Source organism: Marmota flaviventris, chromosome 15 (genome assembly GCF_047511675.1).
Source record: "Marmota flaviventris isolate mMarFla1 chromosome 15, mMarFla1.hap1, whole genome shotgun sequence".
Taxonomy (NCBI): domain Eukaryota; kingdom Metazoa; phylum Chordata; class Mammalia; order Rodentia; family Sciuridae; genus Marmota; species Marmota flaviventris.
This window is the reverse complement of record NC_092512.1, coordinates 1,543,719-1,612,461: the sequence shown is the minus strand read 5'-3', so window position 1 is coordinate 1,612,461 and position 68,743 is coordinate 1,543,719. Positions and strand designations below refer to the sequence as shown.

General features: G+C 53.6%; 2 protein-coding genes and 3 long non-coding RNA genes across 9 annotated transcripts; 2 read left to right on the top strand and 3 right to left on the bottom strand.

Annotated features, from left to right (window-relative positions):
* Nucleotides 1-25,981: 25,981 nt before the first annotated feature.
* Nucleotides 25,982-31,585, bottom strand: LOC139702063 (uncharacterized). Its single transcript, XR_011704642.1, has 3 exons — nt 31,036-31,585; nt 29,601-30,630; nt 25,982-27,306 (listed from the first exon to the last, which is right to left on the bottom strand). It is a non-coding gene; the product is annotated as an uncharacterized lncRNA (long non-coding RNA).
* Nucleotides 31,586-37,340: 5,755 nt separating this feature from the next.
* Nucleotides 37,341-40,545, top strand: Ly6e (lymphocyte antigen 6 family member E). 3 transcript variants are annotated; one of them, XM_027950881.3, is made up of 4 exons: nt 37,341-37,423; nt 38,961-39,064; nt 39,476-39,595; nt 39,692-40,545. In XM_027950881.3, exons 2-4 carry the CDS (start codon nt 39,013-39,015, stop codon nt 39,910-39,912), a joined length of 393 nt encoding a protein of 130 aa, XP_027806682.3. In that variant the 5' UTR covers nt 37,341-37,423; nt 38,961-39,012; the 3' UTR covers nt 39,913-40,545. The 3 variants fall into 3 exon arrangements, with proteins under 3 accessions (XP_027806682.3, XP_027806695.3, XP_027806690.3); XM_027950894.3 differs by having other exon boundaries at nt 37,354-37,423; nt 38,957-39,064; XM_027950889.3 differs by lacking the exon at nt 37,341-37,423 and adding an exon at nt 37,524-37,605.
* Nucleotides 40,546-41,752: 1,207 nt separating this feature from the next.
* On the bottom strand, nt 41,753-44,189 carry LOC139702062 (uncharacterized). The gene is made up of 3 exons (XR_011704641.1): nt 44,117-44,189; nt 43,803-43,906; nt 41,753-42,085 (listed from the first exon to the last, which is right to left on the bottom strand). It is a non-coding gene; the product is annotated as an uncharacterized lncRNA (long non-coding RNA).
* Nucleotides 44,190-49,868: 5,679 nt separating this feature from the next.
* On the bottom strand, nt 49,869-50,596 carry LOC139702061 (uncharacterized). 2 transcript variants are annotated; one of them, XR_011704640.1, is made up of 3 exons: nt 50,511-50,596; nt 50,249-50,386; nt 49,869-50,140 (listed from the first exon to the last, which is right to left on the bottom strand). It is a non-coding gene; the product is annotated as an uncharacterized lncRNA (long non-coding RNA). The 2 variants fall into 2 exon arrangements; XR_011704639.1 differs by having other exon boundaries at nt 49,869-50,386.
* Nucleotides 50,543-60,738, top strand: Ly6l (lymphocyte antigen 6 family member L). Of its 2 annotated transcripts, none has more exons than XR_011704638.1 (2): nt 50,543-50,632; nt 60,213-60,302. XR_011704638.1 is itself a non-coding variant. In XM_027948359.3 (2 exons), exons 1-2 carry the CDS (start codon nt 58,076-58,078, stop codon nt 60,467-60,469), a joined length of 546 nt encoding a protein of 181 aa, XP_027804160.3. In that variant the 3' UTR covers nt 60,470-60,738. The 2 variants fall into 2 exon arrangements, 1 of the variants encoding a protein (XP_027804160.3); XM_027948359.3 differs by lacking the exon at nt 50,543-50,632 and adding an exon at nt 58,076-58,364 and having other exon boundaries at nt 60,213-60,738.
* Nucleotides 60,739-68,743: the final 8,005 nt, after the last annotated feature.

Below are 68,743 nucleotides of genomic sequence, written 5' to 3'. Positions count from 1 at the left end.
CTAACCTACACAGGTAGGCTTAGTGTTTGCAAGTATGGTTATCCAGCCCTAAGTAACAGAATTAAAGATTTCCCTATTAGACACAGAGGTCACACTAGTAAAAGGATTTTGCAAGATCAGATGACATTAAATTATTAAACTATATCTTAAGGGAAAGAACGTCTGTAACCCAAAAGTTAAATGTTGTGTTTACATCCCTGACATTTCTGGCAATGTGACAAATGTCCTTAAAGATTTACATGCTCAGATAGAAGCCATGTCCTCAGCAACTTTGTCATGGAAACAATATCTTAGCTCCTGGTTCTTGGTACTTCCTGGTGGAAAACATTGTTAGTCTTTGTCTTTGCCATCATACTCATTGGCATATTCCTGTGGTATGGCATTTATTGCTGCATCGATATGGTTCCAGTACTAATGAATTCTTGTTTCTCTTATAGACCATCCATCACTCAAATGGCCCTCCAGCCTATTACTTCTCAATCAGACGTCTATCATGGACCACTCGATAGACCCGATTTTTAAAGGGGGACTCCAAACTGCTTGCCCCACATCGTCCCTTTTCAGCCTGAAGAAGCCAGAAAGATCTTCTTCGCCCCCCTTCCTTACAGCAGTAAGGAGTTCCCAACTTAGAGGGGGGAAAATGAAGCCAGATTTAAAGTTAGGTAGTCAGTGTAGTTAGGTAAATCGGGTCTAATATGGGTCTAATATCAGTGAAATCTAAAATGGAGGCCGTGTGGAGAATGACTCGGGAAAACACAGGACAACTCATGGAATGTTAATGAAGTCCCAAAAGGCCCTAGGCCAAAGTCCACCTCAAAGAAATGTTAATGAACAGCCCCCATCAAAAAGGTGCTGACTCAGAAGTCCTTCCTGACCAGATTACTTTTTGGCCCACCTGTGTCCCACCCCTCGGGCCTTCCCACCTACATTCCATCACTGAAAGAACTATAAAAAGGGGAGACAACATCCCTTCCACGGATTCCACCTCTTGGGTCCCCTTCTTCCTCCGGGAGAAGTCTTTTCTGCTGTCCTTTAATAAACTTCTAATTTCTACTCTGACCTTGCCTCGGCGTGCTCTCTGGTGTTATTCTTCAACATTGGGGAAGCAAGGACTCGTCACCGGTCAACAGCGGTAACAACACCAGCCGTCTACAATCACGTTCTGGGGAAATCCACGTTCTCTGCCCAAATCCCCCTCCACTGGGCTTCTATCTCCCAAAAATATACTGTCTGAATCCCGTGAGAACTCAAGGGGAACTCAGGCAGCAGGATACGCCCTATTCCCAGCAGGAATAATCTTAAACCTTAAACCTGGAACCTAAACTGGGAATGCCCTAAACCCGATTATCCTAAACCGGGAACACCCTAATCCGCCCTGGTCCTTGAGCAAGCTCACCTACATTCAATGTCACTGCAACATGGGGTACGCTGGCAAGGAAATTGTCATACCTACTTGGCTAATGGCTCCCAGCAGTCCCCTGCTGTCGTGTAGAATGTTCCTGCTCCCTGGGGTCTGCTGAGCCTGGGCACTCTAGGCCCCAGCCCCGGCCCCTCTCATGGTGCCCATGCTTGTCACTTACTGGTGGCCCAAGTTCAACAGCAGGGGTGCTGCGGGGGAGGGGGGTGCACGGGGAGGGGGGGCGGGCCCAGGGTGGAGGTTTCAGGGACAAGCTGCAAGTCCCCCAGTAGTAAGGAAAGAAAGCAAGTGGGAGGCGGAGGAGGAGATCCGCGGCGAGGGCTCTTCCGTTGACCCCTCACAGCCCAGTGCTCTCCCAGATCTCAAGCGTCCCCCTGGCATCTTGCAATGTTTTCCTGAGGATACAGGGAAGAGGCCTGAGGCCGGGGCGTGGGCAGAACGAGGGCCACAGGACGGAGGCCCTGCAGTGGGGCGAGGCCAGGCTCAGCCCTGGTTCAGCAGGTGGAAGTCCACAGCAGGGAGCACGCGGAGCGTGGATGGGGAACAGCCAAGAGGAGAAATAGGTTTGCCAAGGATTCTGGTTCCAGTGTCCAGCAGGATTCTTGCTGAAGGCAGGCCAGGTGACCAGACGTCACCTGGGGCAGCAGGTCAGATACCCAGGGTGATCAGATGTGCCCGGGGGTCTTGCTAAATTGACTTAGCAGCCTTCTTGCTCAAACTGGATGTTAGAGGAAGCTCACAGATGGGCCTGGAAGGTCCCAGAGCTGAGGCTGTGGGGACACTAACCTGGAACACAGATCACACACCTCCCTGCCCCACAGCCAGGAGTGGCCGGCCTGCCCTGCCTGCTCACTCAACGTGGACCCAGTCCTAAGAATAGGGCAGCAGGAGGTCTTCCCAGCCCACGTTCTGACCTGTGCTCAGAGTCCACTGTGAACCTAGTGCCAGGGACAGAAGGACCAGCCTGCAGCCCCTGCAGCCCCTAGAGAGCAGCTCACTTCACCCCAGTGTGGAGCAAGACCAGGAGGGACCTGGGCAGGAGGGCGCTGGTGGGCAAGGGGCAGCGCTGAGACTGCTGAGAAGGGAGACCTGGTCCAGGGGAAGGCGTGTCTTCTCAGCTGGGCCCATGGCAGCTGACTGGGTTGTGCATCTGTCCCCTCATCACAGTGTGATGCCAGACTCGTAGGACCCCAATAGACCTCCAGGAGCCGAGTCCAATGCGATCACACAAGAGTCTTTATTGCAAGCTCGAGCCTGGACTCACCGTTCCCAACGCAGCGGTCCCAGGGAGTGAGTCCTGGTCCTTTGTTCAGTGAGATTTTATAGGTTTTGGGGGGATACTCTATGGGTCACAACATCACACAGCAAATCATTTCACACCGCGGGAAAATCAAACTACAACTCCTAACATTGATTAGCACATTCACTGGTGGGAACAAGTTGGGGAAGGGTGATTGATTAGTACAAGAGGGGATTCCTTTGAACTGATTGGTTTAAGCCACGGGGGAGTACGTGCTGAACTACATGGTTTCCCAACACGTTATCAACCACCATAAACTACTGGGGGGTCATCTGGCATCCCAGGTATTTCCCTGTCTCATGCTGACTGGAGGTTGCTAGGGGGTTGCTATGGATCCCCACCTAGCCTGACTGAGTCAGGGACACCTGGCGCAGCAGATCTCTCCAGTTATTTGTAGATAAACAACTCAGCAGGGTAGGTATGTGCCTAGGAGTGCTCTGTGGGTCTTTCCAAGGACAAGGGTCCGTCCCCTTCCTTGGACAGGCTTTGCTCTGAGGTGGAGGCTGCTTTCTCAAAAATGGAGTCACTTCAGGATTCTTGCTGAAGGCAGGCCAGGTGACCAGACGTCACCAGGTCAGATACCCACAGATGCAGCCCCAGCAGCCTGGCCAGGAGCAATCTGTGACGCGGTCCTAGGCGTCTCGGGCTGAAGGAACTGGGGAGCGCTTCCTGAGCGCTGTCCTCACCACCTGCCTAACAGCCTAGGTTTGTGGCCCTGTGACCCCACACTCCCATCTGTCCTGTGCTTCCATTCAAAGCCTACATGTGGGTTGCTGCAGAGAGCACTTGGGAATGAGCTCCAGCCCTCGGGAGCCTAAAGGCCAGTGGGAGGTGAGAGACAATGATTAAACATACTGAAGTTCCAGGTGTTTCCATGGTGTGTGTGTGTGGGGGGGATAGCTAGAGGTCAGAAAAGACTTTAGGGAGCTAAGAAAGCAGATCAGGGAGGCCTGGAGCCACCTTCTGCACCAGGATTGGAAGCAGCCCCTGAGGTGGGAGTGAGTTAGAGGAAGAGCCTGAGGCCAAAGTGGTTGTGCACACCCTCCACCACCGTTGTTGCCCTGAGCACTTTCTGGAGATGGGAGCCAGACCCAGAGAAGGGCACTTGCCAGCTCCACTCAGAGTTATAAAATAGCAACCCTGCTTTAAGGGAAATAAGAATAGTTTTTTTTTTTTCAGTTGTAAATGGACACAATACCTTCAGGATGGAACCCAGAGCCCCACACATGGTAGGTGAGCTCTCTGCCACTGAGCCCAGCCCCAGCCCAGGAATAGCTTATTCTGAGCCAAAGGAGAGTGACATGGCCTAGGGACACAGATTCAGTTGCCCTGAGTGACACATTCCACATAGAAGGGTAACAGGAACTTTTACAGCCACAGAAGGAAGGTCACAAATCAGCACATTTATGAGTCTGGCGTGGGACACAGGCAGGGGACAGCAGGGCTGGCAGGTCCTTAGCTTCAGGGCTCAAGGCTGGAGGCAAGCCACACTTGGCGACAGGAGGGCGGTCTTGCCTCACAGTGACAGGAGGTGAGGTCAGCGGCTGGTGGCACTGCTCCCTGCAGGAAGCCTGAGGCGTCTGGTTCCCCCGCCGCAGCAGCCAGCTCCCAAGTCACCAGGTCAAGCTGTCGAGGACCTTCCCGTGGAGACAGCTCCTCCGGTTCCCGGTGCCCGCGGGCTGGCACACACCTGTGCCCACAGAGGCCTAGTACAGCTCCAGTGCCCCAGCCAGGGAGGCTCGCCAAGGGAGGGGAGGCTGGGAGGGGAGGCTGGGAGGCAGGAGGCGTCTTCAGAGCGGGAGCTGGTCATCGGGGCCACCAAGGAAAAAACCCAAGTCCCACTGAAGCTGCCACCATCACGGGCCTTTCTGAGCTGCCCTCTTCTCCACCCTCTGCTTCTGGTGGAGTCCACATGTGACACAGCACACCTGGCCGACCTGCAGTCCCCACGCCTCCAGGAAGACAGCCGCCAAGAGGGCAGGGGCCTCCGCAGCAGCCCAAACATGCTCTCTGCGGGCACCAGCAGTGTGGCCACTGACAGGTCCCCTGGACCCACGGTCACCTGTGCCTAGTGGAATGTTTAGTATCTCTCTATTCTGATTTTCACCAGCACAGTGCACACCTGTAATCCCAGCAACTCCGGAGGCTGAGGCAGGAGGATCACAATTACAAGGCCAGCCTCGGTGACTTAGCAAGGCCCTCAGCAACTTAGTGAGATGCTATCAAAAGAATAAATAAAAATGGCTGGGTTGTGGCTCAGCGGTTAAGTCCCCCTTGGTTAGATCCCTAGTACTAAATAATAACAATAATATTGTAAGGGACCAGAGAACGGCGGAGGAAGAGACCACCAAGAGACCGACTCATGCAACCGCAAAAGGGGGTTTATTGAGGATCCACCGCGCTGGGGCTCCATGCCCACTCAAGAAGGGAGAGCGGCCAAGAGCCCCGAGCAGGGGTTAAGCAGTGCTTAAGTACACTTTCTGGGGAGGGCGGGGGCTTTGCATACATCAGAGCAAATCATCATGAGGCACGGGAAAATCAAACAACAACTCTCAAACATGATTAGCACATTCATTGGCGGGAACAGGTCGGGCGAGAGTGATAGGTCAGTCCTAAGGAGGGGGATACATTCAAACTGATTGGTTTGGGCCCTGAGGTGCCTACGTGCCGAGCTGCACAGGGTCCAGGTTGTTAAGCAACTAAGTGGTCAGGGGGGATTTTGACCCATATCTAATGGGCAGCTCCGGGTATTGTCTTAACTGCCTCAGGAATTTCAGGTTCTGAGTGCAGTTTAGAAACTTTACAATACCTGGTCCTTTACATTTTAACTTCAGTTTCTTTTATCCTTTCAATATTAAAACTGACCTTCAGAGTTCAAATTATTGTTACTCTAAATCATTGTGGGTGGTTTTGTTAGGTAATAGCCAGCAATGAGCAGTGAGATGCATGGCAAGGTCACAAGTGTTCTTTAAATTATTTCAGAGACGCCAATCACAGTGCCACACACCTGTGATCTCAGGGGCTTGGGAGACAGGAGGATCGTGAGTTCAAAGCCAGCCTCAGCAAAAGCAAGGCACTAAGCAACTCAGTGAGACCCTGTCTCTAAATAAAATACAAAATAGGAGGGGGCTGGGGATGTGGCTCAGTCAGGGGCCGAGTGCCCTGAGTTCAATCCCTGGTACCAAATAATTTAAAAAAATTGATTCAGGGTCTTCTTTAAACTACTTTCAAAGTAGATGGGAAAGCAAAGGGTGGCAGTTAATCTGTAGAAAATAAACTAGCAAAGGGGCTAATGGGGAAAGGAGCAGAATAAAATGACCAATGGGACCAACCCTTGACAGGGCCCGTGGATGTTGATGTGGGTCGACGATGTATGGCTAAAGGGGTCTCCATGTGCCTGGGAAGGAAGTCTCCTGTAGTCCAGGTGCACCAAGGTGACTTCTGGCCAGCTGTGGACTCCAGTGCCCACATTAATATGGGATGGACTCGTAGATGAAGCCCCTAAATAGGACGGTACCATGACAGTTCCAGAGAGGACCAACTAAGGTCCAAAACTCCACCGCCCGACGTGAAGGCGGACCAGACAGCTCTCCTGGTAAACATCCAACCACGGTCAGTTTGGAGACAGCGGGTCTCCTTCGTCCTGCTGGGAGACGGCCGTGCTCCCGGGGAGTGCTCTCTGCTTGAGGCCCCTTGCTTCACTTTAATTTATAACAAGTTCTCTTGCATAGCTTTTGGGGTCCAACTTTAAATCTTCTTTCGTCAGAACACAAGAACTGAGTCTGGAGTTTCAGCTCCCTGCTTTCTGTGACAACTTGACTTGTCCCGCTGTTTTGTAGCGCACAGATTCTTGTGTGGAGAACTAAGCAGATGGTCATGTTACAGAAGCCAGACAGTTTTGAGTTCCTTCCCAACAAATCCAACAAAACCCTTTCCCATGTTCAGAATTATCTGTAATAGAGGTAGAAAGTGCTGGAAATGAGGGCGCTGTAAGGTCAGGCACTGGTGACCAGAGGGAGGCAGATTCAAAGCAGCTGAACAGGCTTTATGGAGATTCACTGGGGTGGGGGGGGACCTCCAGTCCAACAGAGCAGGTCCAGGGGAGTTGCACCCAGGCTCAGCCAGATTGGAATTGTATTGGGCTTAAGGCAGGGAGGGAGGGCTTGGGACAGGAAAGGGAGGTTTCTAGGGTCCCTTGTCCTCCTGGTGCTGGTCGAGAGGTCTTGCTGAGATCCGTGTCCTTCCAGGATTGGTCAGGAGACCCCACTGATTGACAGGTGGTTAGGAGGCACCGGCACTGCCTGTCTGTTGGTGCCTGATTGGCAGTTCCTTCGCCTGCGGGTTGCCTGGTGCTGCCGGGTTTTTGTTCTCGCGACTAAAAGGCTCAGGGTCACTCTAGTTAAACTGGGCTAACTGGGCTGCACGAAATAACCACACAAGAGACACAAATACCTTTTTCTTTGGGGTTGCTGTAATGGCTCCTCTGACCTTAAGGGTCCGCAGAAAGAGAGAGAGAGAGAGCACGCGCTGACCCCTTTTATTGAGGAGAAGCTATTCAAATGAGGCAAGGGGTCAGGTTTCAGGGGGCTGAGTCTATCTTCATGATGTCCACTGTCAGCAGGTTGAGTGACACCTGGGTAGGCCACACCCAAGGGCACAGTAAGAGGAGGGGACACACACAAGGCACTTCAATGGAAGATTCTACCCTAAACAGGGCAAGGGGTTAATTACAAAGGAACAGGTGAGCGTAGCTTCACCCATGGGGCTGTAGCAAGACACACCCATTTCTGTGACTGAGCGCCTCAGCACCCAGCTGGGGAGTGTAACTCAGTCACCCGTAAGGTTGGCCTCCCACATGGTGCTTTGTCCCTTAGCACCTCAAACTGACCTTACATCCCTGAAATCCCAGTGGCCCAGGAGGCAGAGGCAAGAGATCACAGGTTCAAGGCTGGCCTCAGCAACTTACCAAGACCCTGTTTCTGGGGCTGCAGCTGTGGCTCAGTGGTAGAGCACTTGCCTAGCACATGGGAGGCCCTGGGTCCGATCCTCAGTACCACATAAAAATAAATAAATAAAAGTGTTGTGCCCATCTATAATTAAAAATATAAATAAAAATATATTTTTTTTAAAAAAAGACCCTGTTTCAAAATACAAAATAAAAAGGGCTGGGATGTGGCTTGGTGGCACAGCACCCTGAGTACACACATCCCCAGCACAAACAGAAGTCCGGACAAGAAGCCAGACTTGGGAGAGAGCAGGTTCCATAGCTGTGTGGCCATGACTCAGTCTGATTTCTTAGTTCACCATCAGAAAGGGAATCGGGATCTGGCTGGGGTGGCTCTGCAGCATGCCCATCTGCTTCCTGTCGCTGTGGTCCTCTTCCCCAAGGACTGCCGCTGCGGGGTGCTCTCCTGGGGCGCTGGCCGAGTCGGGTGCTGTCTGTGGGCAAGACTGCCTCAGGCCCTGCCCTGCACCACCGGGTCCCTTCTCACACCCCTGTGGGGGGTCTGCGCCCAGGAGCCCAGGAGGAATGGACACCAGGCGCCGACACAGAGGCAAGCGTAGTGGCAGAGGACAGCCCGCCCCCCACAGCCCTCAACACCTCCTCACGTGAGTGCCTCGGGCAGGAACTCGGAGCTTGTTGGAAAAACACCCTCAGCACCCTTTGTTCTCTCCCTGAAAAACAGTCCTCACCCTCTCATCCACGCTGACAGTCGCCGGCCCATTTTGTCATCACCGACCTCGTCACTCTGTGATGACCTGACCTCCCCACCTGGCTTCCTCCCTTCCTCCCAGCAGGGGGAGCAGCCGCCCTGTGCCTGGCGTCGCGCATTCTGCCCATACAGAATTTTCTAAAAAGAGTCGCCCACCCTCTCCCCTCTTCCCTCTGCAGGTCCTACTTTTAAAAAGCAGATTCTTTTCCAAGGAACGTCTTTCTTCACTTGCAGCAGATTCTGCTCGTTCTAAACCCTCGTCCAGTACCTTCCCCTGCAGTGATGCTCCTGGTGGTTCTGATGCTGGGCTGATGTGGCTGAACCCATGAGGAGGTCACTGCCATTGGAGGCCAACTGCTTTTTTGCATTTGGACAGAGTCCACCCAGCTGCATGTTGGCACAGCCTGCGCGACTCAGCAACCCTGTCTCAAAATAAAATGACAGGACTGGGGTGTGGCCCAGTGGTCAGGGTTCGATCCCCAGAACCACCACACACACTCACACACACACACACTCACACACACTCACACACAAGAAAAAGTAGGTCAGAGGTCAGGGTTCCAGGAAAACTCTCGTCATTTAATGGGATCAAACTGTCCTTTTGCACAAATGTGCCTCTGAAATCTGCCCATTCTCTAGAAAAACCTCGAGCTTCACCAACTCCATCACACACAGCATCTCCCACAAGATCCATTCCTGTCCTAAACTGTCCCGTCCGGCAGGACACATCAACGTGGGCAGCGAACCTAGATGGGGAGGAATGAAGGGACAAGAGACACGAAAGGTGACAGCAAGACAAAAGTTCTGATCAAGCTGCAAACTTTTATTGTTCACACAGGGGTATTTATATGCTGGGGATGGGGAAGCTCTCTAATCAACAACTGCTGGATGTGGGTGGTAAAACTGCCAGGTGCAAGATGTCTGATGATCCTGATAACCGCAGGATGTTCCAGGGAGATAGGTGGCTGCAGGATGCCTCCCAGGCAGGATGTCTCCCAGGGGGCTGTCAGGCTAATCTTTGAAGGAGAATTTCCTTCTAGTCCCTGACACTAAACCCTTTGGTAACCATTAGAAGGGCCATGAAAACCACAGGGAGCCACACTCCATAGAGGAGCGAAGATGGGGCACGGGCTGGTGTGTCCTGACCAAGGTCAAGTAAGAAAACCCTTGTCTCAAGGTCCTGTCACACCCTTCCAGGTGGCCGGACCCTGTTTACACCAACACCTCCACAATTCCCAGCCCAGGGCAAGCAAAACTTCAAGACCCTCACAAAGAAGTTTGAAGGGCCATTCAAAGGGTAATAAATGGGGGGATCAAAGCCAAAACAGCGGGGCTCAGGTTCCTTAAAGACTCCACCGACTTCCTGTGCTGTCAGTCAAGTCAGAAGGTGGACTTGGGCAGGACTCTGGAACTTCCCTGGGACCCCTAAAACTGAAGGGCAGGAGGAGCCTGCCTCTCCTCTGGGAGAGGACCACTTTCTCCCCTGAGACTGTCCCCTTTCCTATCCCTTCTGATAAACTCAGCCTGTAACTCTGAGTGACAGGTCCCATCAGGAACTGGGGCTGCGGGGCTTGGCACGGCCACAGCTTCCCAGAGGCCCCTACCTGGTGACACCCTTCCCAGCTTTCACCCTTGGTCCAAGCCCTTAGAGGACACTACACCTCTTTCTGTTTGGGAACCATGATTATTATTAGAATCAAAATTCGCCTTTTTGTGCTGGGGAGCGGGGGCTGGGGGGGCGCAGGGATTGAACTTGAAAGGAAAGCAGCCACGGCACTCAGAGTGACCCAGAGAGATCTTTATTGTGGCAGTGTGTGATTGACAGCGGGGAGGAGGAAAGGGGCAGAGCAAGGGGGCAAAGCACAAGAGAGACAGCAAGAGAGGAAAGAGAGAAGAGAGAGAGGAGAGTGAGAGAGAGAGGAGAGAAGAGAGAGAGGAGAGAGTGAGAGAGAGAGGAGAGAGAGAGAGGAGAGAAGAGATAAGAGAGGAAAGAGAGAAGAGAGTGAGAGAGAGAGGAGAGAGAGAGCAAGAGAGGAAAGAGATAGGAGAGTGAGAGAGGGAGAGAGGAGTGAGTGAGATAAGAGAGGAAAGAGAGAAGAGAGAGAGAGAGAGGAGAGAAGAGATAAGAGAGGAAAGAGAGAAGAGAGAGAGAGGAGAGAGAGAGAGAGGAGAGAAGAGATAAGAGAGGAAAGAGAGAAGAGAGAGAGAGGAGCGCTGGCCGAGTCGGGTGCTGTCTGTGGGCACCCGAGAGAGGGGAAAGAGAGAAGAGAGAGAGGGGAGAGTGAGAGAGAGAGGAGAGAAAGAGAGGGAGAGAGGAGAGAGTGAGATAAGAGAGGAAAGAGAGAAGAGAGAGAGGAGAGAGAGAGAGAGGAGAGAAGAGATAAGAGAGGAAAGAGAGAAGAGAGAGAGAGGAGAGGGGGGGAAGAGAGAAGAGAGAGAGGGGAAAGAGAGAAGAGAGAGAGGGGAGAGTGAGAGAGAGGGGAAAGAGAGGAGATAGAGAGGAGAGAGGGGGGAAAGAGAGAAGAGAGAGAGGAGAGAGAGAGGGGAAAGAGAGAAGAGAGAGAGGAGAGAGAGAGAGGAGAGAAGAGATAAGAGGAAAGAGAGAAGAGAGAGAGAGGAGAGAGAGAGGAGAGAAGAGATAAGAGAGGAAAGAGAGAAGAGAGAGAGAGGGGGGAAAGAGAGAAGAGAGAGAGGGGAAAGAGAAGAGAGAGGGGGGAAAGAGAGAAGAGAGAGAGGGGAGAGTGAGAGAGAGGGGAAAGAGAGAAGAGAGAGAGGGGGGGAAGAGAGAAGAGAGAGAGGAGAGAGAGAGGGGAAAGAGAGAAGAGAGAGAGAGGAGAGAGAGAGCAAGAGAGGAAAGAGAGAGAAGAGGGAGAGAGGAGAGAAGAGATAAGAGAGGAAAGAGAGGAGAGAGAGAGAGGAGAGAGAGGGGGGAAGAGAGAAGAGAGAGAGGAGAGAGAGAGGGGGAAAGAGAGAAGAGAGAGAGAGGGGAAAGAGAGAAGAGAGAGAGGAGAGAGTGAGAGAGAGGAGAGAGAGAGGAAAGAGAGAAGAGAGAGAGGAGAGAGAGAGGGGGGAAAGAGAGAAGAGAAAGAGAGGGGAAAGAGAGGAGAGAGTGAGAGAGAGAGGAGAGAGAGAGGAAAGAGAGAAGAGAGAGAGGAGAAAAGAGATAAGAGAGGAAAGAGAGAGGAGAGAGAGGGGAGAGAGAGGGGGGAAAGAGAGAAGAGAAAGAGGGGAGAGTGAGAGAGAGAGCGAGAGAAGAAAGAGGAAAGAGATGAGAGAGAGAGAGGAGAGAGAGTGAGAGAGCGAGAGAAGAAAGAGAGAGCAAGAGAGGGGGGCCCGGGAGGAGAGTTTTTATAGCCAAAATCTAATGGGGTCTCTGGGTTGCAAGCTGCCTTGTGGCTACAGTGATTGGATCATACTAGTTGCTAAGGGTGTCATCTCTGCCTTCAGGCCGACTGGGCAGGGGCTAGATGTGGGTTCTGCTGCACCAGACTGTGGGGGGTGGGGGGGTGTCGAGTGTTCAGCCTTGAGTGGGGCTGAGTGTTCAGACTTGAAGCAAATAAGCGATAAGGAACCAGGCGGGGAGGGTGAGGGCGAGAGTTCAGCCCACCCTGCAGCTAACATTTGTTCAGCCTGCTCCGCAACTAACAGAACTCAGGACACTCGACCACTGAGCCACTTCCCCAGCCCTGTTTTTATTTTGTATTTTATTTAGAGACAGGGTCTCACTGAGTTGCTTAGCATCTCCCTTTTGCTGAGGCTGGCTTTGAACTGGAGATCCTCCTGCCTCAGCCTCCTGAGCTGCTGGGATTACATGCGTGCACCACTGCATCTGGCTAAAATTTTCCTTCTTTCCCTCAACGGTCTCACATTCCACGACCTTCTTCACTAGACACGGCATACTTTCCTCACACACAGCGCCCTGCAATTTCCCTTCCTGATTTAGCTGTGGCTGTGCATCCTCTGCAGGGACACCTGGGGATGTGCCCCTGCAGTGCAGGGGTGGGTGCGAGAGAAGAGGAACACCAGAGAGCCTGGGCCACCCCCCTGCCCGCCCTCATTCAGCTGAGCACAGCACCCTGTGGACACCCACAAATGGGACCAACCCCGAGGCAGACAGCAGTACTGGCCCTTGGCTGCCGCAGTCTGGCTGGGCACAAATCACGATCCACTGAAGCAGGAACAAACTTTATTTCTGAACTCCACCAGCACGCTCCACACACGCTCCCGGGAACTCCTCCCGAACCACGCGGCTCCTCCAGGAACCAGCAGCCGGAAATATCCTTTGGAAAACCCTCCTCCTGCACTTCCCCAACCAATGGGAACTCTCCGGAAATCCCCGGGAATCCCCATGAGAACTTCAAAGTAGCGTGAGAACTGCAAAGTAGTGGCCAAGGCAGATAGTAATGCCTCCCCTGTCAATCAATACTATTGGCAAAATGCCAGGGGCTATTCCGACTCAGCTGCGGCTCTCAGCATCTCCCCCCTTCTGTTTAATTAAACAACAAGCAATGTGGCTTAGGGACCTTGCCTGCCTTAGGTTGTCCAATTCAACATATGGTTCTTACCCGTCATCGGATGAGCTGACCTCTAGGCGTCAGCCTCCTGTCTTAGGTTGGTACCACTGCAATTGGATCATACCCGTCACTGACATACAGCCATACTTGTGGATAGGCCTTGCACCAGTGTGGGTGGGGGGGTGAGGTTCTTTGCCTCACCTCTCTTGGCCCCCAAATTTTAGACCATCACTAGCAGAAGGGAGGAGGATACAGAAATGCCACAACACTAAGCCAATTGACTGCTCTTTTGAAAAATTGTACCACCGGTGACACCATCAGCAAAGATACTCCAACATTACCTGCCGCAGTCTGGCTGGGCACAAAATCACGAGCCACTCAAACAGGAACAAACTTTATTTTGAAACTCCCGCCAATGCCCTGTATGCTCCCGGGAAATCTCCCGACACACACACACACACACACACACACACACACACACACACACGGCGTTCTCCCGGACCCACACCAACAGGAAATCCCTCCTCTGGAATTCCCTCTTACCGCACTTCCCCAACCAATGGGAACTCTCCAGGAGTCCCATAGCAGACCAAGGTGGACAGCAGGGGTCTAATATCCATTTGAATGCAGATCTTATCATAATCATATCATCTCAATGGCTTGTTGGCGTCACCTTTCAACCAAAAATGCCATGCATCATTACTACTTGGCTATGGCTCTCAGCATCTCCCCACTTCTGTTTAATTAAGCAACAAGCAATGTGGCTTAGGGACCGTGCCTGTCTTAGGTTGTCCAATACAACATATGGTCCTTACCCGTCATCGGATAAACTGACCTCTAGGCGTCAGCCTCCTGTCTTAGGTTGGTACCACTGCAATTGGATCATACCCGTCACTGACTACTGGTCCAGCATACAGCCATACTTGTGGATAGGCCTATGCACCAGTGGGGGGGTGAGGTTCATTGCCTCACCTCTGTTGGCCCCCAAATTTGGCCTTGGTGCCAGTCGGGGGGGGGTGTGTGAGATTCTTTGCCTCACCTCTGTTGGCCCCCAAATTTTAGACCATCACTAGCAGAAGGGAGGAGGATACAGAAATGCCACGACACCAAGCCAATTGTCGGCTCCTTTGGAAAAATTGTATCACCGTTGACACCATCTGCAAAGATACGCCAGCACTACCACAATTTGCGGCACCAACAGATAGTTCACAATGCATACAAGTGATACATAGTCCAGGCAAGTTCTGCAAGTAGTTCAAAGTGGAGGAATCTATCAATATGTCCATTTCCTCCCAAAGTAAATTGACTCCTTAATTGAGCATTACTTGTTGAGTTATTATTCATTTATGTATCAGTTTATACAGTTTGTTGTGATAACTATTGAAGAAGCTGTAGTTTGGTTTCATCTTTGTCTTCACCGGTACTGGGATGAAGATAGGAATTCTGACAATGATGCTAAAAAAAAAAATTTATGTAACATTTCAACAGGTACTAAGAAAACAATTTTCTGAACAATTTACATTATCCTGAACAGAATTATTAAATATAATGAAAAGGAAAGGTGAAAGTAAACAAACAGATCTGTTAACCTCCTATTTGTTCACATATTAAAACAATCCTCAACAGCTGTTTACCCAATTTAAATTAAACCATTAAAATCATGTGAATAATAAAAAAAATTTGGATCCATTTATTCATGAGCGCTCCTCATATATGATATATGGACATACACTATTACAGACATACAACACAAAACAGAAGTGTGCACACATAACATACAACACATAAGACAATAGTAAAGGCCTTGTAGCTTTACATAGGTGAAATCTCCATTGCAATGTTCAAAAACTCCACAGTCAAAAAACAAAACTGATCAGAAAAACATTAACCTAGGTCTGTATGAGCTCAAAAAATAAAATAGAACTTTATGATGTGGGAAAAGGCAATAATAAAATAGATATTGAAAAAAGCATCCTGGTTAATCGCTGTCACAGATGTAAGAATAGCCAAGCTGGAGCTCTGGATATCAGCTGTTATGGATTTGAGTCAAATCATCTTCTTTTTGGTCTGTAGAAATCACTTTGGTTAGTCTCTCTGGAATCCAAATCGGTTGCTGTTCTCCCTGTGGAAACACACAAACAGAACCCTGACTCCAGACAATCACTGGGTCAGGACCTTTCCATTGTCCTGTTAGAATATTCTTCCAAAGTACCTTAGGCTGATGTACATTTTTTGGATACATATGTCTTTCCGCAGCACTAAGTCCTGATGACTCCAAATTTCAAAAGTTTAGAGTAAAAAGTGTTATTTTAAGTTTATCTTTGGGGGATATATACCCCTTTCCAATTCCTTCTTTTTGCTTTAGTAAGTACATTTTAATAGTTTGATGAGCTCTTTCAACTATGCCTTGTCCTTGTGGATTGTATGGAATTCCTGTTATATGAGTAATGCCAAATGATGAGCAAAATTGTTTAAAAGAGTTAGAGGTATAGCCAGGACCATTATCTGTTTTTAACTGTTTTGGAATGCCCACAGTGGCAAAATTTTGTAAGCAATGAGCTATAATATCTTTAGTTTTTTCTCCAGCATGAAGGGAGCCCATCAAAAATCCAGAAGAAGTATCAACTGTAACATGCAAATATTTTAACTTTCCAAATTCTGGCAAGTGTGTGACGTCTATCTGCCAAATATGGTTAGATATCAGTGCTCTAGGATTGACTCCAAGATTAACTTGTGGTAAAAAGGTCACACAATTTTGACATTGTTTTATTATATGTCTGGCTTGTTCCTTAGTTATTTTAAAGTGCTTTTTAAAGTATTAGCATTGACATGGAACCTTTTATGAAAATTTATAGCTTCTTCTATTGTGGAGAAAATATGTATGTCATGTGTAGATTTATCTGCTAATTAATTGCCCAAACTAAGGGCTCCAGGCAATCCTGTATGTGCCCTGATATGTCCTATAAAGAATGGATCTTTTCTGTCCCAGATTAGACTTTGTATAGTGGAAAACAAAGAGAAAACAGTAGAGGAAGGGGAAATCCTACCAGCATCTTCAAGGGATACTATAGCGTTAACTACATACTGACTATTGGAAAATAAATTAAATACAGAATCTTTAAACATCACAAAAGCTTGTAATACTGCATTAAGCTCTACTTTTTGAGCTGATTGTTTGGGTAGTAAAAATGTAAAAGTTTGATCAGGGGTAACTACTGCTGCTGTACCATTATTTGACCCATCAGTGAATATATTTGGAGCATTCATGATAGGGTTTTTTTTTTTGTCATATTTGGAAAAATTCCAAGATGCGAAGACCAAAAAGACAACAAAGGATTAGATGGTAAGTGATTATCAAATGAAAAATTAGATTTACACATGATTATTGCCCAAGTATTTAACTCATTAGCTAACTCATCAATTTGATCCATAGTATATGGAGTAATAATTTTATTGGGAGAAATCCCAAACACTCCCTTTGCTGCTCTTATTCCTTTGAGTATTAATTGTCCTACAGCCTCAGGATACCTAGTAAGAATAGTGTTAGGAGAATAAGATAAATGTATCCATAATAATGGACCTTCTTGCCAAAATACCCCTGTAGGAATATTTTTTGTTGGTAGTACAATAAATAATAAAGGCACACTTATATCAATTCTATCCAAATGCATATTTTCCATATATGTTTCAATGATTTTTAATGCCTTTCTTGCTTCAGGCGTTAACATGCGGGGTGAATTTGGATCTGATGGACCCTTTAGGATATAAAATAAAGGTCCCAACTCTCCTGTTGGTATGCCTAGATAAGGCCTTATCCAATTTATGTCTCCCAATAACTTTTGAAAGTCGTTAAGTGATTTGGGTTGATATACTCGTATTTGAATTTTTGGTGGACGGACTATGGTTGAGGATAATAGAACTCCTAAATAATTAATTGGAAGATTTAATTGTACTTTATCTATTGCTATCTCTAGATTATAATTTTTTAATAAATTTGTAAGTGTGGCATAACATTCCAGCAATATGTTTTTATCTTTATGTGCCAATAATACATCATCCATATAGTGAAATATTTGTAGTTCAGGATTTTGATTTCTAAGTGGCTGGATTGCTTTGTTAACATAAATTTGACACATAGTTGGGCTGTTAGCCATCCCTTGATGGAGTACTTTCCATTCATATCTCTGATCAGGACCTTCATGATTCAGTGCAGGGATAGTAAATGCAAAACGTGGACTATCCTGAGGATGAATTGGAATTGAAAAAAAACAATCTTTAATATCTATAGCTAAAACATACTGGGTTTTTGGCAAAGCAGACAATTGGGGAATCCCTGATTGAGCAGGTCCCATAATAACCATCTCATTATTAGTGGCTCTTAAATCTTGCAATAATCTCCATTTACCAGGTTTCTTTTTGATGACAAAAATGGGAGTATTATGGGGAGATACAGAAGGTTGTATATGTCCTTCCGCTAATTGTTGTTTGACCAGGTTATGGGCTGCTTGTGTCTTTTCTTTAGTCAGGGGCCACTGAGGAACCCATACTGGTCTTTCTGATTTCCAAGTAATTTTTATTGTCTCAGTGACCCCTTCTGAAAACCCAATCCCTGTCTATCTATTCCTTGATCTATTTGAATTGGTGCTGCTATACCTTGTTCTTGTTCTCCTAATCTTTTTTCTTTCCTGAAACCTTGTCTAGCCCTAATAGTGGGTGCATTTGGATTGATGTTATTTGTTAATGTCAAACCTAATTGATCTAGGACATCTCGTCCCCATAAATTTATAGGAAGATGATCCAATACATATGACTGTAGTTTCTTCACATCCTTCAGGATCCTTCCAATCTAATACCATTGCACTTCTATGGGGATTAGTCGCCACTCCTAGGCCTCGAAGCGTTTGAGTGGCTTGTTGTAACGGCCAATGTTTTGGCCATTCTTGACGAGAGATGATGCTAAGGTCTGCACCTGTATCCAGTAGGCCATTAAATTCATGTCCTGGAATATTTAGTTTTAGCATTGGGCGGGAATCTAAATTTAAAGAAAGCATAGCCCAATCCACACCTGTGGAGCCTAATCTCCTGGAACCTCTTTCTATACTACTACTGGAAAATTTATCATGTAGGCTGGGTATTATTAGTAACTGTGCTATTCTATCTCCTGGTGAAATTACTGATATACCCTTTGGAGAACTAGCTATAATTTTTATTTCACCTTCATAATCAGGATCAATTACCCCAGGACTTATCATAAGTCCTTTTAGAGTAGAAGAACTGCATCCTAACAATAAGCCTACTGTTCCTTGGGGGAGAGGTCCTTTTACTCCTGTGGGAATGATTTGAACTCCCATCTCTGGAGTTAGTACTGCTCTGGCGGGGGCACAGATGTCCAACCCTGCATTCCCTCTGGTTTGTCTGATGAGGGATTTAATGGATAATGTGTCCTGGGCCCTACCCTGATGGTGTTGCTGGGTTCCTACAGTGCCCCGTATATTTGTGGTCATGGGCCCCGGAGCATTGGGCCCCCCTGTCCGTTTTTTGGCAATGGAGCCCGATGCCTTTCTCCATGATATCGTGAGTAAACACCTGGTCCTTGTCCGTTTTTTGATAACAGAGTACCCTCTATGGTGGTTTGAGAATGGCATTCATTAGCCCAGGTGGGTGGTCGTTTTAGCCTGATTAATTTATATATTAGCTTGTGCCTTTTGGTGCAGAGCAGATGATGGTTGTTCCCTTGTACAAATAAGGTGTAGAGAATCATCATCTTGACACTGGCACTCAAAATGCAGTGGTAAACCACCGCTTTATAACACGGAGTAACTTGGGTTCGGCGCAGCCTGACGCTGCTGTTGTGTACACCGGGAAGTACCTCCAAGCAGGGTGCAGCCTGCTCCCCACACTCAGGCACCCAGGCCTGGGGGAGGCCCGGCCAGAGCAGCCACGGGGAGCCTTGTCTCCAGGCCCCAGCGCTGTCACAGGAAAGCAGGGAGCACATGCTCCAAACCTCAGTTCTTGTGTTCTGATGAAAGAACATTGAAAGTCTGACACCAAAACCAAGCAAGATAACTTCTTCATAGTGGAGTAAAGTGAGGCTCAGGGAAATAGCGCAAGAGAGAGAGAGAAGGAGGGAGGGGGGGGAGAGAGAATGGTGTGTGTGTGTGTGTGTGTGTGTGTGTGTGTGTGTATGTGTCCTTTCTGAGCAGGAAAATGACAAAGGAACAAAGCTGTGTCCAGACATTTGCCTCAAGTGCTGGGGTCTGCCTTCTGCACTCTCTGCCAATCCAGGGTTGAATTCCCCCTCACTTTGGCCAGGAGCTCTGGCCCTATTTGGTCCTCTGTGGAACTGTCATGGTGGGCCCCCTATTCTGGGGGCTTCATCTTCAATCCCGTCCTGTGCTGATGTGGACCCTGGGGTTGGAAGTCACCTTAGTGTTCCTGCACCACCAAGGGCCTCCCTTCTAAATGCATGGAGACCCCTCTGCCAAGCTCCTAGCTTTGTAAGTGTCCACTTCACACCTGGAACACAGCCCTTGCTGCTGGGCCACTGCAACTTATTTTTAAAATGGACGTGTTTCTCTCTTTTCCTCTCCCTGCTCCTCCTCAGCCTCTCCCCTCCCTAATCTCAGGGGGAACAGGATGACCCTTCTTCCCCACGCCAGGCAGATTTATCTGTCTCTGAGTCCACACCTTGACCACAGGAATGAAGCAATTCAGACTATGCGTGTCTCCCAAATTAAGAAGTGAATCACAACCCCTTCAACAGAGGGCAACTCCAACAGAGAACAACTCCAACAGGAGGTAGCCTTGGAACTGTTGTAGGGACAGATGAGGCCTGGCACCCAAGACAGCAGGAAACAGTTTTATTTGGCTGCAGCCAGGTTCAGAGGGCACAGCTTTTGCTGTAATCAATCAATCCCCTGAACCCCAGTTCAGGGAGTTCCAGAGTTTTATACCTAGCATGTAAGGGGAGGGGCTCAGAAGTCCACAGTCTGCAGAAGTTCACATAAAAGCAGCTTTTTCTTTCTCTGTTTTGGGCAAGTTAACTCTTCAAGGACAACACCTGAGAAGGGGGGAGCTTCTTCTCCCCTTCTTTCCTCCCGCTGCCAGCTGTTACCATGGAGCCCAGTTGTAACTTATCTTAAAAATGTAGACAGCTCTGTGAAGCCCAGCTCAAGGCCAGAGGCCTTGTTACACATTTCTACAAACTACCATACAGGATACGTTTGTGAAAAACTAGTAAGGGGGTGTCCAGCACCTGGAGTGCTGGTGTCTTCTTGGCCAGTGGCCAGGTAAAACAGGGCGACATGAAAATAGGAAGTTTGTCTACATTGGACTCTTTTGCAGAGACTCCTTTGCTGACAGTCCTAAAGCCAGCCATGGTGGAGAAAGGGGTGCCACTTCAGAACCACTTCTTTAAAAGCCTGGGTTCCTGCTGATGGACAGAATCATGGCCTCTAGGACAGGAGTTTCTCATTTGCTAGCAAAGCAATAAACCTTTTTCTTTTTCCTCTCCTCATTATTGGATTGCATCGGGGACTAGGACCGAGCTTTCGGCAACAGCGTCACCTGCCCTTACAGGACCGTGAGGGGTAGCCCTGAGAATCCTTTCTTGCTGCCCTCCCCTGTCAGCCCCAGGAGAGCCCTGCCCAGGGTTGCTCACCCCCCAGGCCTGGGCCTCTGATGTTTCCTACAGTGTCTCCTTTAAATTCCTCCGAAGGGTTTTAAAGAATTTAAAGAGCCCATCAAAGCCCCCGTGGTGGCTTGCTGTACAACCCCTGCTAGTCACCAGCTGCCTAGCAGCACCAGAACATCCATAAGCATCGCCCGGGGAGGTGAGGGAAGGGCCAGGCAGGGAGACTTGGGGACAGGACTGACTTCTGAAGGTCGGGAGGGCAGAATCGAGGGGTAGAAAGGGCCAGGTGGTTCCAGGGCCACCGGGACCTGCTGCCGCCCTGGGTGCTGGGGGAGGGAGGGGGGAGCAGCTGGCCCGGGGCCTGCTGGCTGGACTCTCTGCTCACCACCTGGGACCTTCTCAGGAGGGGGCCTGCTGGGAACGCACCTAGCAGTGGATGGTGGCCAGCAGGAGGGGAGGGAAACCCTCCCCCAAGGAAAATCACTAAGTTAATTTTTACAGTCCAACTCACCAGGCCGCAGAGGGGGTGCCAGGTGTCTCCACCACAGGGCAGGAGGCTGTCCACTCTGACAGTGGGAGGAACCTGCCCTGGTGTGTGTGCCTGGAGGGGGCCAAGGCCAGCGCAGGGGTGAGGGCACCTCTCAAACACAAAGTCCTCAAGGCAAGGACAGAGGAATACTAATACCTATCAATCCAGTAGACAGAGGCTGGCCACCTTCTAGAAGCCCTTGGAGGAGACGCCAAGTCTGCGAAGGCCACGGGGATTCTTGAAGACAAGAGGTCCCAGAGGTCCTGTCCTCAAACACAGGGGATGGCAGAATGCAAACCCAGACGTCCAGGATAGGAGGAGCTGGGAGAGAAAGCCAGCTAGGGCTGCCGCGCGTGCCATGGCCCCCCAGGTCCCAGGGCCCTGCTGGGGTGGACATTTCTGGACCCGGGAGGTTCCAGCTCAGAGGCAATGCTCCAGACTGCTCCCTCACAGGCATGTGTCCAGAACCCCCAGGTGGGCAGGCTCCCGGTGACCAGGGGTCCACCTGACAGTAGCCATAGGATGTCTGACTGCTTCTCACTGCTGCAACCAACAGACCTGTCAAGATCAATTTTGGAGGAGGAAAAGTTTATTGGCGGCTCACAGATTCGGAGGTCTCAGTCCCTAAGCAGCAGTCTCCATTCCTTGGGACTCGAGGTGAGGCAGAACATCCCGGCAGAAGGGTGTGGTGGAGGAAGCAGCTGGGCAGCTGGGGACATGGCACCAGGAAGCAGAGACAGACTAAACTCAGCTCACAAAACACACCCCAAAGGCACGCCCCCCATGCCCACCTCCGCCAGCCACACCCTGCCTGCCTGCAGTCACCACCCAGGTAACCATCAGACCGTCATCATCTGAACCTTCTTGCTTGTCTCACACATGAGCTTCTTTCTGGGCGACACCTCACATCTAAATCATAGCAGACCACGGCCATGCCATTGGCCCTGGACCACGCCACACCATGGATGGCCATTCCACCAGATGGCATCCAGACAGAAAGATCAAGATAACCAAATCTCGGACATCAGATTTGCCCTGGAAGGATGGAGGGGCCATCTGACAGGTGGCCGGTCCCACTGGCAGGTTCAGGGCTGCTCCTCACCAACACCCCAGGCTCCTTAGGCAGGTGGAAGAGCCACCTGACCAGGAGTTGGGGAGGGGGCCGCTCTGCAGAGACAAGCCTTGCCAGCTGTCCCCATGCTGCGCGAGGCCTTGACCTCCCCACCCCAGTGTGTGAGCACTGCAGGGGCCGGCCTAGGCACTGGGGACATGAGGGGGAAGGCCAAGCAGGAGAGCACTGGCCACACAGGTCATGGCTCCGGGTCTGCGTGTAGAAGGAGAAGCCACTAGGTCACAACAGGAAGCCTCCTCATGTGGCTCTGGGCAGCCCTGGGTAGCTGCACACCAGTCAAAGGACAGGCAGTGCCTGGCCATTCACATGCTGCCCGGTGGATAAGAAGTGGATTCCCAGAGCAGGGGCGTTCATGGATGGAATGTGAGTGGGTCCACCAGGGCCAACTCCCCGGTGTCGCTCTGGACCCCTCGGTCTGGCTGGCAACCCTGGATGTGGTGAACCCTTTAGGAAGGGCACTTGTGGGGTGGGAATTTGGGTACAGAAAGGGAAGGGAGAGGAGTCCCCGAGAAGTGCCCGGGAGCCCTGCACAGCTCAGCGGCCCAGCTGGGCCCTGGCCACCCCCGCCCTGGCCTGGACGGAGTACCATGAGGGCAAAGCAAGGCTGGAAGGACTGGCCGGCTGCGCAGGTCTGTCCAGGCCCCACCTCTGGCCACCCCAACCCCACAACCGCAGACACCCACACCAAGGGAGGCCGCTTCCCTCTGGAGGCTGCAGTCGCCCCAGACTGAGCTTCTGCTGCTGAGAAACTGATGTGACTCCATTTTTGAGAAACCAGCTTCTACCTCAGGCCTGTCCTAAGGAAGGGGGCAGGACCCTTGTCCTGGGAAAGACCCACAGAGCACTCCTAGGCACATACCCACCCTGCTGAGTTGTTTGTCTGTAAATAACAGGAGACATCTGCTGCCTGCTGCGCCAGGTGTCCCTGACTCAGTCAGGCTAGGTGAGGACCCATAGCAACCCCCTAGCAACCTCCAATCAGCATGAGACAGGGAAATACCTGGGATGCCAGATGACCCCCCAGTAGTTTATGGTGGTTGATAACATGTTAGGAAACCATGTAGTTCAGCACGTACTCCCCTCATGGCCTAAACCAATCAGTTCTAAGGAATCCCCCTCTTGTACTAGCCAATCACCCCTCCCCAACTTGTTCCCGCCAGTAAATGTGCTAATCAATGTTAAGAGTTGTTGTTTGACTTTCCTGCGGTATGGAATGATTTGCTGTGTGATGTTATGATGCATAGAGTATCCCCCTAAAACCTATAAAATCTCACTGGACAAAGTGTTGGGGGTTTTAACCCCCTGTTCCCTCCTGACCTGTGGGAGAGATTAGGGGAGCACACCCCGACCAGGACAGGCCAAGAAAGGTAGAAGACTGGCCACCCACACCCAGCACTCCCTCCCTCCCTCCCCGGAGGACAATAAGATGTGCCAGGGAGAACAGTCAGAGCAGGATTTGACTGTTTTTTTTAATGAGAAAACACACACAGCTAATATAATGTACAGGAGCCAGTCAGGGTAAAGGTCAGCAGGGTGGGGAGAGTTCATGTGTACACCCATCCTACAGGCGGTAATGGGAGACAGAGCTGTCCGCGAGGGCAGAAGGGTTCTGAGCCTATCCTAGAGGTGGTCCGACTCTTCATCACAACCCACGGCAATGCCCTCTGGCTAATCGCCAGGTGCTCTCTTAGCCACATGTGGTCCCAGGACTGGGAAGAGGGTAGCAGCCAGCAAGTTAGGTTTCCTCTTTTCTGATGCAACATGCCCCACGTTACATCATGCCCTACACAAAGGACCAGGACTCACTCCCTGGGACCGCTGCGTTGGGAACGGTTGTGAGTCCAGGCTGGAGCTTGCAATAAAGACTCTTGTGTTATTGCATCGGACTCGGCTCCTGGAGGTCTATTGGGGTCCCACGAATCTGAATCTGGCATTACACTGCCCTGAAGAAACCTCCATACCTCTGACCCACACTTGCTGAAATTCTCCTCCACTGTGCGTGCCAAGCAGCCCTCTGGTCCTGAACCGAGTTCCCCTCTTTTCCCAGAACTCAGACCTTTCCTTGGCGACATCCCTTGTTCTCCACGTTCCTTCAGGAAACATGGGCCCCAACCTCACACTCCCTGGACCTGCAACAGTTCCAGAGGTGATTCTGTCAGTCCAGCATCTAATCTAACCTGTGTTGCAGCAGGACATGGGATTGGTCCATGTTCCACAGAGTCAAAGAATGAACATGGTGAACACCACAGAGGTAAGAAGCAGCAGGAATTCTATTTAAAAGGAGAATACAAGACTCAGAGCTCCAGGGGCAGCGTGCCTGGAAGGGGCAAGAGTGTCCTTTAAGCCCGCAGCGCCAGGCGTAGCAGTAGGATCCCTTCCTAGGGTCATCTCAGTGGTCTCGGGGACCAGCAAGGCCTCTGCAGCCTCCACTCACCGGGAAGGGCACCACCTTCAGATTCCACACGCAGCTCTCAGCTGAGACACCACTGGCTGCTGAGCTGGCGCCTCCTTTCTGTCATCTGCCCTAAGGCCATTTCCCTGCTTTCATTCACAGATTGGATTCCTGCTCCGTAGGCAGCTGCAGCAGGAGGTGAGGTAAGGCCTCCTTCTGGGCTTTGAAAGCTTCAACTACTCTGGTTCCCATATTGGGGTGGTCCCCCGCCTTGGGCTTCCTTGAGAAGTGGTTGAAGGGGCCTGGCTATCTCCATACCCAGGATCCAAAGCCTGCGGTGTCCAGCGACCCCAGGAATCCTGAGTTGCCATATGGTCTGGGTAGAGGGTGTCCTCCTGCCAGGCAATCCTCTCTTCCCCTCGCCCCCCGCAGACTCCTGGACACAGTTGTGATCCTAGACACTGAGCCTGTGGTTGGCACACAGGGGCTTCCATTTGGACACCTTATACCCTCTACCAGCCAGGTAACCAGGAGCTCTGGAGTGGCCATTTGGCCTTCCTCCTGGGTGTGCACATAGAAGGGTGTCATCCACATCTTGGAGGACAGTTACAGATGACCTGTCTAACATTCTGCCAGGTCCTTGGTAAGGACCTGCCTAAACAAGTGGGGATTAGCTCTGTAAGGCCAAGCAACCTCAGCAACCAAAGGAGGCAGATGTAAAAAGGCCTCCGAGGGAGGCTTTGTTGAGATCCCACCCCGGGGCGGAACTCTCAGACCCACAGAGTGGACAGGAAGAGGGTCTGAGGAGAAACCACGTGGGGGGCTGAACCGACTGGAATTTTATGGGGCTTACGGCAGGAAGGGAAGGGCTTGGGTCAGGAAGAGAGATTTTTAGAGTCCCTTGTCCCACTGGAGTTGGTGGGGGAACTGGCTGAGATCCAGGATTGGCCAGGAGACCCCACTGATTGACAGGCGGTCCCGTCAGTGCCTGATTGATGTTTCTTTCATGGGCTGCTTGGTGCTTTGTCCCTAAGTCACCACCATCAACCTGACAATCTCTGAATCCTGTGGTAACACTCTTCAAGTTAATTGAGACCCACATCTGGGTCTTCAAAGGCAAGCAGATATTGTGACTGTCTAGGGGTACACAGAAGACAGTATCCTCCAAACCTAACACCGTAAACCACAGTGTCAGTGTTGGGCACCAGAGGATGGAGGGGCACAGCTACTTCACTGTCATCCTGACACCTTGGACCAGGTGCCTTTCCCTGTTTGGTTTCTGGACTCCTAAGTTGGGGTGTCACAGGGGATATTGCAAGGCCCCAAGTGAAAGGAAAGTGACCACAACACTGGGAGCAACCAAAAGATCTTTATTGCAGCAGTGCAACAAAGAGAAAGGAAAGAAGGAAAGAGAGAGAGAGAGAGAAAAGAGAAGAGATGAACAGGGAGAGAGCAAGAGCAAGAGAGAGACAGAGAGCACATGTAAGAAAGAAAGAGCAAGAGAGAGAGAGAGCAAGAGAGAGAGGGAGAGAGAGGGGGGCCTGGCAGGAGGGAGTTTTTATAGCCCAAATCTAATGGGGCCTCTGGGTCTGCAAGCTGCCTTGTTGGCCCAAGGGGGGTTGAGTGCTCAGCCTTAAGCGGGACTTGACACAAACAGGTGATAAAGGACCAGATAGAGGGGGTTTGAGTGCATGGGCTATCTTGCAGTCAACATCTGTTCAGCCTGCCCTGCAGACAACACAGTTCAGCCTGCTCTGCACCCAACATTCCTCCCTTTTTGTTTTTCTAAGTGACATGGGGGACGGTGTAAAGTCCTCTGGCTTCTTCCTGCTTAATGGTGGGCGGCGTTAGACCTAGAAGGGGAAGAGGAGGAATGTTCGGGGGACAGGTCTGAGAACACCAGGGCAGCCAGAAATAACACTCAGTGGCTACAGACAACTACTGTAGTAGGGGTAAAGTCCATAAAAGTTCCTTGAAGTCACAAGTCCTTGATGGCATCAAACCAGTCCTAGATGGAGGAGATTCTTGGTGTCAGCCACTGGTCCTGTAGCAGGGACTCTAGGAAGTATTGGAGGTGGCTTGGTTGAATCCAGTAATGTTAAGGGTGACAGACCGCTTGCAACCAGTGGAAGGGCAATCGCCTTGACCCATAAACTGAGAGTGGGTGGTGTCATCCTGGTGTCATGTCGCTTGGATGTAGAAGCGGTATCTGTGGTTTGAGATAAAAACTTAAGAGAGAATAATGATTAGTAAAAGAAGAAGAGGGTTGGCAAGAAATTTTGAGTTTGGTGGGCATGGTGGAAGTCCAGGACTGGACATTTGGAACAAGTGCCTTTTTAAGGTGGGAGACATGGTGGTACCAGGGGGAGTTTAGGTTTGATGCTTCCTTGTGGGGATACTGTAGAGCAGACAGAATAAGCAGAGTGGACGTGCTGGAGAGTAGTTCTCATTCCTAGGAAGTGAAAGAGGGGTTGTGAAAATTGGAAAAAGGGTTAGAGAGGGTTTTAGATGGGCACAGAGTCTCTGGAGCCAGAGGAGTTGGTCATGAGTCGTAGGTGTCCATCTTGGGCATCAGGGCTGGTAGTCTTAAAGAAGAAGTTGATTGACCAGCTTGTTGGTGAATTTGTGTATCTGATCTTGCATGAACTTCTGTAGGCAATTTAATAGACATGGTCCTATTAGGAGAAACATAGAGAGGACTAATAGGGGTCCTGTGAGGGGGAGGAGCCAAGGCCATACTTAACTGAACATTCCCCATGGAGCCTGTTGGCTTAGTTGCTGTCTCCTCTTTTCTAGCTGTTCTTGTCCTTCATTACTCCCAGGAATGACTGGTTTTGGCTTAACTGGTTTTGATAGGTGTTTAAGACCAAGTTGGTCAAAATTGACTTTGTTTCTATCTATTGTTAAGAGTCAGCCGAGTTCCCATAGGGGTCGCTCGTGGGGGAACCTGAGAGCAGCTTCATAGTTCTGCTAGTGCCATTTGCGCTAGGATAGGTCCAGGTCTTGCTTGACCATGTGGCTTCCCTTGGAAGCATCAGGGATGTCTCCTGTCTCCAATGACCCTCCTATTCACAGCAAATGCACTGATTGGCTTTTCATTCTCCAGTGGTCTCAATAATCTCCCTGATCAGGAGGTTATGTGGCCCAGAGTTGCAAAGCTCTTTAGAGAAGTTCCCTGTTCCCTGGATTCAGACTGACTCAGAGGGCCAGAGCCAAATATTGGTTTTCTTGGCCATTTTAATTTAACTTTAAGTCTTGATCATAAACATCCAGCAAAGTCAGTTTCACCCTAAATTAAGAGTGTTGGGCTTTAGCTGAAGTCTGGCCTACTTTGGAGTCATTCTGACATGTATTAAGATGGGAAGCACAGCCTTATCCCAGGTAAGGCTAAGATTTATAAATCTTAGGTAAAGTGTTCTAGTATTGAAGCTGATCTTTTTTTTAAAATATTATTTTATAAAATTTACATATATTGTTGCTTGATGTCACATGAATACTAGGTAATACAGTATATTACATTTAAATTGTACCTAGTGTATAGAACTTTATATTAATCTTATTGATAACAGGTCCAGTTATAAAACATTAAATGATATAAATAAATCTCCAATATGTTATTTTTATAAGCCTAAAATAACCATGCAACCTTTTGGAGAACACCAGCTTGATATAGTTTTTTTTTTTTTTTTTTAAAGCTTCTATCTTAATGACATATACCTGGAAAATATGAGCACATTTAATATACAAAGAAGAGTAATAGTACCACAATTACTACTGATGTTTTTATATTAGTCAAGTTTAGCTTTTAGAGAAATAACATATTACAATATTGCAAAATAACAGTTGTTGTTTAACCATAGTTGTATATACAGACCTTCTTTAGCACTTACTTAAACCCTCTTATTTACTTAACAGACTCTCTTATCCAGAAACACATTTTCCTTCTATTAAATCCATACCTAGAACCTTCTAATTTCTCTTTCCTATTTCTTAACTTTCTTTTTTTATATTTTTAAATAATTCTTGTAAATTTCTGAATTTAGGCAAATTATTCCATTTTAATAAGAGATATTTTGTTATTTGCAGTACACAATTAATCACAACTGTTGACCATTTCATGAAAACATGAACAATGTTTAAGTATATAGAATTATACTGTTGTAGGAACAGACAAGGCAAGGCACCTAAGATAGCACTGAAGATAGGGAAATAGTTTTATTTGGTTGCAACCGGATTCAGAGGGCACTGCTTCTGTTGTAATCAATTAATCCCCTGAACCCCAAGTTTAGGTTGTTTCAGAATTTTGTACCCAACATGTAAGGGAAGGGGCTCAGAAGTTCGCAGTCTGCAGAAGTTCACAAAAAGCAGTTTGTTTGTTTTTTTTCCCCTCTGTTCTGGGCAAGTTAACCCTTCAAGAACACTTGGGAGGGGGAGAGCTTTTTCTTTTCCCTTTCTCTCCTCTTCTCCCCACCCTCCCCACCCCTGCCAGCTGTTATCATGGAGCCCATTTGGTAACTTCCTTATCTTAGAAATGTAGCCTTCTCTGTGAAGCCCCAGCTCAAAGCCAGAGGCCTTGTTCACATATTTTGTGAAAAAACTAGTAAGGGGGTGTCTAGCTTTTTGAGTGCTGATTTTTCCAGCCAGTGACCAAGTAAAACAGGGCAACAGGAAAATAGGAAGTTTATCTACATTTAACTTTTATAGGGATTTTTTTGCTGAAAATCCTAAAATCAGCCATGGTGAAGATTTCTGGAGAAGGTCAGTTAAGCCTTTTCTGTGGGCCTGGGTAAGGAGGGGAAGACGGGAAGGTGGGGCTGAGAGCAGCTCGGTGGATCTGAGAATGAGGAAGGAGTGATGTAAAATAGGATTTTCCCTAGCAAGGAAAACTTGAGCAGTAGAACAGGTAGAGCAGAGGGGAGGATGGGAGTGAATATCCCAAAAAAGCCTGTAAGGGACAATTCTTAGTAACCTGTTTTCAGTGATGACAAAGCAACTTTAAAGGCCATTTTCACCAGATCTCTGATAGGGGTCCAAGGGCTCTCCTCAGCTTGTTTGAGCTTTGGGTTAGTTGGTAAGAAGACCTGGTGGCACCAGGTGTGGGCGCTGACAGAAGAAGAGAGGAGTGAGTGGGTGAAGGGATTCCTTCAGTACTTGCTACCTCAGAAAAGAGGCAATGTTTTGAGGAAAGACGGTTGTTTAGGTTTTTGATCTAGTGAGTGGAGAGGAGAAGTCAGGTTGTTCAGGTGGGGGAGACAGTGGAGGGGCTGGGGCAGAAGGTTGAGGGTGAGGACCTATTTGAGCCGGGCGATAGGGTGGAGATTCATCAGTAGGGTCAAAAGTAGTGGATGAGTCCGGAGGAGGAGAAGATTGGGGGTCAGTGGTTGTGGGTGTTGGTTTGCAAGCTAGAAGAATTTGCAGAGGTCTGCAAGAGGTGCAGAGAGCACAAGCAAGAAGAAAGCTTTGATATAGCAGCTTTTTACCCATTTTTTCGAATGCCCACAGTAATTGTAGAGATCCCTTAGAATGGAGGGATCCAGGGACCCAAAAGGGGGGCCATCTGCTTTGGTTGTCTAAGGGATAAGTGGGCCAGGCCTGGGTGCTATATTTGATCAATTTGGGGGGTTTGATGTCTGGTGTCAAGGAGAGGGTTTTGAGGTTATCCAAGAGGCACTTTAGGGGAGAGTCGATGGCAGAGAGGACACATTACCCATGTCGCAAAGTAGTATAAGGAGGAGGGAAGAGGACACAAACGTAGTGTAGGGGAGAAGGAAGGAGACGCAACCGTAGTATAAGAGAGAAGGAGGAAACTGATTTATTGGCAAAAGGGGCGTCCCCGCTAGAGCCAAAAATCAGGAGTGCCTTAGTGGCAGGTTCAAGCTGCAGAGATTGGTCGTCACCGAATCCTGACAGTCGAAGCTCTCGTCCTGGACGGAGCTGGAGCCGTGGGAGACCTTGGCCAAGGCTTTTCTTTTCGGGACCCCTCCTGGAGAGGCCGGAGACTCGCAGGGCCGGAAAGAGGGGAAAGAGAGAGACGGGGAAGAGGGAGGAAGGGGAGGGTAAGTGTCTGAGGACTAGGATTTTAGGAGAGCCACAGAGATGGTGAAGGTCTGGGTGGACTGTGATGTTCAGTTCTCTGTTATGTGTCCCTGGAGGTTACACAGTCCTTTGAGGGAGACCTACAAAGCCTATGCTGGTAACTAACAGCTGGGAAGGGAAGGGAATAATTTTGAACCCAGGAGTCTATTCTGCCCTAGGAAGGAGTCCCTGAGGGCCACCGTAGCCTTAAAGGCTGTGGTGGGGTGTTTTCCTCCCCGCAGGTGGGCAAAGAGGTTTGCCGGACAATCAACGGCCAAATCCTCCTGACACCACCATTGGGTTTAGGACTCCAGGAAGGGGAAACTCACCAATCGAAGGTCGGTGGTGGATGGAGTTCTGGCAGTCGAGAAAATGGGTTCAGGCCATCCGGTGAGTGGCACTTCCGAAGGAAGAGGGACCCAAAAGTGGGTTTTAACCCTCTCCTGGGTTTCGGCACCAATGAAAGGAAAGTGACCACAACACTCGGAGCAACCAAAAGATCTTTATTGCAGCAGTGCAACAAAGAGAAAGGAAAGAAGGAAAGAGAGAGAGAGAAAAGAGAAGAGATGAACAGGGAGAGAGCAAGAGCAAGAGAGAGACAGAGAGCGCACGTAAGAAAGATAAAGAGCAAGAGAGAGAGAGCAAGAGAGAGGGGGGCCTGGCAGGAGGGAGTTTTTATAGCCCAAATCTAATGGGGCCTCTGGGTCTGCAAGCTGCCTTGTTGGCCCAAGGGGGGTTGAGTGCTCAGCCTTAAGCGGGACTTGACACAAACAGGTGATAAAGGACCAGATAGAGGGGGTTTGAGTGCGTGGGCTATCTTGCAGTCAACATCTGTTCAGCCTGCCCTGCAGACAACACAGTTCAGCCTGCTCTGCACCCAACACCAAGAGTCCCTGTCTCTTAAGGTTTTGAATGATCTCCAGTAAACCTCTCTTTGCCTCTGGGTGCAGGGGGTACTGTCTCTGGTGCAGGAAGACGGAGGGATCCTCCAAGGTTACTTTAACTGGAACGGTGCTCTACTTGCCCATGTGCCCCCACTGGCCCTACTTCTGGGTTTATTCGGGTTTGTATCACATTCTAATAGAGGTAGACATAATGGGCCCTGGGGTCCCAGATTCATGGTGATGGAAGTCTGAATCTTGAGAGTGTATCTCTTCCCAAGAAAGGGGTAGGGCACTCTGGGACGTTCAGGAATGAACGAGAAAACATCACCCCGTCCCATTCACAGCCTAACTGGGGAGTAAAATATCTAGTGCTGAGCCTCCCAGACTCCCTCGCACAGCATGTTAACAGAGGAAGGCGTCCAGGAGACACACCGGAAAAGCTGGCACCAGTGTCCAGAAGGAAATGACCTCCTGAGACTCGTGCCAGGGTTCATGTGTAGTAATGGGAGTTCTGGGAGCCATTAAGGTTGACCCTGGGCCCCCTCAGGCCAGGTTGGGGGGAATCTCGCCCTGTGAGCCTGCACCCCGAGGACATTCACTCCTGCAGTGACGGCCCTGACTGACAGCACCAGGCCTAGGTCCTCAATGGGGGCTACATCACCTGTTGGCATTCCCACTTTTCTACAGTGCAACCAAATTCCTCTGATTCAAGGTCCACGCCATTCACTCCTTTAACGTCCAGAAGCTTGCTCCCTCCAGGGCCATGACCAGTGCTTCAGCCGCCAGGTCCCTTTCCTCCCTCTCCTCCTGATCTGTTATGAAAGACAGACGATAGGAGTCGAGGATGTCAGCTAAGGACTCATCAGGGCCATGTGCCCACGTCTGTGACTTCTCCTCAATGTCTGGTGTCAGATCAGTGGGGGCAGGCAATGGCCAAAGGACGCAGATTTAAAAGGGCCGCTGAACAGGCTTTATTGAGATATCACTCCCGGGTGGAACTCGATCAGACCCACAGAGGGGACAGGAGAAGGGTCTGAGGAGAAACCGCGTGGAAGCTCGACCGGACTGGACTTTTACGGGGCTTACAGCAGGAAGGGAAGGGCTTGGGACAGGAAAAGGTATTTTTAGGGTCCCTTGCCCCCTTGGAGTTGGCTGAATTCCAGGATTGGCCAGGGGGTCCTGCTGATTGACAGGCGTTAGTCAGGAGATCTGGCTGATTGACAGGCATTTCAGCCAGCATCTGATTGATGTTCTTTTCCGGTGCGGGCTGCTTTGTTCTAAGTTGCCACCGACCTAACAGCTACTCTGCAGGGGTTAGTGGGAACCCTTGGGATTTCTCTGGCCTCTCTACCCTGGCAGGTGTCTTCTCCTAGATGCTCTTCCATCGTGGTGAAGCCAGATTTAAAGAGAGGTAGTTAGTGTAGTAAGATAAAAACTGAAGGCCACATGGAGAATGGAGCCCCGGAAAGCAGAGCAGCCCTCGGGGAAATTGAAATGTTAAGGTCCCCAAGGCCCAGAGCCTGTCCCAAAGAAATGTTAATGAAACAGCTCCCAGCAAACAGGGAGGTGCTAATCAGAAGCGGCCCCAGGCCCTTCCTGCCCAGATTACACCTCCCCCCATCTGCCCCTCACCTCTGGGGTCTCCCCACCTACATTCAACCACTGCAAGATAACAGAACAAAGGACAGGGACCCTATGGAAATGTGGGGAAGCTGAAAGAAGACCTTAGCTATAAAAAGGGAAGACCTCCCCTTCCACGGACTCCACCTCTTGGGTCCCCTTCTTCCGGAAAGTCTTTCCTGCTGTCCTTGAATAAAGCTCCCACTGTCCACTCTCCACTGGCCTCCGCGTGCTTCTCTTATCCTTCAGCATGGGGAAGCCAGGGCTCGTCACTGGTAAACCGCGGTGACAGTGGCAGCAATCTTAGCAGGGTCTAGCTTACACTGCAACATAATTTGGGGTTCTCCCTCCCAGCAAGGGAACCTCAGGCCATTCTCCTTCCTTCTTACAAACACACTAAGCTGCAAGACAGCACTGAAGGTCATTCTCCCTCTGGCAGCCATGATTCTCCCTGGAACTCCCACTGAGGCCACGCCTGACAGCAGAAGAGAATCAGGAACCTGAACATCTGTGGATCAGACTTGTCCCAGATTTTCATTAGGCAGTCTAGTGGTGACGAGCAAGTGGCATTGGGGACACTTTATGAAGTGGACATTCAGAATCAGGAGGGCCTGTTTTAGTCAGGTTTGTTTTTTTGTTTTTGCTGCTGAGACCAAAAATCCTGAAAGAACAATTAGAGAGGGGCTGGGGATGTGGCTCAAGTGGTAGCGCACTCGCCTGGCATGCGTGCGGCCTGGGTTCCATCCTCAGCACCACATACAAACAAAGATGTTATGTCCGCCGATAACTAAAAATAAATAAATATTAAAAATTTAAAAAAAAAAAAGAACAATTAGAGAAGAAAAAGTTTACTTGAGGCTCACAGTTTCAGGGGTCTCAGTCCACAGATGGCTGACTCCATTCCTTAGGGACTGAGATGAGGCAGAACATCATGAGGGAAAAGTGTGGTGGAGAAGCAGCTGGGGACAAGGCCACCAGATGCAGAGAGGGAGAGGCTTCAACAAGGACAAAATACAAATGCAGGCCCCAGGGACCCCTCCTCAGCCACACCGACCTGCCTACTGGACCTGCCTAATGGCCACTCGGTTATCCCTTCCAGAGGATCCGGTTAAGGATCCCATAAGCCTATCACTTCACCCCGAACCTTCTTGCATTATCTCACACATGACTCTGGGGGACACCTCACATCTAAACCAGGACAGAACCTTCCTAATGCTAGCCTGTACTCCACGTCAGAGGATCCCATCCTGAGTGGGATCCCCATGCATCCACAATATTGGGGATCTTCCCTGAGGTGTCAGACATACAGCTGAAGTCCCCTGCCCCTGAACCCCTGAGGGTTGATGTTATAGTGCAGAGATGATTAACAAGTAACAGAAACAAAAACTGAAGGGAGTGCCAAGACACAATGTGTCCTGGGTGGGACCAGTGTTAACCAACTTCTGCACCAGGCAGGGGGACTGGGGGCTCCAGGATCCAGGACCAGCCCAAAGCTCAGGGTGAAAAATGGGAAAAGAGGTTTGAAGGACAAGAAGCATGAGTCAGCCTCACCAGACCTGCCCTGCCCCCAGGTGAGACCAAGGACCTAGATTCACAGTGACAGCCAGGCCAGTGCCTGCTGGATTCTACCATGCTGGAGACAACCAGGGCCTGGTCCCAGAGCTGTGAAACAGACTTACAGATGTCACCACAGACATCTTGCAACACACATAGAATCTCACTTTTAGCCCCAAGGAATAAGCCCCTGAAGCCCTTCTAAACTGATCTATCCCACTGTCTCGAGGGGGCAACGTTGCAACGTATGCAGTCGAGGGGAGAAATAATGTCCATGCACTTCTGCCCCTTTCAATGCTTTATTCACTCAAATCACTCCATACAGTCTCACTCTGTAGGTTCTTAATCAAGAAAAAGACAATCCTTAATGCTGGGCACTGCAATAGACATAATCAATTCACAGCAAACAATTCTAGATTAAGTCTAAGTACTGCAAGCACTCTTAATCACAATAGACTAATGACAGACATCCCCTCTGCAGGATAAGTTCAAAAGTCCTAAGTCTTAGGCTTTATGTCCAGCAGATGCCCACCACTCAGACTGTGGTGACCAGGTCCGGAACCAAGCAGGCTTTTCCTGGCGTGGAGTGGACAACCGGTTGAGGAGGGGGTCTTAGGGAGAAGTTGCGGCTCTCACCAAGGTCCAGACAAGGCGGTAGAGTCTGAGAGTGGTGAGGATCACGCAGAGGCTCAGGAAGGATGACAAGTGACGGGACGTCAGGTCCTCGTCAGGCTCTCCAGCTCGAGTGCATCCTTGTTTCGGGTGGCTGAATCCCTGTTCATTTGCTCTATTATTTTTTACTACATTTGGGGGCTTTTGACCCCCCTTTCAGTCCTTATCAGCTACCACTGGATTTCTCAGTGACGTCATTTACCCTGGGGTCAGAAACATCTGGTCTGGTGTCTCTCCCCCCACCCCCCCCCACCACCACCCCCCCCCATCTTCTCGCCCTTCCCTCTTATCAGGCGAGGACAGCCTGCCAGGGGCTTCACTCTGTTGATCAGGATCAGGGGAAGTGCCTTGTCTGAGGCCACACTGGAGGGCTCTGTGGGTGTGCCTGGTGAGCCTGCAGGTTTCAAACTGGAGTTTTTAAAATGGAGATGCTTAGGCTCAGGCCTAGGGCCATCCTCACAGCCCCCATCCTATGAGAAGGCATCCTGGAGACCATGCAAGAAGATGGTCTGTCCCTGAAGACTCATGCCCACTGAATGTGCCCCTATCTGGCTCCAATGGCAGGCCTGTTACAGGGCGGCCTTGGCCCCAGCCCTCCCTGGCTACCCTAACACCCTCCCTCACACCCCCACCGTGTCTCCCCCCACCTCTGGGAGTGGAGCTAAGGAGCCCTTTCCCTGGGGCCCTCCCTCCTCCTGTCACTGCAGCTGCCACCCAGCAGGACTGCAGGGCCAGGTGGGACTGCTTCTACAGGAAATGTGCCATAGAAAAGCGAAGTGTGACTGCAGGGAAGAGGTGGTGAGAGTCGGCCGCCCACAGCCATGGAGGGGGCTCTGCAGAGGGCCTGCAGCCAGACACAGCTCCCTGCTGGTGTCCCCAAACAGCAGCCTGCCTGGCCTGCCAGGGTGGAGCTGAGGACAGGGTCCCCGGTGGCTGCAGGGCCACGTGCAGGTTGGCGGAGCCGCTTCCTGGGCATCTGGAGACACAACAGCTGATGCTCTGGGAGAGGGGAGGAGAGGCGCTGGGACTTCTAAAGGGTCTTGGTGCCCTTGCACAGGGGCAGGCCAGGCTGACTGGTGGACCCCATGGCTGCTGCAGCACACAGGAGGCTGTGTCCCTCCTAGGGCCAGTCCTGGCAGGACAGGAGGCAGCCCTGGGCCCAGAAGGAGAGGTTCCAGTTAGATCTGTCAAAACCAGTGCCAGGGGGAACAGAAACCAGAATCCCCCACCTCCCATTCCCACCTCATCCTGCCTCCCCCAAGGCTGCCCAACCTTGGGATGGCCCAGGGACAGCCCAGCATGGAAGCAGGTGCAGGCTAAGGACAGGCTTAGGGCCCGGTGTTGCTAAGTCCTCTGGCCTCTTCACCCTCCCCACCCACCCATTCAGCCAAGGGATTCCCACACTGCACCTTGGGCCTCGGGCAGATGGGTCTGGCCCCCATAAGCCTGGGCATCAGTGACTGTCACCCTGACTGGTCGCCAGTTAAGCCTCACCAGGCTTACCCTTCTGGATAGCGAGAAGCACCGGCCAGGCACGTGGCAGGATCCGGTGGACCCGGTGGGAGAGTGGGCCCCGCCGGGACTCGGGTACACCTTGTGTGAGAGAGGGGCTACTGAGGTCTCAGTTCCCTCTCTGGGTGTCACATGGAACCTGGGAACGCCGCGGGCTCACAGGCTCCAAGTCAGTGTCCCAGGATGGAGGGCCAGCGGCGCGGCCACTGGACCCCTGTAGGCCGGCACCTGGACGATCCTCGGGTCGGGAACGCGTCCCCCGAGACCCCCCGCCCCCAGCACGCACAACGTCGGGGCCCGCCCCCGCCCCCCGCGGAGACCGCCCCCCGCCCGCCGCGCCGCCCCGGCCCCGCCCGCCCGCCGCCTCCCTATCCGGCGCGGCGCTCGGCGTGCAGAGGAGGCTCCTGCGGTCGCCGTACGCGGCGCGCGAGGTGGGGCAGCTCGGCGAGGCCGCGGCGCCTGCGTCCTCCCGGCGGTGAGTCTGTGGGGCCCGGCCAGGGTCGCCCACGTAACCTGCGGGGACCCGACCGGCGGGCCGCCTGGGCCGCAGTGCGCGCGGACGGGGAGGGAGGGGACCAGCGAGAGGAGCGCACGCGGAGGCGCCGGGAGGGTCGGAGGAAGCTGGGAGTCGGGGGCTGCCGGCGGGCCTTCCGCAGGGTGAGCCCTTCCTCCCATCTCCCAGCCCTCCCCGAATGTTTCCGAATATCTGGGCAGAGCCGGCGAAGACCGCTGCCCGGCCCTCTGCCAGTGGACGCGGGGCCCATCGCCCAACTCCAGGCAGCCGGACTTCCCGCGTGGGGTCTGGGGAGGGACAGCCTGCCAGACTGGAGGCGGAAGCCGCGAACCTGGGGAGAGCCCCTGGCGGGAGGGGGAGAATTAACTACCTGGGGGGTTGATTACCTGGGGGCTGGAACCCGCCCTAGGGAGGGGGAGCGGATGGCTTTGTTTTGACCTAGATTATGCATGCGAAGGAGGTGCCTCCTGAGGTGGGCCACCTGGTCCCTGGAGGCCTGGACCGGTTCGTGACTCCCTTGCTGGGCTGACTACCACTAGATTCCCGGCTTTTCCAGAGACGGGGAGCTGGGCCTGGGTCCCAGGGGCACTGCTCCCTGGGCCTGTTGGCTCCTTTTGGCTGCCTTTCCTTTGCCCATTCAGAAACATAGGTGTTCCCGGTCTCCACCCCAGTGGATTGCCTTTACTCATCCCTGCGGGGCCTGCTTGGTCAGGTGCCCCCAGTGGGTGGGTGGGGATGCCTGCTGGACCTGTTTGTCCCTGTGCATGCCAGAGCTTCCTTGGAGACAGCTCAGGATTCCTCCATACCACAGCCTCACTTTATGGAGGAAGAGCTGCTTCCTGCCTGGGCTGCCTGGTGGCAGGAACAGACGCGGCTGAGCTTGGCACTAACATTGGCCATCTGGGACTCCTGTTCCAGACTCTTAAGATGTCAGTAGAGGTTCAAGCTGGATGGGAGAGGCCTGGGGCCCATTTGCACAAACCCGGCCTGCAGCTTTCCCTTCCAGAGTCTCCTGCGAAGACCTGCACCCCTTTATCCCAGGGCCTCTGGGCCGCCTCTCCCCCACCAGGGCTGGTCTGAGTACCAGACTCCTTCTGCAATTCTCCAGAGAATCAAAACCCAGTTCCTTCTCCACCCAGTGCCACTGACCCCTGCCCAGGAGAGGACTCGTGGTGCAGGACAGCAGCCCAAAGGAGCCCCCCTGCTCTGCCCTAGCCACACTGTGCCTGTCCTGCTGTGTGTCAGCCTGGCCACAGGTGGCCACCTCACTGAGCCCTTCCCAGCCCCAGGTCTACCCTCAGGGGAGTGCAGACTCAAGGACCCAGCTGACCGTAGGAAAGCAGGGTGCTGATTAGCTTGTATCCTCAACCAACATTTCCCCACCTCAGCACGGGCAGCGAGGCCACTCCCTGGGCCTCTGTTTCTGTGGGATTCCAAAAATCTTGATGGTATCCCTCACCTGGGCTGCCCTCTAACACGGTGCATCTCTCCCAGCAAGACAGGTGTCTTTGGCTTTGAGTTCCTGTGGACGGCCATCTGTCCCCTCCAGCATGAGGGTCTTCTTGCCGATGCTGTTGGCTGCCCTTCTGGGTCTGGAGCCAGGTGCGATGCCCTGGGCCCCGGACCTTCTCACAGACCATGCCCTCCCCCGGCTCCCTCTCCCCGACCCCTGGGCGGTCATTCAGTGGTCCTCCCAGGACAGCCTCTGTGGGACCTTCTGGCTCCTCTTCCCCAGTGAAGCGAGGCACTTCTGCCTCCAGTGTTAGGGAAGCCTCAACACTGGCCAGGCCACACTGTTGTCACCCCGTGTTTGGGGGTCACTTGAGCTCACCAGGGCCAGGGTCTGGTGTTATTTGTCATTGTCTTGTCTTGGTACCCAGCCCAGAGCCTGGTGTGTAATTGTTGCTCAGTAAATGCCCACGGCTGGTTAAGTACAGAGGGCAGGCCTGGGAGGCACACTGGAGGCCGCCTCCCACAGGAGGCAGGTGTCACCCAGTGTCCCTCCTTCTGCAGTGCACTCTCTGGTGTGCTTCTCCTGCGTCAACCAGAACAGCAATCTCTACTGTCTGAAGCCCACCGTCTGCTCCTCTTCTGACAACTACTGTGTGACTATATCTGCCTCTGCTGGCATTGGTGAGTGCTGGCCAGGAGCACCTCAGCCTCGCCCACCCGACCCCTTGGCTGTCTCCCATGGCCAGTGCGACCCCTCACAGTCTGGTTTTCCTGCAGGGAATGTCGTGGACTTTGGACACACCCTGAACAAGGGCTGCTCCCCCATCTGCCCTGGTCCTAGCGTCAATCTCGGCGTGGCGTCTGTGGGCACCCACTGCTGCCAGAGCTTCCTGTGCAATTTCAGTGCCGCCGGCCGGGGACCGCGGGCCAGCACCGCACTGCTGGGCCTCGGGCTCCTGCTCAGCTTGCTCTCTGTTCTGCTGAGACTGGGCCCCTGACCTCCTGGACCTGAGTCCCCCATGTCCCCCAGCTCAGGAAGAAAAGCCCCATCCCTCGCAGATCCCAGGAGGCTATTGGAGCCTCCAGCTCCTTGGCGTGCCTGATCCCCCCACCTTGGGCCAGAACCACCCCCTGCACCTACCCCTGCACAGCCCCTACCCCATGTGGGGCCAGCCGCCCTCACTTCTGCAGCCAATTGTGTGACCTTTCTCAAGGAACCAGGACGGGATGAGGGTTCCCCTGAAGTCTTAGGGTCCCCAAGGGCAGGACTGAGCCTTGTGGACACCAGAGGGACATCTAAGCCATCAGCCCTAGGTGCGCTGAGTGTGGGGTGGTGGCAGACACCAGCGTTTTGTGAATGTTTAGGCGCGAGTCCCTGGGATGGTGTTGTGAGAGGGACAGGAGAGTCCAGGGCAGCAGCAGCCCCCGGAACCCTGATTCACCAGACCCCCCCATCTGCACCCACATTGCACTCACTTCAGGGGTAGCCTTTAGGGGCGGGGGGCTCCCAGTGCTTCCAGGCATGGGCTCCCAGCCCAGGTCCTGCTGAGCCCTGCCTGGCCCTCCTTGCTCCTGCACTGGCACCCCGCTGCTGCCTCAGTGCCTCAATAAAACGTTGCCACCCCTCTTGAGTACCGTGGTCACCTCTCCAGCCGGCCTCTGAGTCCACCTCCCAGAGGCCCTCCTGGAAGCAGGAGCCGAGGTCCTCTGGTGTAGTCCTAGATGGAGGCCCCATGGGGCAGTAGAGGAGGAGGTCTCCAGGCCTGTGACCAGTGACCACTGCCATGCCCTTTACCCTGCCCTGGAGTGAGGTCCATTGAGTGGGTCTGCATCCACAAGGCCAGGGGGAGTCCTGGGCAGCAGCCTGGGTTGAGGAGCTCTGAGAGTGGGGCCGCAGTCCCCAGGGCCTATGGAGGAGCAGGAGACCCCACAGAAGGTGGGTCAGGCTGGTGCCCCCAGGAAGCATGACCCCTGGCCATGGCCTGTGCTAGGCTGAGCTCCTGGCTTAGGGCTAGTGAGGCAGCAGAGTTGCCTGTCATCTTAGACATGTCCCAAGTCTCCTGGACAGTGGCAGGGTCTCCTAGCCCTGCTTGTGCCCAGGTCCTAGGGGCCCAACAGGGCATGGCGGTCTCCATGAGCACACACAGCAGGCTCTGAAACCTGTGAATGTAGTGTCCCTTGCTCCAAGTCCAGGACCTCCACCCAGTGTCCTGAAGGCCTGGGGGGGAGGCTGCCTAGAGCACAGCCCTGCCCCGCGAGCGCCGAGGATGCTCTGGAGCAGCAGCTCCACAGCCTTCTGGTGCAGGCAGTAGAAATACCTCAAAGCCTGGGTGCCCGTCCAGGGGAATCTGAGCTTGTCCCCCAAGAAGTTGAACCCAAAGCCATGGTCAAGAATTAGAATCTGACTCCAGTGGCCCCGGGCAGCGAAGGCCTCCTGACCGAGGCTTGTGCTGGCTCCCACTTCCTGTGTGCAGTGCCCAGGTGTCATTAATGTGGTTATTCTCATATAACTGTGAGGTGGGTGGAAGCACTTGCTGTTGGTAGGGGGGCCTGGTTCCCTTAGGGCGAGGCAGCCCACACCTGGGACTGTGGGTCCTGCCCACCACCACCACCACCACCCCCTCCCCCCCCCCCCCCCCCCCCCCCCCCGTCCCAGGGGAGGCAGAGGCTGGCAAGAGTCCGCCTGGGAGCCTGGGCTAGGGGGAGGAGCTGGAGGCTGAGTTTCAATTTCCCGACTTTGGATGGAGGAAAGGGAGGAGCCCAGAGGCTGGGTTCTGTTTGCTGAGCCCTGAGGGGAAGGGGGGCCGCCCGGGCCTGAGCTGCTGGAGGGGAAGCAGGCCCATGCCCCACCTGGGGTGGTCTGAACTCCACAGAGCCCCGGCAGGCCCAGGCTGGGGCCAGGGGCCAGGTGCAGGCTGCCAGACTGCCCACACTTAACCAAAGCCCAGGTGTCAGGATGATACCTCCCGGTCCTGGGTTGATGGTGGGACAGGAAAAGGACTTTGATTTCAGTATGTCACCCTGGAAAGACGCTGGGTCTAAAGGCAGGTCTGGGGTACCAGTAGCAGCGCTGGGGTTGCTAGTGGGGAGCAAACAGGCCAAGGTGGGTGTGCCTGGTGTAGAGCATGGTCGGCTTTTGTCTTTCAGGTGCTATCCACTGGGTTTGTGGTCCTGGAATTCAAAATAAATTGAGGGAACTCCTGTGGGGTAAGAGGGGCTTGCCCCTCCTCACTGGAGTCAGGGCACCATGGTGAGACCCGTGGCCCCTCATTGGAGCCCCTGCCCCAGAGATCTCACCCCTCATGCATGCCCCTTCCTCCTTGTCCCCCTCTTGCGAGCCTGTCCCCACCGACAACAGCACCCCTCGGTGCATGGCCAGCAAGCTTCACCGCCTTGCGTCTAGGTGCAGTGCGGGCCGGGGTGGGGGCCAGGCCTGGGGAGATGGCAGGTAGGGCCCAGCACCCTGTGGCCCAACTTGCCTCCTGCCACTCCAAAGCAATTACAGTGACCCTTGAGCCCTGACCTTCTCTGGAGGTCCAGGCAGAGAGACTGTGGTGGGGGACAGTTTAGGGGAACAGAGATGCTGGAAATTCCCACCATTTGACAGCCCTTCCCCAGGGTCACAGAACCTTCCTCAGGCCTGCTAAGAGGGACTTTGACCCCCATTTGTCCCCCAGCTCCACCAGGGGCTCCTGGAGGCCCACACACAGATTCTCCTGCCCCAGAGGGTGACCCCCCATATCCCATTCCATGCCCCCAGCTACTCCCAGGATCAAGCATTGCCCTCCCCAGTGCTGTCCCCAAGTTCCCCAGCCCAGCCCCTTCGCTGCTCCCCTCCCAGGCTGAGCGCCTCTCCCCACACATGCTGGTCAGCCACTCGCTGGGGGCCTGATCTGGGAGCCTAGGGGCCCCTGACGTTGCCGTCCTAGAGGATGAGGTGTGAGAAGGGGCCCTGCCTATCGTGACCACCCTTCTCCCAGCCCAGGGCCTGTGAGAGCTGTGGTCCCTGGACAGGAGAGGCTGCGGCCAGGGAAGGGCCAGGGAGGCTTTGCTCCTTCCTGGCACTGCTGGCTCTGCGGACCCTGGCAGGTGAGCCCACGGGTGGGAACCCATACTTGGTCATCCCACTGGCCACAGCAAGAGGAGTGACCTGAGCAACCTCCCTGCTGTCCTCCTGGGACACAGGGACGGACGCCAGAGCCCTGCCACTTTCTATGATGTGGGAGGGGGAAGGCCTGTCGCTGAGGGTGGTGGGAAGGGTGCCTGGGGCTGGAGTTGCACACCGACCCCTGGGCAAGGAAGGCCACCCCTGAGAACCTCTTGAGTGTGGGTTTCCTGGTGCTGAGCCTGAACAAGAACAGGTGTGACCCTCCTGTTCAGGCCCTGGAGTTCTGGGAGGGGCCGGGCAGGGCGAGTGAAGGGGCAGGGGCAGCAGCACTGGCTTCTGGGAGGATGGGCTCCAGGGACAAAGGATCCTGCTTGTTGCCAGTCTGGACCCTGAAATCTCTGACCGCACGGTGCCCTCTGGCTTGCAAGAGCGAGAGCCTGGATGCAAAGCTCCACCTTCCCCGCTGCCCCGCTGCTGGGAGGTCACATGACAACCACCCGACTCCACTCCAGGCCATGTTGATGTCAGGCAGCCCTGGACTCACAGCCTCATTGTAGTGGGGAAGCCCCACAGCATGGGGCAGAGCCGACCTGGTGCCCACGTTAAGGAAGAAAAGAGGGGGCACCTGGCTCCAGGGAGTTGCCTCCCTGTGACCCTCATGGTATTCATCACCAGGCCGGAGTCCATGTCCCACGGAGCTGAAGAATGAGACCGTGAACAGCAGAGGTTCATTGAAGAAAGTGATAGAGGACAGACCCCCTTCTAGCCCTCAGCGCTTACCTCTATTGTCAGTCCTCTTCCTGGTCCCTCCCCACACCGAGAGCAAAGCACTGGAACTTGTTTTTGCTTCAGGACAAAATAATCATCAGTGGTTGGTTCTCTTTCTAGTTTTGATCAAAAAGAATTCAGACATTAATCAGTTTCCCCGTTCTCCCGACTGCTCCTCCTCCTTCCCTGGCTACACCCTGCCTTTTTAAACTTCAGAAGCAGTTGTTGGCTGACTTCCTCTCGACCCCTCTGGACTCTAGCAGATTTCCTCTTCACTGACCCTCACCTTTGTACCAGTGCTGACTGCCCGACCCTCCCTGCCTCACCTGCTCCGCCACAGCTCCAGACCGTGTGCACGCTGCGACTCCATGGCCAGCCCTGGCGAGGCCAGCCGGGCCCACCCTCTCCGATGTTTGGTTATCTGCCAAGGTTGCAGAGCAGGGAAGGAGCCTGCAGATTCAATATCTTGAAAGGACACATGGGCAGGATCCTGACAGTGGTGAGGACCCAGAAGACCCAGGGTGGTCAGTGCAGCTGTGGGCGGGGCTCAGACCTGCAGAGGCTGAGCCAGAGTCGCTCTCAGAGGCACCTCTGCCCACAGTGAGCCTGGCTGTGCGGGTCTGGCGGCCTTTGGTGTCACCTGTCTCCACAGGCTGGTCAGGCCCTGGCGGTTCCTGCCATGGATCGAAAGGCCAGTTCCTAGGGGATTCAGAGCAGATGTCGCTGAGGTCCTTGAGACCTTTCCAGTTTTTAAGAAAGAATGTTTTTTCCTGACTCTCAGTAAGAAATGTACCTGGGCGGCCAGCAGGACACGCTCTCCCAAGGGAAGCGTGGGCCTGGTGCACAGCCGTGTGCCCAAAGCAAGAGGCACAAAGACCACCCCGCCTTCGTGGGCGCACTCTGTGCTTCCTCTGTGCAACTTGAGAGTGTGTGGGTGCGCCCGCTTGGTGGGTCTCACAGCCCCAAAGCACAATCTACAGACTTGCAGAAACTGTCCTTAAAGAGATTTCCGTGCCGGCTGGGGCTGTGGTTCAGTGGTAGAGCTTGCCTCGCATCAACAAGTAAGAAAACACAATCGTGTGGTGTCCATCTACAGCTAAAACATAAATAAATAAACTGTTTTTTAAAAAAGAAATTTTTCTTGCCTCCTAGTTTTAAAAATATCCAATATATGCTATTCACAGAGAGACCCTTAAATCCAAGCCACATAAAATGGGAAGCAAATTAGTGGGGAATGAGAAGCCATGAAACCTCCAAGTAAATCATATCTAAGTGTATTTCCAACAGGCAAAAGGGACCACCGCATAAAGGGTCAGTAGCAGCCATCAATGAGGCGCTTTATCTCAGTGACACAAACAGCTTCCAAAGACGGGAGGTTCTGAATACGTGCACTTCCACTAAATGGTCAGAGAATGTAAAAAGGAAAAGTGGAGAAGGCCAAACCCAGTGGTGCCCGTGCTCCTGCGAAGCCTGTATTCCGCTCAGAACAGGTGGACAGGCAGATCACGAGGCACAGAGCTACACGTGACCAGTGTCAGTTACTGGACAGGGCGACCCAGCCACCGCAGAACACACACAACGGGCACGCAGCTCAAGCACAAGCCACACCCTGCGTTTACAAGAACGTCCCATAGGAGAAGCCGCAAGTCTCCATAAGAGGCCAGGGATGGCTCACGGCAGAGCGGTTGCCTGGCACATGTGAGGTCTGGGTCCAGCCCCCGCGCCTAGGGGATGCCCCACAAGGTTCAAATAATTGAAGGCATGGAGCGACTCCTTCAATTACAGTTCAGTGACAGTAGGAATCATCATAAAAACACAGAGCCCTCCTGGGATTGGCAATGTGTTTATAAATAGCCACAAGTTAGAGAAGTGAAAGAAGAAATTCAGAAGTCATGTTCAACTAAATGGTAACGAATGTACTACAATTCAAAATGCTTGGGAGGCAGCAATGTGTGCTTAGAGGGCTGTATAGAAAATTACATTTCTGTATTTTAAAAATCGCATTCATGAATGAAGCATTCATCACAGAAAGTTATAAAAGAATGGGAAAACGGGTCTAAAAATGTAGAATAAAGGAGATAATAAAAGCAGAAATAAATCATGCATACAAGTTGGGCACAGTGGTGCATGCCTATAATGCCTATAATCTCACCTACTCAGGAGGCTGAGCCAGGAGAAAAATTGCAAGTTCAAGGCCAGCCTCAGCAATTTAATGAGACTCTGTCTTAAAATAAAAAAGATGGGATACAGCTCAGTGGAAGAGCACTTGTCTAGCATGAGCAAAGTCTGAGCTCAATCCCCGCACTGGGGAAAACCAATCAGAGGATTTCACTAACAACTTTAGTAGAAAATTTGGAAAATTAAAATGAAAGAGATAAGTTTATAAAAGTGATACAACAAAAAGTAGCAGGAAACCCAGGACTGACGACAGGCTGTTCACTGGGCAGTCAGCGTGGCCTCACTGAACCCGCAGATGGCACCGTGAGGCCACCCCACACCCTGCACGGGTCACAGGCCCCAAACCACACCAGACCTGCGCCCTCGCCCTCGGGCTGCCCTCTGCCCACAGCTCCCTCTCCCAGACCCGGCTCCGGGCCACACAGGACTCGGGCTCCGCCGGAACTTGGAGGCTGGCCTTTCCACACAGCCCGATGCCCAGGGCCCGCCACCAGCTGGGGCTTTGTGAGGAACGCTGTCCCGAGTCTGGACCTGCAGCCATCTTGTCCACGGACGTCAGTGCGCTCCAGCCCTGATGGTCGGTGTGTGGCCCAGTCTAAGGGCCTGTGTCTCTGTTCCTCCTGTGTGCACAGGCGCGTGCCAGTGTGCATGTGTCCTGGGTGTGTTGACTCAAACAGCGCTCTGGGAGATGTAGGACCCACCCTAAGGACCACGTCCCTCCCCCTGCTGGCCTTGGGTCCCACCTGCCCAGGTAAAGCACAGGGAACTTCACTCCCCTGCCACCTGAGGTCCAGTCTCCTTGAGAATCTCCTAACGTACACTCAGGGTGATGGGGGGAGGGCAGGAGGCCCAGTGTACCCCCTGACTGCCCCACTTCTCCTGGCACTCTATTGATGGACGGCCCCGCACCCTCAGCTGCACCGAGTTTCCTTGTCCTTCTACTCACTGGTCACCAAGTCAGAATGACAGAGACGTCCCTGGAGCGGTGACCCCTGCTCCCCCGCCAACCCAATGCCCAGCCTCATCCTTCTTGGGTTTCTTTTCCCAGCAATAAGCTGAGAGCTGACTCTTCCTGGCGGCTCCTTCCCTACACGGAGGTCAGCCTGCTGGGTCCCCTTTCCTCGGGCCCACACCAACAGCCACCTCTGTGGCAGCACTCGCTCACGTCGCCCTTTGAAGACCCAGGTTTCAGGAGGAATGACCGTTTTCAGCCCCCATGTGACAAGCAAGGGACCTTGGAAAGCCAATCCTGAAGGCCAAGACCCCGCTGCGCTCGTGGGGTTTCTGTCAGCCTGTTAACGTAAGCTCACCCCATTTCTGCCCAGACACCTCCCCTGCTCCCCCTCCCCTTTCCCCTTCCTGCAAGACCCACTCTCGGAGAGGCTGATGCCCCACCCCTGCACCCCGACCGCAGTGCTCACAGCCTGCTTTCTGAGCATGCACAAGGGCTGCCAATGCCAAGCTCCCGTGGCCGGCACTGCTCCTCCTGCCCCCTCCCCTTTGTGTTCCTGAGGTTTTGAAGCTTGCTCTCCACCTCAATAGCAAGGGCTAAGCGCCCCAGTGCATACCCAGCTCTGAATTTATAAGAGTTGGGTTCAGAGGAACCCTGCTGCGTTCTCCCTGCGCAGAGGCAGCCTGTCGGCTCTCCTGACACGACCTTGCTTCTGCTTAGCTTCGGAGCACGGGTTCCCCGGGTCTCCACGTGCCTGTCCTCGCTGACCTCCAGGTCGTAAGAACAGCGCTGGGCTCGGGAGCGCCTCCCGCGGAAGCCAGGTCCGCTGTGGGCTCCTGGATAATTCACACTCTGCCTGGGCAGCCGTGCTGACCCCGAGGCAGGGGCCTTTGCCAGTGCAGCCTCGCAGTGGACCCTGCGCTGCCCTCCACACCCTGCAGGGAGCCTGCCAACCCAGGACAGCTGCAGTGGGAAAGCTACAAGCCGTCCTCTCACTTAACCAGGAAGTCACAGGACAGGCCACTGACCGGAGGGCCAGCCCCGGACAGCCTTCCTCCTCTGTGGGGTCAGTGGGGGCTGCATGGGCCCATCACATAGGGGAGGTGCCCCGCTGGCCTTGCTGTTGGGGCCACGTGGTGAACGGGTGGAGGATCACGTGAGTCATTCTCTAGGTCTCTGCAGACGACCCCTCCGCTGCTCTTCCTTCCTCCATGGGTGGGTGGGGCACCTCCCAGCTCGACCTCCCGACTGACCCTTGTGATTTAATGTAATACACCCAACATGCCCATAAGGTAAAAATCACCATCTCAAGCTCTGGACGAGGTCTCGATGCATCCTTCGTGTTAGGAAGCCTTGCTGGGCCGCCCGTGAACCCTTCATCCCCCAAGACCACAACGCCCAGCATGCCCACCTCTGGCCACAGCCACCCTCCCCTCTCCCTGCCTGCTCTGCACAGTGCCAGGCACCCTGCGGGGGGGTGACCCCTCCTGATCTCACCTCCGCCTCATCCCACCAGTGCTGTTTTGGGTGAGTTCTTGGTGTATTAAGAAGTGTTCATGTTTAATCCATGAGCCCCGTAGAAGACACTTTCTCCTAGTTTTTTAGTGGTGTTCTGACTTTTCATAAGGAGTTTGGAGCATTCGAAAGGCTTTATTTTTATTTTAATATCATCACATTCACCAATTTTTATGTCTGGATTTTGAGTCTTGATTAGAAAGTCTTTACAAGTAAAATTTCCCATGGTTCATTTCTTTTCTGTTCTTGTTTTTTTGTTTTGTTTTATTTTGTTTGTTTGTTGAACGGGGGTTGAACCCAGGGGACATTGTTTACCACTGAGCCACATCCCCAGCCCTTATTTATTTATTTATGGTTTCCTTTTGAGAAGGGGGCTTGCTAAATTCCTTAAGGCCTCACTAGGTTCCTGAGGCTGGCTTTGAACTCACGGCCCTCCTGCCTCAGCGTCCCCAGCTGCTGGGATCACAGAGGTGCACCTCTGCACCCAGGTTTCTTCCCATTTTACATCTGGTGGGCCTAGACCACCCGCCGCCCAGGGACACAGCTGTGTGGGCCTGGTGCCCAAGGTGAAAAGGGTCTGGGGCACTCTTCTCCCTCACAGCAGAGGCAGCCAGGCAGCCTCTGGCCCGGCCCTGACCTGCTGGGAACCTCAGGCCCCAGATGGATGTGAGGTTTTAAAGTGGTCTTTGCCTGGATTTCTTTAGATGGGATCCCGTTGACCCACTGTTTGTCTAAGGGGCTCTCCTTTTACCCACTGGTGGTGCCAGGGTTTGTGGGCCACCAAGGTGGTGACGTCTGCCTCCACAAGCTCTGCTTGGTCCTGGTGGCCGGCTGCCTGCCCTGGCTGGGGCTTAGCAGTCACCGCTGGAGGGTGGACATGTTGACCTGTCAGCCCCACAGAGTGGTATGTTGGGCAGGCCAGCCTCAGGTCCTCGTGTCACAGCCTCACCTGGGCTGGCCGGCCAGTGGGCAGGACCCCTCCCAGGGCCTCGGGTCGTCTAGCTCAGGCCTCGGCCTTTCCTCCTCCACAGTGCCACCTTTCCTCACCTGCGTCTTGGTGTGGGCCTGGCGTCTGGCACACCTGGAGGGCACTGTCACTGTGCTCCCCCTTTCCTTGGCCTCTGTGGAGGACACGTACAAGCATGGGGCCATGTACGTGCAGTTTCTCCTCTTTGCAGTGCTGGGGATTGAACCGGGGCCTTGCGAATGCTGAGAAAGGCCCCCGCCACTGCCCCGCGCGCCAGCCCTGTAGGTCTGATTGACACGTGAAGACCGTAAACGGAAGGTTTCAACACAGATATCACCCCACCGCGGCAGCAGCAGGTCCATCTCCTCAGGGAGTCGTCATTTTTTTGCAGGGAGCCAGGGGCCAGTTTGTGAGAATACAAAGTCGGGTGGTGGTTTTCAGAACACAGTATTCAGCCTTAACTGGATCCAGTGTAGCCATTTTATTTAGGACCTTTGCCTCTGGATTTTAAAACCAGACAGTGGGGTAGATCTCACCACCGAGTCCTCCAACCAGGGCCAAGGGCGTGGGTGTGGAAGCAGCAGCTGCCCCTGAGGCACGCTTGCTGGCCAGTTCCCCAGCAGCCCTCTGTCGGCCAGGGGTGAAGGCCGCCTCGCCCCCACACTTTTGAGCACATGTCTGATGTTCCTGGAAGGTCGGGTTCTGTCCCCGTACCAATGCCACAGCCAGGACGCAGTTCTGAGAACAGGAAAAAAAAGTGTTACTGTTGGTTAGCAAAGAAGAACCCAGGGGACTCCTGTTCCCGAGGCTGTGACTCTGCCTGTCACGGGAGCAGAGGGCTTTTACAGAGGTGTTTCGAAGCTGTGTCCAGGTGTGCCCTGAGGGGTCTTGGTTCTCTGGCTGGTTTGGGAGATGGCCATTCCCTAGGTCTTCTGGTCTGAGTTGCTCCCTTGCTGTGGAGGGTGTGCGCTCAGGCAGCTGGGCCTGTGGGTGAGGGTTGGGGAGGGGCAGAGGGAGAAGAGGAAGGAGACCAGGTCAGTTTTAAAGTAAGTCACCCAGCACAAAGCAGACCCTGCTGCCTCCCCTGCCGCCGGTCCCCAGCTCTTACCACTGCAGTCAGGGCTCCTACGGCTTCTGTCCTGACAGGTGCTCTGCGGAGGAGCTCCCTGGGCACCTGGGAAGGGCGCGTCTGCACTGCTGGATGGTGAAGGGACAGCGAGGAACCAGACGGTAAGTGAGACATAAAAGACGGAGAGCAGGCAGACACACAAGTTCATTTGTCAGAGCTGAGAAATGAAGGCCATCTGTGTGAAGGAGAGAGGCGGACAGGCTTGGGTTCTGGGACCTTTGCGGGGCAGGCTTGGGTCAGCGCCAGGCGGGTCCTAACGTGGGTGGTTAGGGGTGGGGTTGGTAGGAGGAAGTGGTGAGCCTTTCTCAGTTTGGGTGGGAAAGCCGAACTTTTTCCTTAAAATGGCGGCTGTCACTTAAGATGGCCGTCCAGATGCTAACCGAGTAAGGACCTTCTAGATGGAATGCGAGGCTCTTCACAGTGGAGCCCAGACAAATCTGAAAGTCCCTTGCTGGTCGTCTGGATGGCACTGCTCTGCGGCGCCTGCTGAAGCCCCTGGCTGTCTAGTGCAGGCTGTGCCCCCCAGGGACCTGAGGACCCCGGGGTCGTACATCTGGGTGCACAGAGACTGCCTGGCCACACGGCTGAATAGAACCCTTTACGTTGCCGGAGGGCCACCTCGTGTCTCCTTACAGTTCTCCACAGACGTCTGTTTTGTTTGTAGAAGTCCCAGGGTACACCGGGCATGATGGCACACGCCTGTCACCCCAGCAGCTGGGGAGGCTGAGACAGGAGGATGGCGGGTTCAAAGCCAGCCTCAGCCACACTAGGTGTTACTCAGTTACTAAGTAAAATACAAAATAGGGCTGGGGATGTGGGTCTGCGGCAGAGTGCCCCCGAGGTCAATCCCTAGTGCCAAAAAAAGGAATCCCGGGGTGCCCCAGGGAATCACACGGCTCAGCAAGGCAGACGCTCCTCTGCAGGAGGGCCAGCTACGAGAAAACCAGGCAAGCAAGCGCACCTGGGCGGGGGGCCACCTTTTATCCCTAAAGCAGGGTGCCCCTGACCTGTTGGGAGGAGCTGGGGTTACAAGGGAAGGGCTGTGGTTACCATGGCTGCGATTGGATCTTACATCCCAATTCAGGATAAACATGATATTCTCAACATGACTTTCTGTTTCTCACACTTTATTGATTGATTGGTTGCAGTTCTGGGGACAGAACCCAGCCTTGTTCTACTGTAACGGTGTCCACTGTATGCCTGGAACCCAGCCTTGCTGCTCGGCCACTGCGACTTATTTTAAAGTGGGCGTGTTTCTCTCCTCCTCTCCCTGCTGCTCCCCAGCCTCTCCCCTCCCTAACCTCAGGGGGAACAGGAGGACCTCTCCTCCCCACCCCAGGCACAGTGATCTGTCCCCAGTACACCCCCATCATAGGAATCCAGACTTGGGGATGGCACCAGAAGACCTCAGAAGTGACTGTCCCCGACTTGACAAGTGAATCACAGCCCCAACAGAGGGCACAGGGCAGGTAGCCTCTGAGTCACCTCTGGAAAAGCCCCCTGTCCCCTGCCGATGGGCAGAATCACACACTTCCAGGCAAGAGTTACTCCTTTGCTAGCAAAGCAATAAACCTTCTTCCTTACTCTCAGAATCTTCATTATCAAAGTGCACTGGGGAGAAGGACCAGGCTTCCAATAGCACCAGCTACTCCGGAGGCTGAGGCAAGAGGATCCCAAAGAGGTGATTCCTCGGCTACTTTCCAGGGCTTCACTTGACGCTTCGACTATATCCCTGGTGGCTTTGAAACTTGCCTGTGTTTCCTTTTCCCCAGCCGTCTCCTCCCTGATCTCCTCCCTGACCTTCTCCTCCCCATCTCCCTCCCTGGTCTCCTTTTCTCGACTCCCCTCTGGAAAAGCCCCCTGTTCCTGCTGATGGCAGAACCACAGCCTTTGGGACGCAAGTCCCCTGTGTTTCTCCTTTGCTGGCAAAGCAATAAGCCTTCTTTTTCCTTTTTCTCGCAGCCATGTGTTCATCATTGGGTTGGCATTGGGGTCAAGGGCCGAGGTTTCAGCAGCCGCAGGGGTTGGAATTCCTTGTTAACTTGGGAGATTTCTTAGACTTTCTGGCACCAGCCCTGAAATGTGAGTTACTTGGTTCCTGTGTTGGTTGTATCTGAGGACAGATAACTCCAGATGGGGAGGAAGGGTATTCCTGTTTCCCTGAGATTAGGAGGGGAGATTAGGGAGGGAGAGAGGTCAGAGGAGGAGAGGGAGAAGCAGGGCTGGGTTCAGAGCATGACGTGTGGCCGAGGATGTCCTTTTCCACCTGTGAGGCCAGCTGCAAGGGCGTCACACAGACCCCGGAGGAGTCGCTCAGCTCAGGGGCCCCAGCAAGCTGTGCAGCTCTTGATGCTGCAGCCTGTGTCCCTCTGTGCATCTGCCACCAAGGTCCCCGGGGGGCACTCATTCCCGTGCTCTGCTCCCCAGGACACCTGCTCCCACGCCCTCTGCCATCCAGGACGCTGTGCTGTCTCCCTCCCTCCTCCACCTAAGACGGCCACTGTGTCCCTCTGAGGGGCTGCCTGCTGCTCCCCGCGCTCCTGGACGCCCCCCCCCCCCACCAGTCTGTGGACACGGCATGGGTTCTGCCCATGAGTGCAGGAGCAAGAACAAGGCCCCGTCTCCCGCCCAAGAGGAGTTGTGGTTCGCGGTGTTTCCACCTTCCATGTGTGTGGAGTGTACGAGAACCGAGGGGTTCTGCTGTCTCCCTGTTATGTGCACCATTTTTTTCTTGCTAGAGAGGGTAAACAGATTTGGATCTAGGCAGCTGAAGTTGTTGTAGGGCAACGTAGACTTTGGTAGGTTTTTGCATTTATTTTTTAAAAAGAAAAAAAATTAAGATCTTACCTGGGTGTGGTGGCCTATGCCCGCAGTCCAGCTGCTGTGGACTACAAGGCAGGAGGATTCCAAATGCAAGGCCACCCCAGGTAACTCAGCCTGACCCTGCCTTAAAATAAAAATGTTAAAAGGGGGTTGGGGGTGTAGCTCAGTGAAGAGTAACCCTGGGTCTAATCCCCAATAGCACAAAATAAATAGATAAATAAATCAGGCACAGTGGCATAAGCCTATAACCTCAGCCGTGCAGGAAGTCGAGGCAGAAGGGTCACAAGTTTAAGGCCAGCCTGGGCAACGTAGCAAAACCCTGTCTCAAAAAAGTAAAAACTATGGGGGAGGTAGAAGCTTTGTTGGTGGAACTCCAGATTAGTACAACCACTCTGGAAAGCAGTGTGGACGCTCCTCAAAAACTAGGAATGAGTCAGGTGCAGTGGTGCTCACCTGTAATCCCAGTGGCTCAGGAGGCTGAGGCAGGAGGACCGGGAGTTCAAAGCCAGCCTCAGCAACATCGAGGCACTAAGCAACTCAGTGAGACCCTGTCTCTAAATAAAATTTTAAAAAACAGGGCTGGGGATGTGGCTCAGTGGTTGAGTGCCCCTGAGTTCAATCCCCAAGACACCCCCCCCAAATGAACCCCACTATGAAAAGTGAAGGAGGGGGAGATTTCTCAGTCAAAACAACTGATGGAACTGTGGGCACAAGAGCTGCCTCCCAAGGAAGGTCAAAAGAAGCTCTTCAGACAGTTTATTAGAATATTTGCCCCTCAAATAAGAAATTTATCATCCTTTTAAAAAAGGAAGCTCTTCAGAGAGAGGGAAAATGATATAGGTCAGGAGACAGGATTCACAACGGGATGAAAGAGCACTTGGGAAGGAATCACTGGAGGTGAAATAGAGCCTTTCTTTTTCTTTCACTGTAACCCAGTGAACAACTGTCAGAGTAAAAATAGCATCAACAGATCTGTCCACGACTGCAGGCCTGGGGGAGGGGCAGGGTGGTGGCTCGGTGGCAGAGCCTGCCTGGCTTGTGTGAGGCACTGGGTTCGGTTCTCAGCACTGCACATAAGTAAGTGAATAAAATAAAGGTTCATCCATAGACTTTTTTTCAACTGTAGTGTACAAATGACTGGGTGAGTGATTGCAGTCTCTGGGCTTGGGAGGCCCAGGTGAGTGGAGGAATGGCCACCACTAGAGGAGACAGGGAGCTCACGGGCCTGGCCAGGGGGACACCCAACTGCCACATGGAGTAGCACGTGCTTGTGGGAGGGTCCTGGACAGGTGGCCTCATGGGGAAGTTCCCAGACAGGAGTCTGTCCAGTAGCACAACGTGGCCGTCACTGCTCGAAAGGGAAGGAGAGCCAGGGAGGCCCAGGGCCGAAGATGGAGAAGGGCTCACCCACCTCCGGGGAGCCTCGCAGTGCGCCAGGGGCCTGGCAGAGCTGGAGCTGCGCACAGCCACAGGCCTCAGCCCTCGTCTTCCCAGAGGTGGCAGCTGTTTGCAGTGTGCAAACCAAGCAGGCTCCAAATGGCTGGCGCTCTGCCTGTTCTGGTCTTGGTAAGATATTGGATACGTAGCAATCAGAGCCCCAGCCGGCAGGCTTTAGGGTGTGGTCTCAGCCACAGTGAGAAAGAATAAAAAGGTCGGGGCTGGACCCGGCTGATCTGCACAGAGTCCCTAAAACGTCTGGGAGGCACGTCACGTTAGGTGAATGTTGTAAAGGGACACTCGAACTCGAGGGCACCACCAAAAGTGTCATTGAAGCATGACTGATACGCTGCAAGGAGACAAAATGGAATTGTAAAATGCACAGTGACAACCAGCGACGGCAAAGAAGCAAGAAAGGGGCTTTGAAAGTAACAGGGAAGAGCTGTGATGAGTACAAGGTCTGCAAGTCCCGAAATCAAGGATCCAACTGTGGCCATCACTCTGAGTGTGGACAGTGCAGACCCGGCACCAAAAGACAGAGCCAGAGGGAGCAGGTGAAAGCACCAGGCTCAAAGACAGGTCGCTGAAAGGGCCCAGGTGCACACACGCGCACAGAGGTCAAAGGATGGAGAGCCACACACCGTGCCGTCCCAGCAACTCAGCAGGCTGAGGCAGGAGGATGGCAAGTTCAAGGCCAGCCTCAGAAATGTAGTAAGACCCTGTCTCAAATAAAAATCGAAAGGGCTGAAGGTGCAACTCAATGGCCAAGCACGTGCCTGGTGCGTGAGTCCCCAAGCTCCAAGCCAGCACCAAGGAAGGAGGCGAGCAAAAGTGAAGGGTGGAGAAACAGAGCACAAAAGTGCTAAACAGAGACCGCGCTGCCCTACAGCAGAGGCTCCGGATCAGGCAAACGGCCAGGTGTGGAAAAGCCACTAGGGGGCGCCCCCGGAGAAGACAAAGGCCCAGTGTGAGTGAGCCACCACACCACACCATAATGAGTGGCAAGGGCGGCAACATCACAGGCAGATGCGAATGAAGCCACACTACAATCAGAGACGTCAGTGTCCCCCTCAGTAACACCCCAGCAGAGAATCCACCAGGACGGAGCTGGACCAGCAGAGGCACCAGTCAGCCAGATGGGCCGACATTTAAGACACTTTATCAGCAACAGAAGACACACTCCTCTCATGCTTGTGGAGAGCACTCACCAAGGTGGACCGCCAGGAAATGTGCAAACTCGGCCCAGGAGGGGACCCAAGGAAATAGGGGGAGCAGGCCAGGGCAGAGGAGGTGCTGGGGAACCCCCATGGCTTCAGACATGTGCATATGAGGGCTTCCCCAAGGCATCAGGGGGGCAGAGCAGCCCAGAGAAAGGACAGCTGAGTCCTGCATGGGCACATCTGAGTGGACTGAGAAACGAGTCCTGCCTGAGTGGACGCACTGGGCAGGGAGTCCCAGTGCAGGTGGATGGGGATCTGGAGCTCCTGCAGGGCAGAACAGGAAGAGTCAGAAGGAAGGGAAATATGTAAGAGTAAAATAAGAGCTGAAATCCAGGGAACCGAGGGAAAAGGAGAAAACCGAGGACGCAGAGCACCGGCTTTGGAAAGGGCTGTCTTCCACACTCTACCCAGGCAGGGGTCAGCTCTGCTGCAGAGACAAACCGTTTCCTCAAAAACACAAGCTAGGGCTGGGGATGTGGCTCAGTGGGTCGAGCGCTTGCTTCTCATGCACAAGGCCCTGGGTTCAATCCCCAGCACCACAGGAAAAAAAGATTCAAACTACCCAAACTCACACAACATGAAACAGAGGAATCCTCAGCTCCAACTACAAAGAAACTGAGTTCTTAATTTGAAAATACTCAAGAAACAAGTCTCAACATCCTTCTGGTCTTACTGGAGAATTCTCCCAAAATTTAAAGAATCCCACCATTACCACAGTAGGGGAGAAAACCCTTCCTAACTCCTTGTATGAAGTCCCAATTTCCCTGATGTCAACACCAGACAAAAATAGTGCAAAAAAAGAATGTCACAGCTACGTGTCCGTTCCTCATGCACATGAAGGCAAGCTCTTACCGAAATATTAGCAAGTCCACACTCCTGCACATTGTAAGAATGATCCTATTCCAAGGGTAACCACGGGTAAGAGATGCAAGACTGACCTGGGAATAAGTCATTGTGACCCACCTTATCAAGAGACTGAAGAAGGGTCGCATGGGCACACTGTGTGTCCCTCAGTCCTGGAGGCTGCAGTCCAAGACCCAGACCTGCTCCTCCTGAGGCCCCTCCTGGGCCTGTGGAGGGTGCCTTCTGCCTGGGTCTTTGCCAGGTCCTCCCTCTGAACATGTGTGTGCCCTGGACTCTTCTCCTAACTGGACACCAGTCCTACTGGATCAGGATCTGCCCTACGGACTCATTTTATCTTAATCAAACATTTTTATAGGCCCTGTCTTCAAACGCAGCGCATCTTGAAGCCCTGGGGGTTTGGGCTTCAAGTGTGATTTTACAGCCAGTCGATTTTCTTCAGTTGCTTTTTTTTTTTTTTTTCGTGTGGCGCTAGGAAAGGAATCCAGGGCCTCACACGCTAAGCAAGCCCTCTGCCACTGAGCTACATCCCCCGCCCAGTTGCCTAGTGCTTTTATAAGAGCATTTTTATTTTATTTTCTCCTCTTTGTGATTTTACATAAGGATAGACATCGGAAATGAACACATTCCTTGTGTTACAAAGTCTGGATTCCAGAGCCCTTCTTTTCACCCAGAGATGGCTGCTGTGTTGCTGGGTTGCTGGGGAAAGGCCACTTGTTTCCCGCGGAGTGGGACAAGAGTCTGATAGAATCAGAGCGGGGCGTGTGACCATTGGAAGAACCAGCAGTGTGGGTGCTCAAGCTGCCCCTGCAGATCAGCCAGCCAAGTGCCCTCGGGCAGCAGTCACCTAAGAAGGAAAAGTGCCTATGAGCCCCTCCCACACACACACACCTGCTCGCGTTCCGCTGCGCGCAACCTCCCGGCTCTGCAGAGGCGCCTCTCCCTCGCGCCTTCTCTCCAGGAGCCCCGGGCCCTGCCGCGCGGGTCTGCGACCCAAAGAAGAGGACGCAGCAGGCGCAGGCCGAGGCGCGCGAGCAGCCCCGAGAGGCGCCAGTCGAGGAGACTCGACGCCCGCCCGCCCCGCTGGCTCCTCCCCGGGGCCGCGCTGCCTGCCCTACTTCTGGAGAGCGCGCGGACGCCCGGGAGGCTCCGCGGGTCAGGACCAGGACCCCGGGGCTGCAGCAGAGGGTCCGCGGGGGCGGCATGGGGCGGCTGGTGCTGGTGCTGTGGGCGGCTCTGGTGTCCACGGAGCTCGCCCGCGCCGATGTCTGGCCAAGTAAGGGCCGGGGCGCGCGCTCTGCCCACAGCAGCGCCTTGGAGCGCACAACTCAGAACCTGAGCTGCTTCCAGTGCTTCAAGGTCAACAGCTGGAGCCTCTGTAAGCCCACCGTGTGCCCCGCCACCGCTCAAGTCTGCGTCTCCAACGAGGTGTTCCTCCTCAGGAGTGAGTCCGTCCAGCTGCCGCGCCTGGGTCCTCATCCACCGCCCACGAGTAGGCTCCATAGGCTCCGGGCTTTGGGCTCCTCTCTCCCACCCTCCACCCCACCTCCCTCATTTGAAGTACCAACTCTTAAATGTCACTCCCCCTAAGATTGACACCAGGACAAAGGCCCCAATATGTCGCTGAGTTCGCAAAAGAGCAGGGAGGCAAAAGGAGGATCATCCAAGATGGATAGGCCTTGCAGTCCCTGGGCAGCGGCACACAGAACCTGCCCTGCGACCCGGAGGCCACCACTTCCAGGGCGGGGACTTAGGCGATAGTACTTCATTTTAAGAACGCGCTTAGAAAAGATGGTGAAGAAGAACACCAACATGTTTCTTAGGCTCGTGCAAACACTTTTATTCAAAGTATAAAAAGAAGTCTAGAGAGACCCAGGTAGACAGACAGAAGTGTTCCCGGCACACACCATCTCCTGGTGCTGGTTCCTGCTAGATGGACCTGGCTCCCTGGGGACCTGCCAGTCTGGCGGAGATGTCTTCTCCCTGTGGCTTCAAGTCCCAAGGGCCTGGATGCAGTGTGGTTCATTTATGGACACCCCACTCCCACCTGTGAACCTCGGGAAGGCTCCTGTGGCCTCATCCCCTGGGAATGACTCAAGAAAATGCATAGGGCACCTGCGGCTTCCTGAGGGAGATCTCTGAAGTGGGCACCTGTGCAACATGCAGGCAGTCTGTGGAGTGGGCTCTGACAGGACCGCCCTTCACAGGACTGTCCCACTGTCCCGGTTTCAGTGTGGGGCACGAGCCTTCTTTTCCTCCTTTGCCATTATGCAGAGGTGGGGTTTTCTGCAGGGAGGGCCATCAGACCAGTTCTTCAAGCATGAGGCTCCTGTGTCCCTACAGTGACAGCCCCCATCCAAGCCTCCCCGTTTGTTAATCAAAATGAAGGAATTTCCAAGCCTTTTCCCCAGCTTGACTCTTCATTTAGCACTGTGTCCTTCACCTTTGGCTCTTGGTCTGAAAGGCAGTGTGACAGGAGATCAAGTGAGAGTCTCTTCAGGGGCCACCTGTGCAGGAGCCTCCTGGCCTTGACCTTGAGGTCTGCACCGCCAGTGCAGTCAATGAGTGGCTCACTGTCTTTGCTGGAGGATTCCCTCAAGTTATCCTAAGTCCCGTGCCACTGAGCAGCGATGTACTTTGTGTGATGTGTCATACAGTGCAGTACAACGTGATATAGTGCATTGCGATTTAATACAACATGCCGTGATGCAGTCTAATGTAATTGGCATGATACGCTGCAATGCAATATGACATAATGTAGTGCCATGCCACATAACATATTGCAACTTAATGTAAGTAATACAAGGCAGTATAATAAAACATAATTCAGCATAACAAACAACAAGAGAACAAATATAATGTAAGATAACAGTTGAATTCTACCCAAAATGGCCTTTTCTCTGGTTGGGTTTTGATGGTGGCTGCCCTTTAGTGTCTTGATAGCTGTTGAAAGTCAGATCTCCTCCGGAAGCCTCTGCATCTTTGGATGAGTAGCTTGGAGACCTGGAGCCCCGCTGGGCACCCAGCAGGTTCTCTGTAGCTACCAGTCCTTTCCACTCTGCTTCCTTTGCCCCATGTCCCCACGACTGGCCCACACTGATTTGGAAGGGGATCCGAGGCCTCATCTGGCTGCAGAGAAGAGCACTCACCTCTTTGCTGTGCCCCAGGTTGAAGGTGACCTTGGATAGCCATGCTCCCACAGCTCTTCAGGCCTCACCTGTGAAGGGACAGCAGGAGGTTGTCCCCAGTGCCAGTTCCAGCTGCCCTCCTGACAAGCCCCGTCCCCTCTCTCCCTAACCTGGGGGCTCTGGAGCCACCTGCTGTCTCCTATCTTCTGCAGGGTCAAGGATCAGAATTCTGATCAGCAAGAGGTGCGCTGTCCGCTGTCCAAACTCCAACAGTGAGTTCGAGTGGTCATCCAGCCCTGAGCTGCGGGGCAGGATTGTCAGGCGCTGCTGCTCAGGGCAGCTCTGCAACTCGGCGCCTGCCGTCTTGGAGATACCCTGGGCCCTGTTCAGGTGGCTCCTGCTGCAAGTGGCCCTGGCCTGGGTGTCTTCTGGGCCCTGTTGTGAGGACTTGCCCTGCACCCCCTCGTGACTCCTCTTGTCCTGCGCCTCCAGCTGCCATCTGGCTTCCCTCCCTGGACCCTGCCATTTGCCCTGTCCAATGCCTTTTCTCAAGAAGCCAGGGCATGCTGGCCAACTCCTCATGGAGAAGGGCCATTCCCTGTGACGGGAGAAAGGGCCTGGCGAGGCCAGAACGACTGGCCCACACCCGACTCTCATAGCTCCACTGTGGGCCCCCCACCCGTGTCCGGGACCCCCGGCTCCCTCCTCTCAGAGACAATAAACTCTCACTGCCCCACAGCCTGGCTCCTGCCCCTTCACTCTCCCCAGCCTCAGATCCCTGTCCCTCTCCCAACAGCCACCATAGGCCTCTGGATGGAGTGGCCACACTGGACAGAACATCCAGTCTGTGGCCACATTGAGGCAGGACTGTCCCTGAAGCTGGGACCCAGCACCAGGTGAGCAGGAGGTCCTAGGCTTGAGTCTGGGCCCTAGGAGGCCTGCTGGCCACTGCGTGAGGAGGGAAGGGGACAGGGGGTGGAGGCAGGTATTCTGCAGGGCGCATGGCAGTTCTGCTGAAGAAAGGGAGACCTGGTGGGTGGGGGCTGGGCGTCTGACCCAGAGGGTCACCGGGGAGGAGCTGGAGAACCCTGTAGAGCTCAGGCAGAGTGGGCACCACTGGACATGGATGTCAGGAAGGAAGGGGCTGCTGAGAGAGGACCTTGGTGTGGACGGTCTGGCGTCCTTCTCCTGCTGCTTCCCATCATCCCACAGCCGTCCCTCCCTGGGCCACGGTAGGCCCGCGGCAGGTCTGCATGACCCTGGGCCTGGCTCCTGATTCCCGGAGGCCACTGCTGAGTCCCAGGACCCCCTGCTAAAGCAGAACCCACTCTGAATTTCAGTCCCGCCCACTGTCGGGCTGCTTGGCTTTCCAGGGATCTTGGGCTTCAGGAGTCCCTGGGTCCCTGAGCCGGGGGCACCCAGCATGGAGGTGCAAGGAGACAGGTGCTGAGGGACGATCCGGCTGTGGTGGGTGGGCTTGGGCGCTCCCCCTGGAGCCCAGTTCTCTTGAGAAGACGTGGGCAGGCGTAACCTGGGTTCAGTATTGGGTCAGTGTCTACAAAACAACTAGTTGCGAACTTTTTTTCTGGTTCTGATGGTCAAACCCAGGGCCTCACACGTGCTAGACCAACGCTGGACACGGGCTACACCCTTGGCCCTTCTGTGATTTCGATTGGGATTGTGTTGAATGTGTAAACCAAACTGGGGAGAGCTGGCACCCTAACAGTGTGGAATCTTCTAGTCCATGAACATGGGGTATCTCCTCATTATTTTAGATTTTCTTTAATCAGAGCCTTGTTCTTTTCCACATAGAAATCATTTGATAGATTAATACCTAAGTATTTCTTTCTTTTTTTTTTTTTTGTTTGTTGTACTTCTTTTGTTTGTTTTTTACAAAAACAAAAGGTGCTATTTTGAAAGTTACTTTTTAAAATTTCAGATTCCCTTTGCCCATTGCTGGTGGATAGGGAAAGGAGTGGCCTATTAACTGCACCTCTGCCTTGCTGCCCTCCCTCGTCACATCTAGAGGTCTTGTTGTCGATTCCTTGGGCGCTGGCTCTTTTTTTGCATTCCCTGCTGGGAGACTCAGGCCCTAGGCCAGCTCACCCACGAGGATGCCCAGTCAGGTCTCTGCCCCTGGCCCCCTCCAAGCTGGCCACGCCCTGCCCTCCCCTTCCTCTGCTCCGACTGTTGCTGTCAATTCAGATTCTGATTCTCGCACTCCTTTTGCTTTTTTGGTACTGAGCCTGGGTAGCTCTGCCACTGCACCACCGAACCCCATCCCCAGCCCTTGTTACTTTTACTTTGATAGAGTCTCATTAAGTTGCCGAGGCTGGCCTTGAGCTTGTGATCCTCTAGCCTCAGCCTCCTGAGTCGCTGGGCTCACAGGCGTGGCGGCTGTTTTAACTCTTTGTGATACGGGTTGGGTGTCTTCATTTCTGAGCCTCTGGTCATTGGTTCTGCTTCTCTCACTGTCTTGGTCCTGAATCAGCAAACTGAGCTTGGGTGTCTTTCCTCAGACTGCCTGTGTGAAAAGAAGGGAGCAATTGAGAGCACAGAGGGTGGCAGTGCTGGGGACTCTCAGTAGCAGGACCTTGGCAACCTTGTGGGGGTGACCTCCACATCTCCTCTGTCCTCTTTGCCCAGAACAACAGCCCCAGACACTCCTGTTCAGAGACTGCCACTTCTGGGTCTGACGTGCGGATGGCTCCGTGGGCATGTGAACTTCATCTCGGGAGGTCACAGGGCCCAGCGGAGGCTTCTCAGTGCAGCCACCCCGACCGCAGGCATTCCTACCAAACCCAGATATTTGGAAATCAAATCATGTGTTTCAATTAGTTCACGTGTTAAAGAAGAAATTCTAAAAGGGGTTTTCAGTCCCTTGAGCTGAGTGGTGATAAGAATCATCGCAGCTTTTGTTTTGAATGAAAGTGGCTCTTGAGAAATGTACAAACCCTCACATCAGGAAAAAGGGGAGCAGAAATTAATAGACCATGGTTCAGATCTGGAACTAAGGAAGTCAGAAAGCAGCCCAGTGAAATTGTAAAGAGCATACCCAAACAGACCTACAAAGCCCGCCTCCTCACAGAAGGGGGAAGCTCTGGCAAGATGGAAAGAGGATAAATAGGAAACACAAATCGACGACTTGGTGACAACCACGCCACTGATTCATCTGTGCAAAACTCGAGAAGTGGGAAAGCCCACCCACTGCCCAGCACCAGCGCCCCCTGGATGTAGGGGATGTAGTGAACAATAAAAGACCAGGAAATGCTCGGGAAGCTGAAGACCTAGGGACGCTGGGGAATGCAGGGTGCCACAGAGGAGGAGGTCAGGTCTCCGACCAGAGGTCGATGTCTCAAACAATCAGTGCATAAACAAATGAGCGGCTACTCAGAGAAGTCAGATCGGATCTGCACTCAGGCATCCAGGTATCGTACGTAAGAACTAAGTAGACCCACAAGAAAATGGGAAGCGAGGACCTGTCTAACCTGGGTGTGGGGGAGGGCTTCCCAGGTGCAAGTCTAGATCCAGAAAAGACCACTACTCGAGTACATGAAAATAGACGTATTTCCTATGGGGTTGTGAGCGCGTGTACACACACGGCCATAAGGACTGGGCAGGGTGGGGAAAAGGCAGAAGCTTGGTGGAAAGTTTGAGCAAAATGCAAAACTAATTAGCAAAAAACGATGCGCAATACCACTCAAATATATGAAGAGGTGTCAAAAATGCAAATTAAAATGCTCGGGAGAGGGCAGCCCCTCTGCATTTCCTGTGCAGCTGAGGGTACCACTGGTTCTGGCACAGGTCAGAGCCCCAGTCTGCTCCCCACGCTGCCCACAGCCACAGAGCCGAGTGGAATGCCCAGGAGCCCCGGGAGGACTGCCGCAGAAAACAGCGCAGGAGATTGGGAAGCAGGCAGAAATTCGGAGTGCCACCAAACTAGTGGGAAGTCCCCTTCTCATTTCTTCTGGCAGTGCCACAAGGCAGACCTGCCTGCAAGTTGCAAGTGGACACAGAGCATGGACAGAGAGGGTGCCAGGAGTGTCCCTCAGGCCTCTCGAAGTGAGGGGCGGTGGGACTGGAGCCTGTGGGTATCCAGGACTCCGAGGGGGGCTCGCTTCCAGGCAGAGGAGCTGTGGGCCCAAGAGGCAGGCGAATCCCTTGGCCCCTCTCCCTCCCGTCCCCCTCATGACCCGGCACTGTTGCAGGGTAGAAGTGAGAGTGACCCAGCTCTCTGGCCAAAAAGAGGGGCCCCAGGTAACAGCAAAGACGGCAGGTAGCGTGTGCGAGGGGAACTGGGAAGCAAGCCCACCTCGTGTGAGTCATCCATGCAGTCCCAGGCTCACACCCAGGCTGAGCCGACATGGCTTCGCCCTCCACAGCGTTCTGTGAGCACTAGACCATGCTGCCACCCTCCGAGACTGGCTGCCGGGATCTAATGCTCAAAGTCTGGCCAGGAGGCTGCCACCCACAGCAGCGGTCTGCAGCTGCATGCAGCCCAACCAGGTGTACTGCCTGCTGAAACGAACACGATGAGACTCAGCGTCTCACAGCACGTGGCCCTGTCACCACCCATCCTGCCATCGATGCAGAAGATCAGGAAAATCTCAAGTCGCAAGGAAGAGGGCAGGAAGAGATGCCAGTCAGGGGGACACAGATGCTGGCACTGTCAGCACAGCATCCTTAACATATTGTATAAAAACTCTCCAAAGAGGAAAGGCAAACACTCTTGGGAGGAGCAAAGAGGCATGAACTGTTGGCAGGGAAGCAGAGCACACAGAATGACCCAGCGGGAACGAGGACTTAGAAGTATTATCTGCAAAATAAATAGCAGAACAAGGCAAGAAAGAGAAGCACCATTTGACCTAAGTCCCCTGAGGACAGATCACTCCACTTATCCAAGTCGAAGCAGGGAGAAGAGGCAAGGAAAACCAGGGAGAGGCCGGGGCGGCCGAGTCCAGCTTTCCAGGGGGAGGAGGACGGTGCGTGGGGCGCGCGCTGCAGGAAACTGGCTGACAACCGTCCAGTTTGGGAAAAAGCTAAACCCAAGGCCTGTGGACTGGAGGAGCTCCGTGGGCCTGGAACAGGATGAATCCAAGAAACACATGGCCAGGCACCCTGTGACCAAGACCCATGTTGTCACATGCCCACATCGGGGACAGGAGACAGAAACCGGAGCAGGGACAGCAGGTGCCACTCTGCAGAAGGGCCCAGGTCACAGAGGGAATCCAGACCCAGAGCCTGTCCCACCTTGAGAGGACAAAGAGGCTGAATGAGCAAGAGAGACACTGACCCAGAGGGACGCTGGGCTGGAGTAGCTGCTGGGACACAGCTGGGATCTGAGCAGGTCTGCAGATATGACAATAGGTGCCGTCGGTGTTGATTTTGTGATTTTGATCATTGCACGAGTAGTTAGGTAAAATGTTAGCTTAGAAAATCTGTGTGAAGGGTGCAGAATAATTCTTGTACTTTTTTGAAACTTCTTAAAAAATCTGAAATTATTTCAAAATGAAACGTTATGAATGAACCCTCTCAACGGAATATCAGCCTCTGTTCTTTGATAGAAGCGAATGAGGCTCTAAAAGGCTCTCAGCAGCCCTCGTGTGCTGCAGTGCAGACGAGCAGGGTTTTCCTCAATTCGCACTTTAGAAAAATATTGGAGAAGAATGTGTTCATTTGAAACGTGTTTCTTGGGCTGTACCTGTTGGTTAATTTCCACCTTAGTCAGGGCAGGTGTCAAGGATGGAGGGGAGAAGGGTGACGAGGACTTGGAGAGGCGATAAAATCTGGATGCTGTGGCCTGAGGCCTTGCTGGAAGGTCTTGCTCAGCTCCCCGAGCACCTGTGCGACGTGGGTGTGAATCACCATCAGCCTGAGAGCCCGAGGGGCCCCTGGAACAGCCTGTACTTGATGAAACAGGCTGTCCCCGTCCCTCAGCCTGGGGCCACCCTTTCCAGGCTGGGGACACAGGTCCCTCGCTGAGCCATCCTGGGCCCCAGGTCTCCCATGGTGTGGGTCGGTGCCCTGCTCCTCCTCGGGGTCTGTTATGTGAACAACTGGAGGCATCAGGGCAGGGGAAGAGGTGGGGGCCAGGGGCGGTCCTGGGGCAGGTGGGAGGCCAGGCCCAGATGCTCCTCCTCCCTGCACCAAGGCTGCAACTGAAGGGTCCCAGCAAGCCTCCTGGCTCCTTCTGTCCTGTCAGGGCAGGGGCAAGGGTCCTTGGGGTGCAGACCCAGGAGGAGACAAAGGGACCCAGGGACCAGGAGGACTAGGCAGATGGCACAGAGGGCGTGGGGGGCTCCAGTCGAGGCTCTTCTTTCCTCCCCGCCAGTCCCAACCATATCATCATGAGAGGGACCCCCCTGTTCTGTGGCTGGCCTGGTGGGCACAGAGCAAGGGGGGAGCAAAGCTGTCCATCAGGGCTGCTTGCTGAAGGACCCCTGGCCAGTGTGCTGCGGGCACATTGTCCTGCAACCCTGCAGGGAGGAGGAGTATGGTCGTATCAGCCCATCTGAGATGCCTCTGGGGCTCAGTGTCCCTGAGCTGGGGTGCCCCTGGGGAGCCCCCCTCAGACAGCAGCCTGCGAAGCTGTGGCTGCGACCCCCAACACCAGCCTGGCCTGCGAGCCTGTCCTCTGCAGAGCCCAGGATGTCCTGTGCTGTGCCAGCAGGTGGTCGCCAGCATCCGGAGCCCCTGCGGCCGGGCACAGTAGGCAGCCTCCGAGCTCAGCACCCTCTTCCTGCTCCCCGGGGCTCCTGGCAGGCTGTACCAGCCTGGGCAGCCCTCCCTGACCCTAGAGGGCTCACCAAGGGCCCAGGTTGGCCCCTTCCACCTCTGACTGAAGCCCAGTCCTTGCCATTGCTGCTCAGAGGAACCATCTGTGAGACCAAGAGGGCTCAAGGCCAGGGGCCCACAGAGGTCACAGAGAGCCACAGACTGGGAGATGAGGGTCAGCCTGGAGGAGACCACCAGGAGGCGGTCAGAGGCCCGGAGAGCCGTCCTTTCAGTTGGGCTCAGGTAGAAAGAGAATTTGTATCATCTGTTTCCTTCTGTGGGAAGACTCCCGGGGAAGTGAAGCCCCTGCCCCTCTATCCGGAGGACGCGTGTGAGTCAGGGTGGATCCCCACGTGTCTGCAGAGGAACGGCCCGGGCAGGCTGCCTGTTGCGTGTCTTGCTTTCGCTCACTTCTGAGTATTTTTCGAGACCAGCATGTGTAGAACTGGCTCCTTATTCCCGAAGGCTTAGCAGCCCCCTGGCCAGGCGGCACGCAGACCACTAAGTCAGGGCAGTGGGACAGTTTCCTCTTTCTGATGCTTGGCCCCACTAGGCCTAGTGGAGAGGCACTAGGGGAGGCCGGCCTCCCCTCAGTGTACCTCTGTACCAGTGGACACAGACGTCTGGCCGATGATGGCCCCCAGTGCTGATGCTCCCCCTGCTGGCCCACGTGGTCCGGGGCTCCAGCTGGCAGTTGGGCAGTGATGGCCGCAGCCCCCTCCTCGCAGGCCCGTTTGCCATCTGCTGGAAACTGCTTCCTCACCCTGTCCAGGCACCTCCGTTTCCTGTGGGGGGGTCTGTAGGGCAGCAGTCCCCCGTGGCCTGGACAGTTCTTGCGTTGTCCTCTCCTGGCTCCCCAGCTCTCTGGGTTCTCCTTGTTCTGCCTGGGAGGCGGGACGTGGGGTACGCCAGCAGGCTGAGCGCTGCTGAGGGCTGTAGCTAGCGTCCTCCGGTCTGTCCTGGGGCAGGGTCTAGGGAGGCAGCAGGGGGCTGTGGGGACCGCTCAGCACTTGGGTCTCAGCCTCTGAGCTGCTGCCTCCCCAGCTGCCCGTGCTCCTGGGGCGGAGTCCTGGCCTCGGCAGCAGGAAACACCGTGGAGCTGTGCTGCTCCTGGCTTGTGAGGAGGCCCTGTAAACAGAGCTGGGCAGAGTCCTCCCACCACCTCCATCCTGACAGTACACCCTAGTTAGGGACTGGCCGCACCTGGGGCTGGACACCCACCTGCCCTGGGTTCCACACAGCCCAGCCCCAGGCCAGGCACAGGAGCAGGGGAGGAGGGGAAGTTGGTGCTGCAGCCCAGTTCTCCCTGGTTGACCCCCTCCCGGCTGTGGCCTCTGTGTCCTCCCAGGTCCTCACCACCTGCAGTCTAGCCCCATTTCTTCCTGGCACCTGGAGACTCTGGCTGTGAGACCTTGTTCCCTGTGTCAGGTGTGGCAGATGTCACCGGGGGCTGCACCCTCAGCTGCGTCTTCAGGCTGCCTCCCGAGTGGAATGATTCCCCCAACAGGGCTGTTGCACCAGGGCCCTGCGCTGTGCCTCACCCCTGTCCCACCGGGATGTGGAAGGGCAGCCGGAAGCTCCACAGGTGCCTGTTCAGCTGGGGCCTGCTGTGAGGACCCTCCCTCCTGCCACCTACCCCAGGCCCTTGATGTCTCCACCCCCCACTCCAGCCTCCAGCCTCTGTGCTGCAGAGTCCAGAACGCCGTCCCCACTCCCACTCTTCCTGAGCCTGGCAAGTCCGAGAGGCAGCCCAGGGCTTGCCCTCTGGCCCACTGAGGCTGCTGAGTGCCTGAGTGTCTCTGTTCCAGCTTGCTCCCAGAAGCCACCTGAGGAGGGGCTGTCATCTTGCCACCTCCTGGCCAGCCAGATGGGCAGCACCTATGCCTGTCCACGGACGAGGTTCCACGTCCCACCGGGCAGCCAGTGGAGGCCTGTGAGGACACAGGAGGTCCCTGGCTGGATGCCCGCA

Excerpts from the sequence above, each read along its gene's own strand:
- Ly6l (XM_027948359.3), top strand. The coding sequence starts at position 58,076 with ATGGGGCGGCTGGTGCTGGTGCTGTGGGCGGCTCTGGTGTCCACGGAG. Across the intron at positions 58,365-60,212 it reads TCCTCATCCACCGCCCACGA|GGTCAAGGATCAGAATTCTG; the intron begins GTAGGCTCCATA and ends TATCTTCTGCAG.
- Ly6e (XM_027950881.3), top strand. The coding sequence starts at position 39,013 with ATGAGGGTCTTCTTGCCGATGCTGTTGGCTGCCCTTCTGGGTCTGGAG. Across the intron at positions 39,065-39,475 it reads CCTTCTGGGTCTGGAGCCAG|TGCACTCTCTGGTGTGCTTC; the intron begins GTGCGATGCCCT and ends CTCCTTCTGCAG. Across the intron at positions 39,596-39,691 it reads ATCTGCCTCTGCTGGCATTG|GGAATGTCGTGGACTTTGGA; the intron begins GTGAGTGCTGGC and ends GTTTTCCTGCAG.